This window comes from Myxocyprinus asiaticus, chromosome 13 (assembly GCF_019703515.2).
Source record: "Myxocyprinus asiaticus isolate MX2 ecotype Aquarium Trade chromosome 13, UBuf_Myxa_2, whole genome shotgun sequence".
Taxonomy (NCBI): Eukaryota; Metazoa; Chordata; class Actinopteri; order Cypriniformes; family Catostomidae; genus Myxocyprinus; species Myxocyprinus asiaticus.
This window is the reverse complement of record NC_059356.1, coordinates 6,660,209-6,732,297: the sequence shown is the minus strand read 5'-3', so window position 1 is coordinate 6,732,297 and position 72,089 is coordinate 6,660,209. Positions and strand designations below refer to the sequence as shown.

The window sequence follows — 72,089 nt, the reverse complement described above, 5'->3', positions numbered from 1 at the left end:
AGATGTGTATGACTTCCTTTCTTCATCAGAACACATTTGAAGAAAAATAGACACATATCTTAGCTCAGTAGGCCCTTAAAATGCAAGTGGATGGTGATCAGTCTTTTGAAGCTCTAAAAACACAGACAGTCAGAATAAACGTCATCAATACGACTCCAGCTGTTAAATGAATGTCTTCCAAATCGACATGATCACTTTTGGTGTGAAAAAGATAGATTTTTAAGTACTCTAAATCATCCTTCCGGTCGGCAGCGGTTCGCACGTGTGACATAATCACACTGGCATTTGAAACATGTGAGAACTGACACACGTGCATCATAGCCAGAAGAACAGCGCTGTTTACAAGTGAGGAGGAACGCTGTACAGAAGTTTGGTTGGTTTTGATTTAGATCTGTATTTGTTTCTGTTTCTTTACTCACAATGGTGCATTTGTGTGCTTATCCTGGATGTCTCAACTGAGAGGAAAGGTTAGATTACGGCCGTAACATGACAACGTGAATATGTCAAACAAGATATCTCCACCCTCTCGTGAAGCTTACCGGAAGCATTGAATTATAGTTAAAAGTACTTAAATATTGATCTTTTTCACACCATAAGCAATCGTATAATGTAAGAAGACATTAATTTAACTGCTGGTGTCAAAAGGATGACGTTTATGCTGACTGTCTGTGATTTTTGGAGCTTCAAAAGAGAAATCTCCATTCACTTGCATTTTAAGGACCTACTGATATAAGATATTTTTCTAATTTTCTTCAAATGTGTTCTGCTGAAGAAAGAAAGTCATACACACCTGGGATATCATGAGGGTGAGTAAATAATGAGAGAATTTTCATTTTTGGGTGAACTATCCCTTTAAGCACTGTGCATTTCTGGAAAGTCTCTAAAACATTTTTCACACTCTCAATAATTTTTAACATTTGTCTAGCTCAACAATGCCCCAAGTGTATGTAAATGCATCACAGGACATTTATGTCATTTTTGTCAATTCTGTATTGTTTTTAATAGAATTGTTTGCTGAAATGACAGTGATGGAAATGACAACTTTTCAACATTTTTTAAATAAAATGGCCGACTCCTTTGTCTTGCTAAGGCTAATTTCATAGCTAACATTTTTTTGCATCCTAGATACACACAAAAAATGATATTTTCACACTTTTTTGGCATAATTTGGCAAAATTACAGCTTGACTGGAAATGATAAAAAAATATTCTGCTCACAAGTGATATTTGCCTTGATTCTTCTCTGTTTTATTCAAACATCACTTGTCTTATAATGTATCTCAAGCATGCTCTTCACTGACACTTGTGTCCACTTGGTTAACAAGTACACTAACTTTTGAAAATACTTTATTAGGGGCAAAAATAAAAATTGGTGTGGAGAAAATGACAACTTTGGGACACAATTTTGGAAAAAATGTATAATTTTCACAATAAATATCAAAATGGTGTATGTTTATTTCACTTTTCATTCTAGATTATTAGTTTTAAACAGTAATAATTTGTATTTTTATAATACACAAAAGTTTTGAAACATTCTTTATTATAATTTTTTTTCTACACATTTTAGAATAATAGTAAATGTTTCTCATGATCTTAAAAATCTTTTGATCTGAAGGCGTATGCTTAAATATTTTAAATTAGTTTTGTAGACAAAAATATAATTGTGCCACCATATTAATTTATTTCATTATAAAACTAAAATTTAATAATAAAAAAAGGTTTTGAAATTGATGACTTGGACCAAATAATAAAGAAAAGCAGCCAATAAGTGCCCAACATAGATGGGAACTCCTTCAATACTGTTTAAAAAGCATCCCAGGGTGATACCTCAAGAAGCTGGTTGAGAAAATGTCAAGAGTACATGTCTGCAAATTCTAGACAAAGGGTGGCTACTTTGAAGATGCTAATATATAACACAGTTTTGATTTAGTTTGGATTTTGTTTAGTCACAACATAATTCCCATAGTTCCATTTATGTTATTCCATAGTTTTGATGACTTTACTATTATTCTAAAATGTGTAGAAAAAAACTATAATAAAGAATGTGTTTCAAAACTTTTGATCGGTAGTGTATATTTTCATAGTTTCATATTAATAAAGGTTTGGGACAAGGTTAAAACTGTAAAATCCATACATAAAAAGCACTTGAAAAGTACAAAAATAAATGATGAAGGCCTGGTAAAAAGTTTCCAAATCAGCTATAATGAGATGAAATATACTACTTCATAGTATAACAAAAAGAAAAAAGTTAATTGTGGTCTGACACATTTCAGAACAAAACGGCACACGAAATTGAGGTTGCGTTTCGTAATAGTGTAACTTGTCAATATGGGTGCCAAATTGTAGATACTAACCAAGCCTAATAAGTAACAAATCAACATATATTTAACAGCAATAAATTGTTACAAATACTCAACCTTAATCATATTCTTAGGCTAGAAACATACTTAAGTACACAAACAAGTGCTTGGCCAACTCATATCCAACACACGGTCCGGTTGAACTTGCTTAACGTGCGTTCATGCGTTACTGTTGCTTAACCAACCTCAGTACTCAAGGGAATGATAGAGTTACCTAAAAAAGTTTGTGCCATTAAACCGTATGCGTTATTTTTCAGTTAAGTTGTTCTAAATATATTGACTTTAATTTGCTCAGGAATATTCTCTTGAGATTGTCCCTCCACCGTTATAGTTGTTCATTGAGAAAAGAAATCACCAGAGAAGCAGACAGTTCACACTAATCTCACACTAGTGCCCTTTGAGGCATCGCTGAGAATGCAATTCGTACTTGTGTTGTGTTACAAATTGCGGACTGACACATTTTAGAATGCAATGACGCATGAAATCGAGCTTGCATTGCTAGAAACGTCTGTGTTGACGTATTTGCATAGAGTATGTTTGGGCATTACTTTATAATGAAAAAGACAGTTATACACATTGTTGGGTGTGATTTGAATACAAAGTAATTAGTTACTGCAATCTAAATACTTTTTAGTCAAAAGTAGTGTACGGCATTACATTTAAATTCTTGTAATCAGATTAATGTAACTGACTAGTTACTTCTTTGTACATTACCAGGGTTGGGAGGGTTACTTTTGAAATGTATTCCACTACAGATTACAGAATACATGCTGTAAAATGTCATTTGTAAAGTATTTCGTTAGATTACTCAAGGTCAGTAACGTATTCTTAATACTTTGGATTACTTCTTCAGCATTGGTAGATTTTTTCACTTGTTTTGACTATAAAAACTCTGCCAGTACAGTAAGACAAAATACACATGTTAAAAATACATTCTCTGAAAAACCTAAATATCTTATTCAGTGTTGTTTCTAAAACAAGATAAATCTAATATATCTTGTTTTAAGGATTTTTAGATATTTTTACAGGAAAACAATACAAAAATTATTATCAATAATATGATTTTTGCCCGAATATCAAAGGTCTTTGGAATTATGATCCAACGTGAATTTTCTTGATAAAAAATATGATCGTGTCTGGTAACGTGCATGTAAAATGGCTAAAAATAGCATTTTAGCTTAACGTAAAGCTAACAATTTACACAAGGTTTATTTCTATTTCTTCTGCTCCAAACTGACTTCAAACTTACTTCTCTGTCTGCTCGTATGAATGTAACACATCATAAGAAAGTGTTTCACCGCTGTTCAAATGCACTTTAGATCGCATCATTTATATGTCTAAATGTTTTCCATCTGAAAGCACTAAATATTAAATGAAACAAATGACAATAAAATGCAAAGTAATCTCTTCAGTAATCAAAATACTTTTTGAATGTAACTGTATTCTAATTATCAATGATTTAAATTGTAACTGTAGTGGAATACAGTTACTTATATTTTGTATTTTAAATACGTAATCCCGTTACATGTATTCTGTTACTCCCCAAACCTGTACATTACTTCAGTTACACATTTCTGAAATAGTATTTATGCAGAATACATTTAAAACCTGAATTATGTTTATACTGTATGTACGGCTGTTTGCGTTTCTCTGGCAGCTGAAGGTTGTGTAAAGTAATCTGATAAAATTTTAGATAAGTAATTAGTCATTTGTAGTGGATTACTTTAGGACTGCAACAACTAATCGATAAAATCGCTTATTATCGATAATGGAAATCATCCACAACGAATTTGTCGAGCTCGGAGAAGCTCCGTCTGTGACGTCACTTTAGAGCCCAGTGAAAATGTGCTGCATGATGAAACTCGTTTGAAGCGGAAAATACACGACCCAAGTTGTCCAGCAGAGAACACTTTATAAACACTTCAAAGATCATCATAAGCATACAGTTTTATATGGATCGGTTGCTGCGTCAGGTGCGTTGAAAGAGGGCGTGTGCTGTTTGACGTGCTTAAGAATGTTGTTTCTCTCCAGCACATGACTTACATTTTACTGCTAATATATGTTTTATACTATGTACATGTTATGAATTCAAAACCAAGTGCGTATTTCGCCATACTGTTTGTCTTTACCAAATGCGATCCTCCATTAAACTTCACTGAGCAAGCGAGCACGCGCATCCACGTCAATCAAACCAATCGCAATGGAGAAAACGAGCGCAATCATTTGGATTAAACTCATGCAACATCATACCTCGATTTCAGTTTAAATGTAATCAATTGTGCAGCTTTCACTGATGTCACGCTGATGTCTCAGAGGTCAAAGTGTGAGGTTTAAAGTGTTTTAGATTGTTTCTTTTCATGTAAACGCATGTAATACAGTGAGCACCGTGATGAGACTTTTCAGCGCGAGAGTGAATCTGCACATAATTGTACTATATTAAACTGTATATAATGCTAAATATAATGTACAATAATGCTAAGGGTCCTGATATTTGATCATCCTTATAATGCCAAATGTAATGTCTGATTCCACCAGTAAATTCATACCATGGCAAACATTATTTTACTGGGTAAGAATATACATATAGTTGAAGTCAGAAGTTTACATACACCTTTGCCAAATACATTTAAAGTTTTTCACAATTCCTGACATTTAATCGTAGAAAACATTCCCTGTTTTAGGTCAGTTAGGATCACTTCTTTATTTTAAGAATGTGAAATGTAAGAATAATAGTAGAGAGAATGGTTTATTTCAGATTTTATTTCTTTCATCACATTCCTAGTGGGTCAGAAGTTTACATACACTTTGTTAGTATTTGGTATCATTGCCTTTAAATTGTTTAACTTGGGTCAAACATTTTAGGTAGCCTTCTACAAGTTGCTGGAATTTTGGCCCATTTCTCCAGACAGAACTGGTGTAACCGAGTCAGGTTTGTAGCCTGCCCATCTGGCACCAACAATCATGCCACACTCCAAATCACAGAGATCACATTTTTTCCCCATTCTGATGGTTGATGTGAACATTAGCTGAAGCTCCTGACACATATCTGCATGATTCTATGCATTGCACTGCTGTCACATAATTGGCTGATTAGATAATCGCATGGATGATTGTTGGTGCCAGACGGGCTGGTTTGAGTATTTCTGTAACTGCTGATCTCCTGGGATTTTCACACACAACAGTCTCTACAATTTACTCCGAATGGTGCCAAAAAACATCCAGTGAGTGGCAGTTCTGCGGATGGAAACACCTTGTTGATGAGAGAGGTCAACAGATAATGGCCAGACTGGTTCGAAATGACAAAGTCTACGGTAACTCAGATAACTGCTCTGTACAATTGTGGTGAGAAGAATATCATCACAGAATGCTATTTTGAGATTCGGGTTGGTGCAGTTTTGGTGGCACGAGGGGAACCTACACAATATTAGGCAGGTGGTTTTAATGTTGTGGCTGGTCGGTGTATGTATCTAACATAATTATGAATTTTTCAGCTGGGCAGAATTATTAATAGGCCTATTTCTATTCTAGTGTCACCATTGCCCTCTGCTGGACTGATGTTTTGTCCCACTCCATCCCCGATGGATCATTTTACTCTTTAATGCACAGTACTTTTTGGTCTATAAAATTTTACAAGTAATAAATAGAACTGTTTGCATATGTACTGAAAGTAATAATAATAATAATAATAAATTCAAATGTAACTTTTCATGACTCAGGCTTTGTTCAAAGTTTTGTTAGAGTAAAGAATCATGAATTCAGTAATGTAAATCGAACCATATCCTTACACCCTTTATCATTTCTGTTTTTAAAAAATCATATTTTAATAAAATACAGGAAACAAATTTTGTATCCGATTAATCGAAGAAATAATCGATTATCAAAATAATCGTTAGTTGCAGCCCTAGATTATTTTTTTTTTTTTTTTTTGAGTAACACTGGTTATACAACAGCCCTACCTATTTTCCACCTGTCTGCATTTATCAGATTCAAACCAGCTTCCAGTGGAACAATCAAAAGAGAAGTTTTACAAATTTTATCAAGTGTGTCTATTCTAAACTCCGCCCTATGTTATAATGTCCAAGCACAGTTTTCACACAGCACCTGCTAAAACACAGTTGTCTCTTCACACAAACACACACACACAGAGTATTTCCCCTTTCATACCTAGAGCAGAAACAAGGTGTATTGTTTCCTGAGGCCGAAAGCAGGAAGTGACCTCCATGTGCTGCATATCTAGTTCCTCTTCTAGTCCACTTTAAACACACAGCTGTCTGTCTATCAGCCCTGACCGAGAGCTATCCACACACTGATAAGTGCTGCTCTCTTACCAGATCTTTTCATTTGTTTGAGAGATAATGGACAACGCTTCACAATTGAGAACAACCGGAGGTATGTTTTTTAGTTTTTTTTTCCCATGTACAACTATCAGTCTTTTGAGGTGTAAAGAAGTTTGACGAAGTTGTTCCAGAAGCTAAATATTTTTAAATAATTCTATATTAGGGTGTGCATTCTCTATGGGTGAGAATGCATGAAACTGGTCATTTTTCACCCTAGAACACAAATAAATAAGAAATTAGATTTTGTACACAGCAAAAAATATATTAAATTTAAAATTATCTTTGGTCTTGTTTTCCAGTAAAAATATCTCAACAGTTTTAAAATAAGATACAATTATTTGAGGAGCAAAATTACAAGACATTTTGTCTTGTTTTCAGAGAAATTTAACACAATTTAGTAATGTTTATGCTTATAACAAGAAAAAACTATTTGCCGATGAAAAAAAAAATGGGGGAAACAAGTTTCTTTTTCTTAACCTACTGGCAAATCATTTTTTCTTTATTTAAGCATAAACTCCACTAAATTTAGTTTGATTTCTCTAAAAACAAGACTTAATATCTTCTATACTTTCTGTCAAAGTAGATTTTTCTTGTTGTTAGTATGTTTAGATATTTTTCCTGGAAAATAAGTCAAAAATACTCATTGGGAAAATTAGTTTTTGCAGTGATAAAGTAAATGAGCCCTGTTTTTAGGACCATTGAATTTTTTTTGAATTGTGAAATTTTTCATGATAATTAAGCACATTTTCCTCCTGTGACAAAAAGCATCTAATTATTATTATGTTATTGCAAAAAATAAAATAAAAATAATGATTGTTGCAATGTATACATTGCAAACTAAATATATTATGGTACTATTTGTTGTAGTGGGTTTAATTTTTTGCCGTTTTATAAAACCATTGTATTGCAGTATTTTTACTGTAACAAAGTACAAATGGACTTTAACAAGGATCACCACTGATTGTCCAGATTACATTAATGAGAATAAGATTTTATTTATTTTTTGCAGAATATTATTATTATTTGTTATACTTTTTGGGGGGAGGGTGGGGGGAAATATGCTCAATCGTCATGAAAATAATGTCAAAATGTAAAACAAAATAGTCTCAAATTGTAAATGTAACCTTTTTTTTTTTTTTTTTTTTTTTTTACAAGCAGGCTTCATTTTCTTTATGCAAAATATTATTTTCTTAGTTCTTCTTCTTAAGATTTGAAATATGGCTGAAATATGACCCATGCATGGTTTCATAGTCTTGTTCGGGCCCCTTGACTTGGTCTAAGCTCCTCAGTGTCTTCTGAATAAACCTGAGGAGTTTAGAGCAAGTAAAGGGTCCTTTACTAACTCAACCCCTTTATACTGAACACCACTGATGACATCATAAAATTCTGAGACGAGTTTGCTGGACATTTGCAACTAAATCATAATATAGTATGCCCTCTCATAGCTTGCAAAGTCAATTGCATGGTTTTTTTTTTTTTGTGTTTTTTTTTTGCCTTTCAGTTCAATAAAGTGACAGCTGCAATCCATGAAGCAAATACATTGTGTTTATTTACAAAAATAAGATTGCAAATCAACAGCAGTGAAATAATACAGAACAATATAACAAAAATGTATGTCCTCCGTAAGGCTGGATCGAAGACCAAATTTGCACTACTGCAAAAATATCTGTGGCTCTAGGAGCTGAGAACCAAGCAGTGACTCTCAAAGAGACCTGGAGCACTGGGAAATTTTTACCTGCTCGACAGATCGCTACTGAAGTAGCTATCTGTGGGTTTACATTCCTGTTAGTTGGATTACAGTCCATGTTTTTCAAAGAATAAATTATGAAGCAAAAGCAAGTATTATCTGATTGGGTGGATGAAACTGACAACTAGCCAACTGCTCTTATTATATTTAAATTAGTTGATGCTGAACACTTCTGCACAGATAATTAAGCCTAGTATTGCTTGTCTGGTTTCAATTCCCTTTAGGTTTGAAACCAAAGTCTTATCTTCTACACCAGACTACACTGCAAATATAGAGATCGGCATTATTCCAAACACTGAAACAAGTTTTACATGCATTTTTTGCCCCCTTTAGTATTGTTATGTAGGAGTGCAGATGCTTTATTGGAGAAATATTCACAGTACTTGGTTCATTTAAAGCTCATTTGATTTGTAGTATACATTCATGCATAAATCAACCAACCAAAATGGCCAAAAACCAATAATCTTCTGGTTCCTTACTGTGCACCATAGATATCAAGTATGAATATTTAAGGGATAGTTCATCCAAAAATGGTGAAGAAGAACTTGGAGCTGTCAAGTCCCAAAATGAAAAAAGAAAAAAAAAATTTATTCATTAAAATGTAGTCCATTCGACTCATGCTCTTTATTCCGAGTCTTCTGAAGTTACACGATAGCTTTGTGTGCAGAAAGAAATACAAATTTGTCATCATTCACTTTAAGTAATCTTTTTTTGTCATTTTGGTGCTTGACTTGACCTTTTAACTTTCATTTTTGCAGCCAGGATCTTCTACAAAAATTCTCCTTTTGTGTTGAGACAAATGAAAGTTATATGGATTTGGAATGCCATTAGGGTGAATAAAACTTTATTTTTTATTTTTGGGTGAACTATTCCTTTATTTTATATCTCCTTCATTTGGCAGAATTAAAACAAAATGAATCAAAAAGTACTGGTAAGCACTGAAATCCAACTTCACTCTAAAAGAATCTACATACTTAAGAGTAGACCTACATTTTTTAATGTGGAATATAATTTAAAGGTGCAAAACAGAAGTTCAAGTAAGTGAACTCTTGCATATTAAGTTCTGTGCATTAGATTATGAAGGCATATCTGTGTGCCAAAGAATGAGAGATTCATTGCATGTATACTGTTAACACTAGGCTCTGAGTGAATTAATGTTAGATATCCATATCAATTCAGTAAGTTGTCAATAGGACTTTATTTGATTGTTTTGGAGGATAAAAGGAGTTTAATTTAGAATTTACGGTAACTTTTTGCATGGCACACCTTACAAAAGGGCAAATGTTTCCCCAAACTCTGGACCTCACCTCTGCCTCTAACACAAATTAATTTGTAGGCTAATCGTCTACTGTGATATTGCGGAACAGGTAGGCCATGGACTCCCCGTTGTGAATGCGACGGATCGCCTCGGCCAGGATCATACTGACATCTACTGTCTTGATCTTTGGACACTGCAGCTTTTGCACCTCATGAGGGACTGTGTTGGTCACCACCACCTGGAAGAGCATAAAATATATCACAAAAATTGGTCAGGAGGCAGTTTTGTAAATTAACCTTTAATTATATCGCTAGCAATCATTTGATACTGAACGTTCAGCTATAAACAGAACAAATCCATGTGAATAAAGGTAAGTAATTGCTGTGGGAACATCTGGCCCATTCTCCAGTTTCCATTGTTTTGCTTTTTTTTTTTTTGCAGACTTTTAACTTTCAAGAATATTGGGGGGATCACCATAGAGGATGCCTCCACCCCCAAAATTCAGATCAGTGGTCAACCAATAGGTTTTTTCTTATACTGTAATCCACCATTCCTAAAAATATGGTTTAGTTACAGCCTTGCAAAGTACCAACAGTTACCAATCATTACCAGCCCTAACTCTACAGCGCTACACAATTTTAACAACATCATTGTTATACGGAAATATTATATCTATAATTTGAATACAGTTTGAATAGGCCACTAAATAACTTCTGGTAGTATCAATTGCAGTGTGTCTTGTAATAAATCACACCTTTTAACTGGGAAAAAAAAGAACAATCCATGACATTCTCTTTCAAAAAAGAGTATTGTGCAATCGTGTTACATTCTAAATGTTTTGGGTTGAAAGTCAGTGCAAAAAAGGCTAATAATGGCTTTAACTAATAAATATTAAATACACACCACATACTGTGAATATATGTGTGTTTTGCACCAAGATTTATTATTATTTATTTTTTTTTGCCATAAAAGATGTTCAAAGATTGAGCTTGACTAGGCAAATGAACATCATGAAATACTGACAAAGTCTGTACGAGAAACCTACATCTGTTTGAACCATGTAGTCAAAAAGACTTGATGTCAGAAATATTAGTTATTTTTAAAAGGTGAAATGTCACAGCACAACAAGTGTCAAGTCAATTCATTTTTATTTGTATAGCGCCTTTCATAACATCATTTCAAAGCAGCTTTACAGAAAATCATACATTTACAGAAAATGAAACTGTAATATCTATAATGTCTTAAAGACATCATTGTGTAGTTTGATTAAATACATTTATGAAGTGTGTATAAAAATAAGTATTTAAATTTGTATTTAGAAACCCAGTGAGCAAGCCGAAGTAAAAATAGCACATAAAGTCAGCATAAAAGTAATCCATAAGACTCCAGTGTTTATATCAAAGTCTCCAGAAGCAATTTGATTGGTGAAACAGATCAATATTTAAGTCCGTTTTTACTATAAATTCTCCTCCCTGCTCAGTCAGTCTCCACTTTAACATTCTTCTTCTTGTGTTTTTGGTGATTCATTTTCTTCATGCATATCGTCCCCTACTTGGCAGGATGATGAATTTCTAGCAAAAATGGACTTAAATATTGATCCGTTTCTCACCCACACCTATCATATTCACTGGAGTCATACAGATTACAGTTATGATGCCTTTGTGATTTTTTTGGAGTGTCCAAATTTTGGCATTTGCATTGTATGGACCTACAGAGCTGAAATATTCTTCTAAAAATCTTTGTTTGTGTTCTGCAGAAGAAAGAAAGTCATACACATCTGGGATGGCATGAGGCATTCATTCATTTTTGGGTGAACTATTCTTTTAAGCTCAATCGACAGCATTTCTGGCATAAAATTGATTACAACAAAAATGTATTTTGACTCATCTCTTTAAAAAAAAAAGCAAAAATCTTGGTCACAGTAAGGCACTTACAATGGAAGTGAATGGGGGCCAATTTTTGAACATCAAAATACTCACTTTTTCAAAAGTATAGCCACGAGATATAAAGGATGAGTGTAAAAATGATTTTAGTGTGATAATCACTTACTAACCTTTTCTGTGTAATGTTATAGCAAGTTTTACAACTTCGTTACCATGACGATGCCCTAAAACCCTAAAATGCCTGTAAAAATATAAATTTAAACAACATAACAGCTAAAATAATACATGAGTTTTAACAAAGGAATTAATGTAAATGCTTTTATAAAATTATAAGCTTTACATTTCTGTCTTTAAACCCTACTTAAGTACAGTTTTTTTAATATTTGTACTTTGAGTATAAATATTTCTTTGGACTTTTACTTTCACTTTACTACATTTTAAAGAGAAAATTGATACTTTTACTCCAGACCCTTTCATTACTTTTGTGACTGAACACCTAAAAAAATAAAAAATAACAGCAGTATGTGCAAAAATGTATGCAGATCGGCGATAGTGATGTGTGATTCGCTGAAAGAATCATCTGAGTCAAATTTGATTTTAAATGAATTTAAATGTGATTCCTTTGAACTGAACAAAAAGATTCAAAAAGCAGTCTGAATGATTTGTTCTGAGAATCACGAATCTGAATCAAAATCACAAGCAAAGCGCGCGCCAGATTACGTGTTCCGTCGTCTGTCTCCACTAGGGAAGACAAGAAACTGCTCATGTGAGTAGGGTGACTATACGTCCTCTTTTTCCCGGACATGTCCTCTTTTTAGGACCTTAAAAAAGCGTCCGGACGGGATTTCTAAATTTGCGAAAATGTCCGGGTTTCGGCTTTAGTTGCATTATGATGTGCATCTGGTCTAATACTACATTGTGTGTGCGCGCATATTTGCATTGCTTTGACCACTCTTTGTAAGTCCCGCCTTCTCGCACACCAGTTGGTCGATTATAAGAGGCTTGCAGCAACTATTGGCCAAATTCCTGCCTGTCAATCTCTCCACGAACATGCAAAGCGCTGTTGTGTTTGGCATCAAACAGCTGCTTGACAGTAGCAGCAAATGACAGCTGAGTGGAAACAATGCCCAAACGAAAGTGCAAATTTACAGAAGATTTGCACAAAAAATTCCCATGCTTTCGTCCAGGTCGAGATCCGTGGGAAACAGAATGTATGACATGTAAAGCTGGCACTTATGTGTCAGTTGCTAATAAAGGTGCAAGTGATTTAGAAGCACACATTAGCTCTGCGAAGCATAAAGTGTCAGCAAAAGGTGAAAGTTCATCAGGTAAATTAACGGACTACTTTTTGCTACCAGGTAAAATTGTTTTCACATTGCTTAATTTTCCATGGCCATTCAAAATAATAGTAATAGTAAATGAAGGTACACTCATGGCATCAAATATTTTATTTTAGTACATGGACATTCAAAAGAATGTTGGAAATTTTTATTTTTTTATATATTTATGTTATGTCTTTTTCACTATATTAAAGTGTGCATTCATAAAAACACTGTTTTGAACCTATTTTTGTAGCTTGAAATGTCTGGCCACCATTCACCTGTATTGAATTGACATAGAGCTGAAATATTCTTCTAAATTCTTTGTTTGCATTCTGCAGGTGAAAGAAAGTCATACACATCTGGGATGGCATGAGGGCGAGTAAATTATGAGCACCAACAATCAAATAAGTTGCCATGGGTTTAATGAACTGTTCCATTATTTATGCAATTTACCTGTACTTTTGATACTTAAGTAAATATAATATCAATTACTTTAATACTTTTACTTAAGTCGTTTTCTCATGAGCTACTTTAACTTTTACTTGAGTCAATTTCCATGAAGGTAACTTTACATTTACTCAATTATGACAAATGGATACTTTATACAACACTGATTGTAAGTGCCTCACCGTAAGCTCGATTTTTGCTGCTTTATTTTTTTAAGAAACGGAGGGATGAGTCGACATCAATTTTTGTGGTAAACAACATTAAGCCACAAATGCTTTTGATTGAGCTTAACTTGTATTGAACCTGGAACATTCCTTTAAGACATCGTTCAGGGTTTTATATCTTGTGAGTGGAACTACTTTCTTCTGCCACGGATTCAGAGTCTTAGTTTTGATACAGTCCAAGCCTCTGTTGCTAGTTCGAAAACGTCACTTTATAACTAGCAACGGAGGATATGCTGCTTTAATGGAGAACTTACTGGAGTAACATGTTACTGTGTGAGTGAGAGAGAGAGAGAGAATAAGAGAGAAACTGAGAAAGATCTCGTGCGGAATTACCCATGTTTGCTGTGGCTCTCGTCAGCAATTACATCGCTTCAAACTGCCAAGATGTAAGTTTAAGTATATTTCTAAGCAGCAACAAGTGTTGCCATTCTTGTATATAGCTTTTCAGTTTCTAAACAACTGTTTACAATCCCACTGAGTTGCAGGGGTGTGCTGACATGAAGGCTCTTTGTTGCTTGTGTGTGAGTGAGTGTGCATGTGTGTCCATGTGTGAGAGAGCTAAAGAGAAGGAAAGGGGGAGCGCAAGGGTTTTTTCCACAGATATAAAAATATATTTTGGATAATATAGAAACTGTTGTATTGACCAAGTTGTGGGGTGCATTGACATCATGTGTGCGTATGCATGTGTGTCGGTGTGTGTAAGTGTGTGTGTGTGTGTGGATGAGAGCGAAAGAGAGAGGGAGCGCTAGGGTGCTTATCAAAAGAAAATGATTTTTTTTTTTTTATATTATACACATTGTTTGTCGTTCTTATCCGATGTACTAAGCAGGGCTCCAGACTAAAAAAAAATGACTAAGGAGCCATTGGCTCCTAAACTGAAACATTAAGGAGACAAATGGCTGTTTTTAGTCACCAAATCACAGAACTGCTCCATTTAGATTGCTGTTCAGAAACAAGATAGAAAGCAGAAGAAAATGAAGTCAGCTGATAACCCATTAATCTGAGGTTTAATAAACAGTATACAGTATTATATAGTTGAGAAGATAAGTTTGCATTCCATTTTGTCTCATAAATGGTCACACCCCTTTCATAATTTATACAAATAAGAGATAAAAGATGTTTTTATTTAATACTGCTCTTCACAATCTACATTACAGATAATTACATAAAGTATTGTCTGCATATAGTAGTTTGTTGTCTTCTTGAGCATCAATGAATGTTTGCACAGTTGTGAACAAGCCCCTCAATTGTCTTAAGTGTCAAAAGATTGAACTCCATATTCATATATATATACAGTATATGAATTGTTTTACAATATTGCATTAGTCTTTTACTGTTACCAGATGGCCAGACACAGAGACTACAACAGTGCAAATTGAATGAAATCCCAGAAGCAGTTTATTGTGCTACTCCAATCCCAAACAATAATTACCAGAAGAAAAAAAGTGGTACATAATACAGGACTTTTAATTGTAAAGAAGCCCGAAATACACATGGGACTCTTATTTTGAAATGGCTGCACTCCCAGTTGTGAGCTCACTGACAGCTGATTCGCTGAGAAAGTGACTCTGATTCAATCTGCTAACCTAAGCTCCTGAGTTCAAACCCTCAGTTCTTTTCGGGTGATTCATGAAAAAGATCTGGTTTAAAAGAAAAATTTGGTCACGACTCTCTCACCCTGGGTTTGTTGTTGTTGCGTGCGGTGCAACAAGCTTGTCACCACAACAGAATGGGTGAAAAGCAGCGCGAGACACACTGATGGTGCGCGCTCTATAGATGTATTCAATTACCCACAAGATAATATCTGATGAAACCGCATATGAACGCACACAACCAGACTGTCGCCAATGGCGACTAGATTTTAAATTATAGTCGCAATAAATGATTTTAGTCGCAGTCTGGAGCCCTGTGTTGTGGGGGTGCTTTGCTGCAGGAGGGACTGGTGCACTTCACATAACAGATGGCATCATGAGGAAGGAAAATTATGTGGATATATCAAAGCAACATCTCAATACATCAGCCAGGAAGTTAAGGCTCGGTCGCAAATGGGTCTTCCAAATGGACAATGACCCCAAGCATACCTCCAAAGTTGTGGCAAAATGGCTTAAGGACAACAAAGTTAAGGTATTGGAGTGGCAATCACAAAGCCCTGACCTCAGTTAGGCAGAACTGAAAAGCATGTGCGAGCAAGCATGCCTACAAACCTGACTCAGTTACACCAGTTCTGTCTGGAGGAATGAGCCAAAATTCCAGCAACTTATTGTGAGAAGCTTGTGGAAGGCTACCCAAAACATTTGACACAAGTTAAACAAATTAAAGGCAATGATACCAAATACTAACAAAGTATGTAAACTTCTGACCCACTAGGAATGTGATGAAAGAAATAAAAGCTGAAATAAATCATTCTCTCTACTATTATTCTGACATTTCACATTCTTAAAATAAAGAAGTGATCCTAACTGACCTGAGACAGGGAATGTTTTCTACGATTAAATGTCAGGAATTGTGAAAAACTGAGTTTAAATGTATTTGACTAAGGTGTATTTAAACTTCTGACTTCAACTGTATACCGTATATATGCACACACACACACAAACACACAAATGGCACCATTTCCTGAGAATGAGACATTTACTGCACTGTGAAAGGGCTGAAGCACTCACCACGTCTATGGCAGACTCCTCGATGAGACGTGGGGCGTCTGCAGACAACAGGCCATGGGTGGCCATGATGTAGATCTTATATGCTCCTCTCTCTTTCAGAATCTCAGCGGCTGCCACAAAGTCCTCCACATCATCGATGATGTCATCCTACACGGGGTAGGAGACAGGATGGAAGCATCATGCACTGCTTGCCTTGGCTATTGCAAAGAAAACAACATACATCTAACTAGTCCAAAAATAGTCATTTCTTACGACGATGATGGCGATGCGTCCTCCAACATCTCCAACAACGGTGATGGGTGGTTTCTCCTTGGCCATCATTACTATAAATAAAAATATCAACTAGTCTGTCAAGCAATCATTTCAGGAAACTGTAATTAGACCAAAGACGCCCATCAATCACATTCCATCATCACAGTAGATTGGGTAAGATGGGTTCAAGTGTATGTATTGGCCTAAATCTCAACCATCTCGGATCCTCAAATGGAAAAATGACCATCTGAAGAGTCCTACAGGGACCAAATTACACACTGGATAACACTGGCCTATGCTGCAAACAAATAATTTTCTGTCAAAACATTTTTTTGTCTTGTTTTGCCATAAAAATAAACATCCTAAATATTCATAAAGATCAGGTGTATAATATCTGTGCCACTATCATCACCAAACAGTATTGCAAAAAACATAATGATTGTTTCCAAACAGGTTTCCAGAACACTGCTCATTTACCATTGGTTGCCCAATCAGACAGTTCTGTCAATGTTGCTATGTCGAGTTGGCCGGAATGCAACATTTCGATAGCATGACAAAGCCTCAGTGTTTACACTATTGGGGGAAATCAACAAATTAATGGCTTACTTATAGGTGTGTCGGCTTATTTAGCTGGGATAGACAAGAGAAAGTAATTTAACATCGAAAAAAATTAAACACATCAGCTTTAAAACCAAATACATTTACTTGATCAGCAAAATTGTACATAATATAGACTTGTTTCCAGAGCATATACCTTGAATTTAAATTAAGTTAATTTTTCTTACCCTAATGGCAAACTTTTTTCCTATTTTAAGGATAAATCTAATACAATTTAGTAAGGTTTATACTTAAAGAGCAATACTTCAATATACTGTTTATTTCCTGAAAACAAGTCTTATCTTTTGCTTTTCAGTTTTTTTCCTTCCAGTTTTAAGGATGTTTAGATATTTTACTGGAAAACAAGACAAAAATACTGAGTAAGAAAACAATTTCTCTAGTGTACTTGTTTGGAGAACGCTTCCCATTTTACCCCACCTACAATTCAATCAAAATTAGAAATGAAAAAAGAACTGGGGGTGGGGGAATACGGCACAAGCCATGCGATATGATCATCTCTTGTTACCAATATACTTAATTTGAATATCTAGAAGTATACTCTTAAGAGTCAGTGTTGGAAACTACAAGATAAATCAATCTCGTCCTTGAGTCAACATGACAGACTCCAAGACATTGCTGTATGTTGCTGTTTAGGAATGATTGTGGGGCTGATCTCACTGAGCCAAAACACACGCTCCAACCCAACTGAACATAAGAGAGGAAGACTGGAGAATACACAGGGGTTAAAGGAGTTATACATGCCTTCAACACATGCCTTTCATTAAGAGCACGACCTACAAAGCTTTTCATTCTTCATACCATTACTTTTACAGATCAATGATCAATAAACCACGTCTGATAATGTAGCGAGCCGCTGTCCAACACAATTCTAAAGTGGAACCTTTGTAAGGGGCTGTTCACACAGGACACATTATAAACAACTTGGAATATGGAGTTGGCATGAATATGGACAACATTTGTGATTCTTTTCTTGTTGGAGCTTGGAAGTATCAATCACCATCTACTTTCATTGAACGAAAAAGGCAGCTCAGGCATTCTTCCTCGCATCTTCTTTTGTGTTTCATGGAAAACAGAAAATAATAAGGGGTTGGAGCAACATGGCGGTACATGCTCAATACACTTGAGACCTTCATCCCATCCCAGATCTGACTGGTACATTATTTTAAAACTGACATTGCATGTCAAAAGATGAAACATTTTGCATTTGATTCAGCATTTTAAAAACAAGGCGCTCATGACGTAAGATGCTAAAAATATGCAGCACCATGCGGCACAGCGGTCAACACTTCCATCTGGTGAATGTTGACACAGACCAACAATTAAAAAGTAGTGCAAATGGAACACAAGAATGTGTCTTCTATGAACAGCCCTTAACATATGGTGATGGACAATAGCAAATTTGAGGTGTGAGTTTGTTTATGGCCGTAAGCTGTCCATAATCTCTACGAGTAACAAAAAGAGTTTTACCTTCCATAATAAACCAAATATGCATTAATATTATATTGACTAAAAAGAAACAAAATTAGGGATGCAATGATGAATCTGCCACCAAGACTTTTCTACCAGTTATTGACTAAATTAAAACCATCAGCAAATCGGTCATAGGCGTAAAAATAAAACACAGATATGAAAAAACTATGGTTAATTTAAAATTAACTATAAATTTATTGCACTGTATAAAGCTAATAATAATTGTTTGTGTTATAAAGAAACAACACGCAAAATAAAATAAATCTGAAAAAGTAAAGCATGTTGATGCATAATATGAATTTGTAATGTTCTATAATAATATGGAAAATGTGAGTTCTCTGGTTTAGAACTGCAAAAAAAAAAAAAATTGGTTTAGAAGTGCAAAATAACATTTAATTCTCCCATATGAATCGTCATTTTTTTTAAAAAAAATTTTTATCTTGTATTTATGTTTTATTATGGCTCTCTTCAAAGGAAATGTTTATAAAATAGCTTTTGCACATCTTTGTACATTTTTAAAGATAATTCCTAAGCAAAACAGTGATCTGATGACAAAAGGTGGAAAGTGGCAAAATATCTGTATTTGGCCTGTTGTTTTTTTTAAGTCAGGTATCGACCAAAAAGTTCATACTGGTGCATCCCTAACAATTTTGTGACTTTAACATATTAAATGTGATTATGTGGCTATTGTATTTATCACTGCTGGCTGTGTACTTCTACAATAATGTGGACAATAAGCATTGCCTGACTTTTTTATTTTTTTTATTTTATTGGCCCTGTATCTACTACATCTGTACTACAACTTTCCGTGAACAACTTCCTCTTTTAATCAAGGTCATGTGTTTCCAAGACAGTGTGAGGGCCTTGGTTACAAGCAGCTAAAAATCTGTAAAACTCTAGTCTATGGGATCCCACAAGCAGGCATGATGTGTTGATTGGCAAGATGAGCCTCGATCACAACAAAGGCTTTTCTCTCAGCCAGACATTCAATGGCTCCATTTCTCAACAAAGTTAATTACACAGAATTTGAAAGTAAGCACTCCATTTGAGGCTTCTTAGTTCTGTTTGGAAGCACTCGGAAGCTTACACATCCATTTTTTACTTTGCAATCAGGGCTGGGCGGGATGACAGTATACTGTATATATCATGCAATGGTAGACAATATTCATTCAAACAGGGGTAGATACATCCATGTGGCTATTAGAGAGCAGGAATGTTACGTTTTTCGTAAAGCCGTTTGTCTGTCAAAACTTAACAAGATAATGCTTCGTGATGCGGCACAATTGCAGCCAATCAGAATATATTTTATGTTTAATATACAGTTATGCGGAGCAGGATTTTGGACCAGTGGGAGTTCACAGTGGGCGGGGTTACACAGTGAAACGGTGTAAAAATAGAAACCAAGAGATTGCTAAAATGTAAAATTTGTATCATCTAAAATGCTTTAGGAATTATCAAAATTATACTATTTATTATATTTGTAATTGTTTTAATTAATTTTAATTACATTTATTTGGTATGCTATTACAATTAATTTGATTATTTAAATCGCATATCATGTAATTAATTTGATTTAAACATTTTATTGATTGACAGCCCTAATTATATTTCACATATTATATTAGTTGCAATGTTTTGAGTTTTTATCTCAACTGTTCTATTATGTGAAACTTATTATTTAGTCATTATGAATATCTTTATCTTTTGGTTTACGTCCATCAAGTTCCAAATTAAAAAACTAAAAATAATCAAATGAGATGAAGTACCATACATTTTAATAGTATATAATTCACTGGATTATCCACATATGAGCATCACCACATGGTTATTTAATACATTAAAAAAAAACATTTCCACTGCATTTCCAGCAAAAATAACTAAATTGTGATATATACAGTTACCGTGAAATAAAAATACTCTATGATTTAAGCTGAAGTGTGTAACTTTTTGGTGTTAAAATCCTTTCTTCCATATTCCAGCTTTATATGCAGAGGCGATTATAAGTCATTTGTAGGATAATTTTTTCGAAAACTCGAAAAACACTGTGTCTCTGTGGCACTATACAAAATCCTCTGTTTGTTTTGAGTGGCCTGTCCAGCCGAAACAATAACTTTGACTCAACCAATGACATGATTTTTGGCCAGGACTATCTTGTTTGTTCGATCAACAGCCGATGGGGGTGTATTCAGAAAGCTGTTCTGAAAACAATGTTTATTTTTGCAAATCCGCTGAGTGGCACTAGTGACGCAGAAATTACACACTTCAGCTTTAACTTAAACTGTGTCATAAAATTTGGGTCATACCATCCACCCTAACTGTTTATAATATTTAATAACTGCTTTATATTCAGTAAATACATTATTTGAATCATATATTATTTTAAGACTATTTGTCAAAATATGGAATGAATAATTAAAGAATAAAGAACCTCAATGGGCTCTAAATCAATGGCTTTTCTCTAAATATATGGTGAAAATAGTAATGTCTTCAGAGTGCTTGAATTACAGACACTGAGAGACCTCAGCCACTGCACGCATGCAAGAAGGAACCATTTCAGCGTGGTTACTGCTGTGATCGTAGCAAATAAAAGTTAATCGTCATACTTGGGAGCTCAATGCCTGGGAACGGAGCTTGTTGTTTGCCTATTTCCAATAAATAAACATCAAGTTACACAAAAATCCACACACAAATGATAGAACATACAGACAAGAAACTAGAACTTCAACAATCCACAACAACAAACCACCTTTTTTAGGAGATAATTCAATTTAAGAGGGCTATGTACTTCAATAACCTTTCATATAAATTAGTGGCTTAAAAGGAGAGCAAAGACAAGGAGTGTTCTGAGGATTGTCGAAGTCCATTCAAAAACTATAAATGTAAACACAGCAACTTGGAGTGAACTCCTATAAGGCAATGTATGTTAGAGAATACAGAATAAGTAATATAGAAGCAGTATATGCAATAATGAAAATAGTGGCCGTGTCTCAAAACCTACAGAGTTGAATGGTCTATTGCCTTTAAAGGTAGCTGTCTAAATAAAGAATCCCAAATTCAATGCTGTTGCAAATGTTGGCCAGAATGGGGTATGCTAGGGTATGAATGACCAATAATTTGTAAGGTAAAAGGCTTTACTTTTGTTAAGCATAAAATATTTTTTACATTTATTTTGATTTTGGGGTGAAATATGACCTGACATGTTTTTGACAGTCGCAAGATTCGCTCATTCACTGATTCCCATTTCAAATCATTTAAAATAAGAGAACTCTGAGAAGCCCAATCAGTGTTGTTGGTCTTGTTTGGGCTTATACTGTAATAGTAACAATCAACAGATGCACAATGTGGTGGTTCTTACATGGTAACTCCAGGCCGGGGTGTCCAGTGTTGCGGACGCAGGGAGGAGATTGCCGCCCATCTGCCATGTCTGATTCTGAACACTGAGCTTCACCGTGCATGACGGCCAGACCGAGACGCAAACGCTCCGCATATGACTGAGCCCTGCAAAGAGAACCACGAGAGAGATAATTGGGTTACATGGTTGCCTTAGATACATGTCCTTGGATGCGTGGCTGGTTGTGATTGAGAGATTCAAGGAGTTTATGCTTTTTGAAAGATTTATCGCCAAGAGAAATGGGAATTAAGAACCGGTCGAGAAAACAGACAGTAAAAACTCATCACATCTATTGCATTTTTATTGCTGAAAGTGATAAGTGTGGGCTGATACGTGAACAAATGACTCAAATACCAATTCCTTTTAATGAATCAGTCAAAAAGATTCATGAATCATTCTCAAATTATGAGTTTCTTAAAAAGTAATAAAAGAATCATTAATGGAATCATGTAAGGAATGTTCTGGGTTAAATACAAGTTAAGAGCAATCAACAGCATTTGTCACATAATGTTGATTACCACAGAAAATAATTAATCTTAATTGCTTAACAGTCTCTCATTTCCTTAAAAAATACAAAATAAATACTCGCAGTTACAGTGATGCACTTACAATGGTAGTGAATGGGGTTGTAATGGTGGCGGGCCCCAAAGAGAATTTAAATCAGCAAATTAAAGAGATACTAAATAAATAAACAAATTAAACAAACTGATTTACTTAGTTCGGTGCCAGACAAGCTCAGTCTTGTCAAATAATACTGTTTTCACCCAGAATAGCTCTTTAAGCCACCGGTTACAAAACACATGAATCAGATTCCCACACAAAGAAAGTTCAGTTTCACAGTTACATTTTCACCAGTCAACAAGGAATCAAACAACAAAACTGGCACTTTGGCTCAAGTTCAAATACAGTCTTTACACCGTTTTTTTTTAAAGATTTTTTTGTCCAACAATAATAAAGAAAACAAACAACCTTAAAGTTAGTGAAAGTTGGTGCCTCTGAAGTAGAAGTATCTCTGATGCTTGAAAACCTCGGCAAATTCAACACTCCATTGCTCACCAATACGGCGTGAGTGAGAGAAGTAACGAGAAGGAAAGAAAAAAAACAAAAAAACAAAGAAAACATTAAATAGTGAATTCTTACATCACATTTTAAACATTAAACACTTGCTTATATTTGCACTGAATCAAACCAAACAGCGCGATCACAAAGTGCTTCATGAAAGTAGGTGCGTGAATGTTTGTGGAGGTTTGCGTGTGGCAAAAGGGTGTGTGCGTGTGTATGCGAGATGAGCGCTGGCCGATAATGGCAGGGAGGAAAGTTTTGAACGTATGAGGTTTAAGGGCTTTAAAACAGGAATTCACCAGGAGAGCTCGCTCGCACTCATCAGCACAAAAGACTTGCTTCGCTCTGCAGCTGGCGTCCAGAGGTGCAGCACGCAACACTCAATCGATCGCCCCGGCAACTCACGCTCACTCTAGCGATCTACTTCTGGCCCAAACACAGCGATGTCTCACTGACTAGGCGGCATCTGTCTCATCTCAGGTCACCTGCTCCTTTTTCTCCTACAACTCCACCCTATATACACATTTCCTCACTCCGGATAATTGGATAATTGGATAATTGATTTCTCTCCTCCATTCAGCCATGCAGCATCAAAGACCTCGTATGTTTTTCCGTACTGCCACAGGGTCAGTTCATAAACATTAAAATACACATTAACATGCACACTGTTTCAAAAGTACATTACACACGTAAACATGAATTTAGTGTGACAAAACCGCTTTAAAAAAGGCTTTACCTGGGGCCTGGGTAGCTCAGCGAGTAAAGACGCTGACTACCACCCCTGGAGTCATGAGTTTGAATCCAAGGCACGCTGAGTGACTCCAGCCAGGTCTCCTAAGCAACCAAATTGGCCCGGTTGCTAGGGAGGGTAGAGTCACATGGGGTAACCTCCTCGTGGTCGCTATAATGTGCTTCTCGCTCTCGGTGGGGCGCGTGGTGAGTTGTGCATGTATGCCTCGGAGAATAGCGTGAAGCATCCACAAGCGCTATGTCTCCGCGGTAACGCGCTCAACAAGCCAAGTGATAAGATGCTCGGATTGACAGTCTCAGACACGGAGGCAATATTACAATTTATACAACTTTACAGCTCAAATAATACACAAGTTTTAACAGAACAATTAATGTAATGTAATGCTTTTAAAACAAATTATAAACTTCACATTTCTGCCTTTAAACCCTCAAAAGATGGGCCACATTCACTTCCACTGTAAGTGCCTCACTGTAACCTCAATTTGTTCTTTTATTAGAGAAAAGAAGGGATGAGTTGAAATACATTTTTGTGGTAATCAACATTATGCCACAAATGCTGTTGATTGAGCTTAACTTGTATTGAACCCGGAACATTACTTTAAGTGGAACTGGAAGCAGAATCGTTAAATTTCTTTTTAAAAAAACTTTCTAAATAAAAAAGTAAATAAAAACATTCATTACCAAGTAAATGCCCCACTGAACATGCACAAATGAGTATAAATTACACATACATTTACAGATATCTTTGACTTACACTACAAGTCAAAAGTTTGGACACACTTTAATGCTGAAAACTTAATTGTGTACTGCTTAAAAATGTATTGTGTAAAACTAAAATTCTAATTAAATGTATACATTTGATTTATTTTTATTTGTATCTATTTATTTCTTTTTTTAAACTGATTAGTTGGATGGGTAGTAGAAAAAGAGAGTCCAGCATACATGTGAACTTTAATACTAAAAAGTAGTGCCCGACCGATTTTATAGGCCGATATTAGCCTCTCACTATATATCGGTATCGGCGTATATTTTACCATATGCGCAGATATGAAAACTTTTTTTAGAACATATAATGCAGAAAACAATGCTTTAGAATTGGTGTCATTGAGTACATACTGGAAAATTTTAAACAATGACCCCATCATTTTCCCTTTTCAATTTAACTAATATAAAGTTAACCTTGTCCCTGACAACCGTCACTCATGTCTGTTTGCTGTTAGCCAGCTATAGTTTGTCAGTGCAGTCAGTAATGTAGCAGATTGAAAGGTAAACATCAGAACATCTTTTTGCAGCTCAGCAGACAACGGTGCGGTGGTGGATTGTGTCTGTTGAGTGTTGATTTCACGCTACGTTGTTACCTAGTTAGTGAGACGCAGTGCTGGTCCATCTTTTACTCTCCGTGACAACGAGCTTATAGCTAACTAGCTAACCACGTAGCTTCTTTCATACATTGTCAGCTGAGTGGAAGCTAATGTGTAAACATGTATTCACCAAACTGTTTTGTTCAAGATTCACAGTTTGGTACCCCCTTCAACCGAACAATTCCAGTCATTGCATTTATAGAATTTAATATTTAAAAGTCTGGTTTTCCACCGTTGAAAGTTTCCCCTGAACTTGTATAGCAGAATACGGTGTAACACCGCTGCCGCTGTTTTTCTCTTGTCTTGGCAGGTGTAAATGCTTCTTGTTTTACAACCTGCCAATAATTGACTGGCAGTATTAAAATAGTCAGCATTTGACTGATCCTAAACAGTACTGATATTTATTAAGCTATTTATTGTATTTTTATTTATTCTTTATTTAAATGGTCAGCATTTGACTGATACTAAACAGTACTGATGTTATTGTTTGATAAAAATATTTGTTTAAGAAAGCAGCCTTCTGAGTATCTTTGCATAGTCATATCGGTGCAAAATCGGTGACCAATCTACATAGAAAAGGTCTGTTTTCATTCCAGCTCAAAAATTAACTATATCGGCCACCATATCGGTAATCTGTGAATTTTCCCTCTAAAATCGGTATCGGTCTAAAAAATCCCATATCGGTCGGGCTCTACTAAAAAGCATTTTAGGATGCACCTCATGAAGTTGATAGAGTGTGTGCAGAGATCTAGACAAAGATTGACTACTCTCAAGAATTTGAAATATAAGATGATTTTGTTTAATATTGTTTTGGCTTTCACTTTCATTTATGTTTGAACACAGTTCTGATTAATTTAGTCATATACTAACATAAAAAATAGTAATAATAAAGAACAGGTGTGTCCAAACTTTGGCCTGGTAGCGTATTATACAAAGAGAACACAATCCAAACCATGTGCTGGTTACCTTTTGGCAGCGGATGGGGACTTGGCTACAATGATTGCGTTTCTATAATCAGGAACCTGAGCAAGAAAGAAAAAGGACGAACATATAATGATCCTTTTGTTTCAGTAGATTTGTTTCTCCTTGCTATTTAAAGGGGAAGTTAATATCTGTTAAATCTGCCCACCTCCTCCTGAATGTACTGCAGCAGGAACGGAGACGCCCGCAGGTTATCCACAGGGAAACTGAAGAAGCCCTGGATCTCTTTCTGGTGTAGATCCATGGTGATTATGTGAGTCAGGCCTGGTTAACATTGCAGATTATTAAAGGCAGAGCTCACACAAAAATGAAAATACTGTCAAAATCTACTCGCCCACATCTGGATCCAACCATGGTTGTAATTATCATTTTTTTGGTGCATGTTTCTATTAAAGCTTGCTTAAAATCACTATTTTATAACATAAAAACAGACGTAGGGCCATCATAGATCATTACCTGCTTTGGCTAACATGGATGCGAGCAGCTTGCACACTATCGATCCCCTCTTCCTCATCTTACACTGTTTACTATAGGGGAAGTATGGGATCACACCAATGATGTTCTTGGCACAAGATGTCTTCAGTGCGTATGCAATAATCAGCAGCTCCATAATAGCAGTGTTCACGTCTCTGACAGATAAAGAATCGTGTATTTTAGCCAGTGTCCTTGTGAAGAGTTTGGATGGAACAGAACAAACAAGATCGATGAAGCTAAGAATAAAGTGTTATGCTAAAACACAGGCTCAGAGGAGTACAAATCACTCAAACTTACCAAGCAGGCTAAATCATCATTATTGTGCTTGCTGAATATGTTTAAATCCATTTTAGCTAATTCAGTGATAATCAGTTAATTAGGTCTAATATTCTCCCTCTCATTGGCACTCTTACCTGGGAATGGTTTGGATGATGAAGATTGTTTGGCCTCTAACAGACTCTTTGATCTCAACTCTGGTTTCTGTCACAAATGAGCAAAGCCATCAAAATAAGAACACAAATGTATTTAGTACAAACACTAAGAACACTAACATCATCCTTTAGGTGACATGAAGATGACATTTCACACTGAACACATCCAGGGCATATTGTAACCCAGATAAAAAAAAAAGATGATGATGATGATGATGATGAAAAAGTCTTTTTTCAACCCCTAAATTGTCATTACCCTAATGCGCCCCACTGAACAAAGTTTAAACACTTAATGTGTGACAAGTATTTTACTAGATAAAAATTAACAATTTTGTTGTTTTAAACATTCAATTGTGTTATCCATTGCACGCCTCTCTGGTATCCTTAATTCTAATTGGTCAGTATTCAGTTGTGAAATATTATCAGTCTCTACTATTGAGCAAATAAAATGATTTCAACTCAATATTTGACACATCATGTCAGAGACCTGATCACCCCATCAGAGTTTATTTTGCAATAATGACAGAATTATCATAGATTATTTTCCCCTATTGCTTTTGTTTTAAAATTTAATAAAATGAATTAAAAAATATTGTTTTCTCAATAAATCATACAGTGAGGGAGCTGAATCGAAACAATCCTGGTCTAAAACACTTATTTTCACTTTTTAACATTTTATATATAAAACACTTTTTGCAGAAATTGACACACAAAACTTTAAATGAGAGATAAATCTTTCATTTTAACCATGTTTTGCAATGCAAATTAGAGAAAGTTATTACGACTAATTCTGGTGGATTTAAAGTATGGCACCTTGATCCCGCTACAGAATAAGGAAATACAAAATAGCAAATCTGACTTTTTATCTCACAGCTACTATTTCTCGCACTTTCGTCCTTATATCTCGCAATTTCAATGTTATTTCTATTCAACTGCATGATATAACTCACAATTGTAACTTTATTGCTTGCAATTTCAACCTAAAATCTTTCAATTTCAACTTCATTTCTTGCAATTGCATGATATAAACTCACAATTGCAACTTTACTGTAAAAAAAACTTTACTCACAATTAAAAAAAAAAAAGATTCTCGCAATTGCTAATTTATATCTCACAATTGCAACTATTTCTCGCATTTTCAACTTCAATTCTCGCAATTTTAACTATTCCTCACAAATGTGACTGTTTCTTGCAATTTCGATCTCTGTATTTCACACTTTTTACTTTATTTCTCGCAGTTGCGTGATAAAACTCACACTTGCATTATATAAACTCAAAACTGCGACTTTAGAACTCACAATTGCTACTTTATTTTTCACAATTTCAAACTTATGTCTCGCAATTTCAACTTTATGGGAATTGTGTGATATAAACTCATAATTGCACTGTTTAACTCACAATTTTTACTTTATTGCTTGCCATTTCAACTTCATTTCTCACAATTGTGTCTCTATTTCACCCAATTTCCATTTTATTTCTTGCAGCTGCTAGATATAAACTCGCAATTGTGACATTAAAACTCAGAATTTTTACTTTATTTCTCACCATTGCGAATTGAAATCTCAGAATTGTTATTTCTTGCAATTTTGACCTTATATCTCACAATTGTGACTTAATTTTAATTGTCTTTATTTCTCGCAATTAAGTGATATAAACTCGCAATTGCCACAAACTCGAAATTTTCACAACTGCGATCAATATTTTTCACAATTTCAAACTTGTCTCGCAATAACAACTTTGCTTTCATGCAATTTCAAACTTATATCTTGTAATTTGGACTTTCTCGCAATTGCAAAAAAAGTTGCATGACATAAACTCAAAATTACGACTTTAAAACTCATAATTTTAACTGTATTCCTGGCAGTTGAGACATTATATCTCACAATTTTGACTGTATTTCTCGCAACTGCGGGATGTGCATGAGTAGTCGACTAATCAAGTACTCGTTCTGCACCAGCTAATCGACTATTAAAAACACTACTAAAACATCGCAAATTAATTTTCTTTGCCTGTTGTAGGCAACGCTGAATTATAATGTACTCTCCCTCTGAATATCTTACAGCTGAGTCCACTGGGGGTAAGGGGTTGTGGATGTGTCGTCGAGGTTTTGGATGGATTATTTCCAAAAATAAAACCATAGTTTGTTGAAGTTATCTTATTTTGAAACTCATGTTTGGGAATAAAACAAAATATAAATTCTCGTACGTGTCATCCTTTTTTTACTTATGTTTTCATTTACAAGTAATCGATTACTTGTTTATTGGTTAAGAGTACTTGACCGCAAAATTACTCAAAAATGCCCATCCTGAATATAAACTTGCAACTGCGTGACATAAATTCACAATTGCAACTTTATAGCACACAATTTTGACTGTATTTCATGTTTTTTATGTTTTCATTTTAATTCTGGTGTTGGGATCAAGAAGTCACCATATTATAGGATACACTTACCCTAAATTCAGCATAAATCAAACACTTTATGCTATTTTAAATTAATACCTAAAAGTGTATGCCATTATTTTTAGAACTATGGTAAAGTGTATGAGATGTTCTCATTACCATAGTGAGAACTGCCACATGTAATTAGGTCAATGTTAAAAATGACAGGGTGATGGGGGATCTAAAGTTCAAAAAGTAAAGCATTCACCTCTGTTTGATTCCTGGTAAACAACAGATTTCCCCAGCTCAACTCCCAGACGCCTGAGGTGCAGACACAACAAGAAAATCAGGATTAGCATTCCAAACTGCACGTTCCCATCATAATTAAAAGCTACTTAAAGGTACAGCTGAATGACAGTCTGATTAAATAGATGTTATTCTCTCGGTCACGTGGTTTTCTTCATGAATGCAGTCTATTTTCAAGAGCACTGATGCATGATGCTCTGTTCGTGTGCAGAGGATATTATATGAGGAAAGCATTGCATTATATTTCCATGCAAAGGGACTTATTACAGGTTTACAGACTTTTAGTTCTCATCCAGTAAACTGAGGTTCAGTATCTTGATCTGATAGTAAATGGATCAATCCTGCTGGTGGTGGGGGACTCTTTGCACTTTGGCATCACAGTATGTTAAGAAAACATCAGATGTCATGTGTTCTGCTAATCCAAAGGCCAAAATCCTACAGTAGCATCAATGCACATTCATACAACAGCAAGATCAGCCTCTAAAATGACGATCCAGGTTAAGTGTTGTGCTGTTAGTAATGGGATACGTACTCAGTAATCTTCTTAGCGAGTTCAGTGCATGCCGGCGTGGAGTTTGCAGAGAAAACACGATAACCGCTTTTTGCCACGTTCATGATGAATTATCTAAAGATCAACAACAGATCGGATCCTTTTCCCACGTCTATCGGTACGCCAGCAATGAATACAAAGTTGCTGGGTTTTATCTCTGTCTTTAAATAAGAAATCCAACTGTGAATCATGTAAGTAATGAACTGATCTGAGGCACTCAACAAGTTTACTGCAGTTTCCACACCAGTCGGTTCTCTCACAGCGGGTTCTGGTGGTGTCTGTAAGAATGAATACTCACTACAGCCACCTGCTGGTGTGGATGCAATACAACGCCTGCGTGAACAAGCAACCACTCGGTTTCAAAACACAAATCAATTTGACTCGTACTAAGCTCAGACATAAAATAAAACTGAATGGTGTAACTACTGAATACAGACCAAACATATTTGTTTGAATAATATGAGAAGCACTAGGGGTCAGACGCCCCCTTTCTTATTCACAGTAGTGGCGTCTTTAATTTTTGGCAGGAATAAAAACAACCTGCAGGAAAATCTAGTTTAACACTGAAGTATGTAGATTTTTCTGTGTTAAAATTCCTTCTTCTATCCCAGCTGAATATTCAAGACAACTATAAGAAACCCATTCATACGTTGATTTTCTCGGAAACTGCAAGCACTGTTTTTCTGTTTGTTTTGAGAGACCCGCTTAGACCCGCCCCAGTAACATTACTCAACCAATGGTGTGAGCTGGGGGGGCGGGACTTTCTTTGTTTGACCAATGGCAGATGGGGGGAAACTATTCAGAAAACTGTTTTAAAAACACTGTTTATTATTGCAATTCCGTTTGGTGGTGTTAGTGGTGCAGAAATAACATACTTCAGCTTTAAAGGACACCTCTTTACTTTTATTTGTTACACGGTAACGTTTAAAAACTCCTTAAATATTTTCACACACAACGAGGGAAACATTTTCACCCACACATATTTCGATGGAGGGGTAGAAATATTGACACAAAGAGATCTAATCATCTGATTACTACTCTTGTCTATAACCACATCAGTATTATACCAAAAATATATTTAAATTAATATATTAATTCAGACTTAAACCCACAAGTTAAATGACTCTTGCTGTTTAGTAAAAAAAAAAAAAAAAAAAATATATATATATATATATAGCCTTCTAGCTGGCCTTGAGTGACGCAATCACGTTTTAAGTGATATACGTAATTTGAAAGCGAAGAGTGCGAGATCTTGCTGACGAATCGGCTGTCACTGCTGTTATTGCCGTTGTGAAAGAGATCCTTATGGATTTAAAAACTGAGATGTTCTGCTTGATCGTGCGATTGATTAATTAAACAGGAAAGGAGGACTGATTTTCACTTCCAAGTAAATTGGTTAGGAGTTTTCTAAGTGTAAATTAGGCTGCTTGAGCCTTCAGTGTCGGATAGGGATGGGCGATACCACTTATTTTCTTTTCGATCCGATACCAGTCATTTCAAATCCAATATCGTCGATATCGATATCGATACCAATACCGATACTTCTATTAATTTATTTTATTGTATTTTTTTTTTTTTTTTTTTACAATTTCTTTTGATAAAATGGGTAATTTAAAATATTATTTTTAGTCATAATTCAAGTAATTTTTTTTTACATTTGTGAGCCTAAACATAAAATTATTAGACTTCTATTTTGTTTACCCGTACAAAAACTACAGTAACTATAGTTTAACCATGGGGTTTAGTTAAACCATAGTTACCACACAATTAACCATGGTTACTACAACAATATTACGGTAGTAAAATCATGGTTGACCTTTAGACATGGTATTATTTTAGCGTGAATTTACTCCAGAAGCAGTGGTGTAGTAGTGTCTGAAGAGGTGGGCGTACTGTGAATTTCTGAAAGACCCCCCATAAAAAAAACACATGCACCCGTTCTCTAAAATTTACATTTATATACAGTACATGTGTAAAAAGTGTAAGAAATGTATTTTTTCCATAAAAAATAAATAAATATTAACTGTTGTAATTATAGTCCCACATAAACTTACAAAATGTATATCAGGGTAAGTTTCTTGCTGTCATGGTGTACAGTACACTGCTAAGAACCATGGTATGGTAACTTGATGATCAATATGTATTTAAATTAATAGGTGTCATTAATGTTCCTTTTATTAGGCTACTATGAAAATTGTTAATACTTTATTATTATTCTAACTAATAAACTAATTTATTTGAAGTTTATGATTATTGTTCATGTTCATGGTAACCAAATAATAATATCCCTAGTTTAATTTTTTATTTATTTTTTTAGAATCTATATTTTTGTGTGAGGATCGATATTTTTGATACAACATCAGTATCAGAAGTATCGATACTTTAGGATTGATCCGCCCATCCTTAGTGTCGGATCAAGTTTTGAAAAGTAACCGTGTACCCTGACGAAATCAAATTTATTGCAAGCAAAATTTTAATTGCAAATATTATTAGAGAGCTTTTTCTTGGTATTAGACCTCCTTGGTTCTGGCTTTCGTGCGTAGACGTGTTTTTAAAATGTCAATTGGCATTATTAGTTGACTGCCACATAATGTATGATAGACATACGGTGTCTTATTCATTGTGAAACTGTGTTTTCTTAATGGCATGAATCGCACTGAAGGCCTAGACTTAAAATGCACGGGCCATGGCTGATGCAAGCTATGGAAAACGTTAACTTGTGGTTAACATTTGGTTTTTACTTGGAAAAACACATGTAGGAAAAACACCTCAGCCTGTTCAACAATGCCATTGGTTGGCCTCATTGTTGTAGCATCTTCTTTCAATTCCTATTGGTGGAGGAGTGAAACTGTCACTGCAGCAGCAACTTAAATACTGGACAGTGGACATTTTTCCAACTCTTTTCTCTCTTCGCAACTACTGTATCCTGACACACCCTTAGGTAGCTTCAGGTAAGTGAAGTTTTGGCATTTAAAATCCTATTACTGATATATTCAGAAATAAAAAATAAATAAATAAAAAAAAATGATCTACTGTTTTTTTTTAGCTTACTACCTAGGATCAAATGTGTTAGGCGCCGATGATATGTGTGTGTTTTTAGGTTATAACAAAGATTTGAAATATACACATATTAATCTCTGAAATAATGTCTGATATGTGACTAATTGTATTAATTCTTTTTTTTTTCTTCCTAACTGGTTGTGAGTGAAAAAGATATTGCCCATGGGTGAGATTTTTCTAATATGGCTACAAACATTAGTACACTTTTCATATGTTATGTTTAACATTATCTTAAATGAAAAATTAAAATGATTATAAGTACGCTCACATCATGCATTAGGCAATTCTAACCACTTCCAATGTTACTATCAATATCAACACACTTCTTTAATGTTTAATATGTTATTTGTACTTCAAATAAAAAAGACTGTGATTTAATTTTGTGGATATTGTTTGATTTATTGTGCAGTAAATTAAAGTATTGAGTAGGCTTGGTGTTCTTCTGGTTAAATTCTGGGAGAATACTGGCATTTAGTCTATCAGCCACATATGGGCAATCAGGCCTTAACAGAACTCAGCCAAACAACAGTTATATATAAGGCCCATGTATGGGCCACACAAGCTTTTCTAATTTGGCTTTCTACTGGTGGAGTTATGGCACTGTTTTGGTTCAGTTCTGGCATAAAATATCTGTACCACATTTGGGCCGTCATTCACTTTCTGAGCTGGGACACATTTCAGCTGTTTATTTTGGCCAAAACTGTGCCAAAGGAAATTTGCTGACTGGGGGGGTTCTTTAAACTTCAAAAGGACATTCAGGCGGACGTTCGCAGGACTTCCAGCGAACATTCAGGGACCATAAGGAATTGTTGCTACCAGTCATTTGAACGTCCTCTCGATGTCCTTTGAACATCATGGTAAATCAACGTTGTTCACATAATTGAAAACAAACATTAAATAAATCTAAATGGTTTGCTTACCTTACATTGAAACTACTGTACGTTGATTTCAGTTGGGTTAAACAATCCTATACATTCAACACGTTATCTAATTTCCGTTTTAAAATCCCAAATACTTCAATGAATAAATCAGCCTATAGGCTAGGATTTTGTCTTTCCCTGAAATAGTTTGCATTCCCTCACAATAAGTTTTGTGCACCCTCACCAAAAAATGACCATAGTTTTATTACAGTAAGCATAGTTTAAATATGGTATTTGTAGTAAAACCATAACCACAAAATTTGCATGGTTCTACTGCAGTGATATTTTAACCATATTAGCAGTGAAATCAAAGTAATAATACAGGACAATGAAAACTGTCGATGGTATAAAGAAATTATCAGAATTTTGTGGTTCCTCTGGTTTTACTGCAAATGCAATAGTTGAACAAAACCATGGTTAATGTTATGAAAACTGAAGCTGAAATATGTCATTTCTGCGTCACTACCGCTACTAAATGGAATTGCAAAAATAAACAATGGTTTCAAAACAGCTTTCCGAATACGTCCCTCAAAATGGCCTGGGATCTTTCTGTGCCAAACGTTACAAAATTAACCAAATGCGGACCTAAGCGGGGGACGTTCCCTGTTTGCCAAGACTTAGTCATTTTATAACACAGTATGTGTGTCTTCTTAACTGTTATATGTCCAATTGTCATGTGTGGGAGAAACGCATTTATTGATTATGTTTCTGACTACATTGCATTTAAAATATTAATGTTTAGATGTTAAGTTGAATATTAATCCCTAAGGTATTAGAATTACATTTTAGAATGCGAGTTGTTGACTATGATTCTGCTGATGTGTGTGTGTGTGTGTGTGTGTCTAGGTCTTGACAGAGGACCTCAGAGCTGTCTCTGAGGCGCCAAGTGGTTAAACATAACATAAAGACTTGTGGTATATTTGCACATGTTATCAGAATCATAAGGGTCAATATGCCCTGTTACCATCTAGGCGTGTTGTTTGTTTAAATAAATGTAATGAATCAGAGTTAATCCTTAGAAATGCTAGATGTGCAAGAATCCTTGACTCAAAGATATAAATTGTGATTGGTTGATTTTGCTTGTATGAGAACTTCAACCGGTACCGAATAAACTTTCTTCTCTTGGGAAAAGATCAAAGACTTCTCTTGAGTCTTTCTTTATTGGATAATTTCCCAGACACATGACAATGGATGTAACTTTACACTTTACATTTGCACTTTACATTTGTGCACAATTGCATAGAAAGCACACCTGTGGTGAATTAGGCTTAGTTAAAACACCAGTGTCTCAGACCACTTTTGTTTATTTTATGTTAGCATTTAATTTAGCCAATCTATGTCAGTACTTTGATGGTTTGCAATGACTGGTGGGTAAATTTCCCTCTCCACTTCCTGGGAATTGATGTATCGATGTACACCTACTCTCTATATTGTTTCCAACTGAATATATACACTCCCTTCAGATTGGAATCTCATTTAAGATGGCTCACACTGTGTGATGTCCACACTGCAGGACCCTAACAGTCGTTTGGAACACACCAACTGTGTTGTTGTTGCTCTTGTTACATTTACATTTATTAATTAACATTTATTTGTTTAGTAGACGCTTTTATCCACAGCGACTTACAAATAAGGAGAATAATATAAGCGATTCATCGTAAGGTAGACAGTAGGCTGCAACGTGCTGTAATACATTTTTTTTTTAAATTGCTTAGAGGAGTACACATATAGAGGAAGTTGAGTGACAGAGGAAGAATGTATATATATATATATACATTCTTCCTCTGTCACTCAACTTCCTCTATATGTGTACTCCTCTAAGCAATTTAAAAAAGTATTCGCTCACCCATCCAAATAATTGAATTCAGGTGTTCCAATCACTTCCATGGCCACAGGTTTATAAAATGAAGCACCTAGGCATGCAGACTGCTTCTACAAACATTTGTGAAAGAATGGGCCGCTCTCAGGAGCTCAGTGAATTCCAGCGTGGTACTGTGATAGGATGCCACCTGTGCAACAAGTCCAGTCGTGAAATTTCCTCGCTACTAAATATTCCACAGTCAACTGTCAGTGATATTATAACAAAGTGGAAGCGATTGGGAATGACAGCAACTCAGTCACGAAGTGGTAGGCCATGTAAAATGACAGAGCGGGGTCAGCGGATGCAGAGGCGCATAGTGTGCAGAATTCGCCAACTTTCTGCAGAGTCAATCGCTACAGACCTCCAAAGTTCATGTGGCCCTCAGATTAGCTCAAGAACAGTGCGTAGAGAGCTTCATGGAATGGGTTTCCATGGCCGAGCAGCTGCATCCAAGCCACACATCACCAAGTGCAATGCAAAGCGTCGGATGCAGTGGTGTACTCTAGAGCAGTGGAGACGCATTCTCTGGAGTGATGAATCACGCTTCTCCATCTGGCAATCTGATGGACGAGTCTGGGTTTGGCGGTTGCCAGAAGAATGGTACTTGTCTGACTGCATTGTGCCAACTGTGAAGTTTGGTGGAGGGGGGATTATGGTGTGGGCTTGTTTTTCAGGAGCTGGGCTTGGCCCCTTAGTTCCAGTGAAAGGAACTCTGAATGCTTCAGCATACCAAGAGATTTTGGACAATTCCATGCTCCCAACTTTGTGGGAACAGTTTGGGGATGGCCCCTTCCTGTTCCAACATGACTGCGCACCAGTGCACAAAGCAAGGTCCATAAAGACATGGATGAGCGAGTTTGGTGTGGAAGAACTTGACTGGCCTGCACAGAGTCCTGACCTCAACCCGATAGAACACCTTTGGGATGAATTAGAGCGAAGACTGCGAGCCAGGCCTTCTCGTCCAACATCAGTGTCTGACCTCACAAATGTGCTTCTGGAAGAATGGTCAAAAATTCTCATAAACACACTCCTAAACCTTGTGGAAAGCCTTCCCAGAAGAGTTGAAGCTGTTATAGCTGCAAAGGGTGGGCCGATGTCATATTAAACCCTATGGATTAAGAATGTGATGTCACTTAAGTTCATATGCGTCTAAAGGCAGATGAGCGAATACTTTTGGCAATATAGTGTATATATATATTAAGCAGAGAGAACATTATTAGGGTAGGGTCAAGTGCTCATGAAAGAGCTGTGTCTTTAGGTCTTTTTTGAAAGAGTCTAGAGAAACAGCTACTTGGGTGGACTACAGCAGGTCGTTCCACCTACGGGCAGAGTTGGGAGGGTTACTTTTGAAATGTATTCCACTACAGATTACAGAATACATGCTGTAAAATGTAATTTGTAATGTATTCCATTAGATTACTCAAGGTCAGTAACGTATTCTAAATACTTTGGATTACTTCTTCAGCACTGGTAGATTTTTTCACTTGTTTTGACTATAAAAACTCTGCCAGTACAGTAAGACAAAATACACATGTTAAAAATACATTCTCTGAAAAACCTTAATATCTTATGCAGTGTTGTTTCTAAAACAAGATAAATCATGTTTTAAGGATTTTTAGATATTTTTACAGGAAAACAATAAAAAAATTATTATCAAGAATACGATTTTTGCCCTAATATCAAAGGTCTTACTAGAAAAAAGAAAATGTGATCCAATGTGAATTTTCTATAATCATCCCTGGTAACGTGCATGTAAAATGGCTAGAAATAGCATTTTAGCTTAGCGTAAAGCTGACAATTTACACAAGGTTTATTTCTATTTCTTCTGCTCCAAACTTACATCAAACTTACTTATCTGTCTGCTCGTATGAATGTAACACATCATAAGAAAGTGTTTCACCGCTGTTCAAATGCACTTTGGATTGCATCATTTATATGTAGAAATGTTTTCCATCTGAAAGGACTAAATATTAAATGAAACAAATGAGAATAAAATGCAAAGTAATCTCTTCAATGATCAAAATATTTTTTGAATGTAACTGTATTCTAAATACCAATGATTTAAATTGTAACAGTAGTGGAATACAGTTACTTATATTTTGTATTTTAAATACATAATCCCGTTACATGAATTTCGTTACTCCCCAACCCTGCCTACGGGGCACAGTTGAAGTGAAAGTCAGAGAAGGTGATTTTGTATTTCTATGAGATGGCACCAGGAGGCACCATTCAACTGTGGAATGTACGCTTCTGGAGGGAAAATAGACCTGAAGAAGTGAGTGAAGATATTGGGGGTGCAGAGCCAGTGGTTGTTCTGTAAGCAAGCATCAATGCCTTGGACTTAACTCGAGCAACCATTGGTAGCCAGTGCAGTTCGATGAAGAGAGGCATGACGTGAGCTCTCTTGGGCTTGTTGAAGACAATTTGTTCTGCAGTGTTCTGGATAAGTCACAGAGGTTTGATTGTACATGCAGGAAGACCTGCCAGAAGACCATTGCCGCAGTCCAGTCTGGATAAAACAAGAGCCTGGACAAGGAGTTGTTTAGCATTCTCAAAGAGGAAGGGTCTGATCTGCCTAATGTTGTACAAAGCAAATCTACATGATCAGGCAGTCCTTGCAATGTGGTCCAAGAAGTTCAACTGATCATTGAACACAACACCAAAATTTCTGGCTGTCCAGGATGGTCTAATTATTGACGGGTCTAGTTGAATGGTGAAGTTGTGATGAACTGTGGGGCTCGCCGGAACCACAAGAAGCTCAGTTTTTGCAGGTTTGAGTTGGAGGTGGTGTTATTTCATCCAATGACAGGTCCCAGTGGTGACATGAAAATAGAAAAAAGGAAGGGGTCCATGCACTGAACACTGGGGTAACCCAGTAGCTAGTTGGTGAAACTTGGACACAGCTCCCCTCCAAGACACCCTGAAAAACCTACCTATGAGGTAAGACTCGAACCAGCGGAGCACGGTTCCTGTGATGCCCTTTGCCGTGAGGGTTGACAGTAGAATGTGGTGGTTTACTGTGTCAAAAGTAGCAGACAGATCCAGCAGAATGAGAGCTGACGATTTGGATGCAACCCTTGCCAGTCTCAGAGCTTTAGTAACAGACAGAGCAGAGCAGCTTCTGTAGAGTGTCCACTTTTGAAGCCAGACTGGTTGCTGTCTAGCAGGTTGTTCTGGGAGAGAAAAGAGGACACCTGGTTGAACACGACTCATTCAAGTGTTTTTGCTATGAATGAGAGGAGAGAGACCGGCCTGTAGCTTTCTAGGATTGCAGGGTTTCTTAAGCAGAGGGGTTACCCGAGCCTGCTTAAATGTTTTGGGAAAGGTACCAGTGAGAAGAGATGTGTTAATGATGTGTGTGAGTGCAGGTAGGATTGAAGGAGAGATGTCTTGGAGGAGATGGGAGGGAATAGGATCAATGGGGCTTTCAACGTGAACTCGAGGCGAAATCAGCGCAAGGAAATTCTTCGCCACAGGAAATTCACGTTCGCACGGATTCTCATTGAGATGACTGTTTTTCGCCCGCAGAATTTCGCCGTGCAAAGGTATGTGTGTCCTCACGTTTAGAGAGGATGTGGGAGGGGGGAGGTGGTCAGAGGAGAGTTGTGTTGCGTATGACTTTGCGTTCCACTTCACGCAGCACGTCTGTTTTTTGGAGTATGTGCACAACACCGAAGACTTTGTGGATCATTGACATTTATAGATGCTTAACGGAACCAATCTACAATCACATTCTCTAGGTCTGTTAATTCGATTTAGCAAAAAATTAACTGGTATGATTTCAGTCAGATTAATGCGTTTACATGACATTTTAAAAAGATGAATTATATCACCTAAAGAGAACGTTAGAAATTGGTTCCCAAAAAAATAAACAAATGTGAACCATAATGCTAGCGTTAGAGGAACATTCTGTGTTTGCTGGGCACATGCCGTCAGCTTTGGAGTGGTTTATTTTAAACAAAAATGTGTAAATACATTATTTAAAGGGCATGTGATACAACTGAAAGTAAATGTGGTCCATTTAAAGCTGCACTCTAAGGTTTTTGGTTACAATTAACAAAAGTTCATTATTGAGTGAGTATATAAAAAATCCATGTTCAAAACCCTGTCCTTGTCTTACCCCGATTCACTACAGTATGTCTACAATAAAGATTTTTATATAAAGCTGTCGGGTCAGAATCAGACTGATCCGGGCTTGCGCCATGGTTGGCGGAAGATTTCCGTTCTTTAATGATTCAGCTCTGCTTCGGCACTTTTAATATTCCCTTCCAACTCCATGAGTTCTCGTGCTTTGGATTTTTTGGTGAATGAGGCATACTGTATGATCCGGCCCCTAAGAACCACCTTAAGTGCCTCCCAAGCCATGCCCACAGAGGATACTGAGGACCAGTTGGCCTCCATATAAACATATATTTCAGCCTTTAACATTTGTTGGAATTCAGGATTTTGCAAAAGGGATACATTAAAGCACCACCTATATGATTTCCTTTTCTCCATATGTGGCAGCACCTCTAAACTCACCAGGGCGTGATCTGAAACTAAAATGTTTCCAATTGAGCAATCAACAACAGATGAAATGAGGGACTTAGATATTTAAAAAATATATATATTCTAGAATAAATCTTATGGACTGATGAAAAAAAAATTATAGTTCCTACCAGATGGGTTCAGAAGTCTCCAAATATCTGTAAGACCAAGATTTTTACACATCCTGTGAAGTGTCAATGTTGCTCTAGGGGGCTTGCACACTTTTGCTTCACTGTGATCAAGGACTGAGTCCATCAAAAGATTAAAGTCTCCTCCCAATATTATATCATGAGGGGTGCCAGCGGCTTGCAACATCCCATCCAGATCTATAAAAAAGCCCTGATCATCATCGTTAGGTGCGTAAATATTAGCCAAAATAAGACTTTGCCCCTGAATTTCTGCTAAAACAATAATGACTCTTCCTAATTTATCTTTAATCAGTTTGAGACATTTGAATTATAGATGCTTAATTATCAGTGTAATGACTCCCCTGCTGTTATTGGAGCCAGCACTAAAGAAAACATGTCCAAATCTTCCCAAATTTTTCAGCTTCCTGCTGGGAAAGATGCGTTTCCTGAAGAAACATTATTTCATATTTCATGTTTCTTACGCTTAAGAAGAGAAATAACCTTCCTTCTTTTTATGGGGTGCCCCAACCCATTCACATTCCGTGTGGAGAGAGACAATCCACTCATATTAACATTTTACATTCTGACATATGAGAAAAAACAGATTGTGTGTCAAAAACAAAATTATAAAGACCACATTCCAACATTAGTGCAACAATCAAACCCTGAACTTCCCCCAGAACCAAACAAACAGAAAAAAGAATAACATGTGCATTAACCCCGCGCACGACAGCGTCAACTGGCTTCCATCCCTTTAAACTCAAACAGTCCATGCATGTCTACAAGAGCCCCCGCGACAACTTTGCCATCAGATTTCTCAAGTCCTGTGTTTCTATACAAATTTTGTGAGACAGAGTTACACAACAACAGATAATCTATAAAACAAACTCTGGCCAGTAGGCGGAATAAACACAAAGAACGTGTAGATTCATCCACATAACTGTCCCGAAGGTGTGATATTCCACAAAAGAAACTCCAGCTGCTAGGCGGAACCAGCACAAAAAAAAAAAAAAAAAAAAAAAAAAAAGGGGGCACTCAGTTTCCTCGAACAGTCAAATTAATGTTAAGTGAGCCGGCCCATTTGGCTGCTACATGAGTGCAACAAATGACCTAATCACTCCAATGTCTTGCAAGAAATACTCCACATTAGGCGGAACTCCAATGTCTTGCAAGAAATACTCCACACTAGGCAGAACCAGCACAAAAAGAAACAAAAAAGATGCTCAGTTCCTCGAATAGTCAAGTGAATGTTCAGTGAGCTGGTCCATTCGGCTACAATGTGAGTACCACAAAATAACTTACTCATTCCATTGACTTTATGAAGGACATCACTTGCTAGAGACATGTTTTGCAGCCATCCTTAGCATCTATTCTCCATTTGGCCAGGAACATCAGTGCAAAAGCGACCTTCTGTTGATGTGAGTTTCTTGCATTCCTTGAATCGATCACATTTCTCTATGTCTGGGAACAAGAAAATGCTGTGCTTCTTCCAAAAAAAAGCCTTCATTTACTCCTCGCCTCGCGCAACACGAGATCTTTATCAGATGATCTCAGAAATGTGGCCAGAATTGATTGGGGCCTGTCTTCCTCAGTGGATCACCGAGCCGGAAACCTTGTGAGCTCGCTCGATTTCCAGCTTATGGCCTGTTATGTCAAGCAGATTTTGAAAAAGCCCGTCCAGGAATTTCACCATATCCTGACCCTCTTCGTCTTCAGGAATTCAGACCATTTGGATATTATTCCGCCAGTAATGGTTCTCCATGTCCTCCAATTTCTCCCAGACTCCAAATCCACTTTGGTCGCTAGCGATTTAGCAGTTCCCTTCAGCTCTGGAATCAACCAAGGCAGAAACCATACTGCAGCCGGGCCGGGAGAAGTGTCCGAAGTCCAGGGGTTTTTTCCAATGGTGTTGCACTCATCAATAACCCCTTTCCTACTGTCGAGTGGTGTCTTTTACCGGACAGGAAGCAGAGAGATGATCAGAATGAGCACAATGAAAACATAGTCCATTAACGAGATGTCGCTGTTTCTCCCTACGTGAGATTTGGGTTCTTCTGACTTTCTCAGTGTCGGGCCATGATATTGAATTATATTCTCTCTTAACAACACACTGGCAACTGACTATCAACCGACAGCCTGAATGTCATTACAGTACAATACAACCTACTGTATATTTTATATATACTATATATACTATTTTTATTGTATAATGTGTATTCTATATTGTGTGTATTGTATACTGTACATTGTATATTATTATTTGTATATTGTGTTGTGTGTAATTATGTGTATATTAGATATGTAAATTGTGTTGTGTAAATCTGATGTTTATTGTAAATTGGTATATGTCTCATCACTGTCATGACTGCTATGTTGCTCTGAACTGCACCCAAGACTTTCACCCACTATTGCACTTGTGTATATGGTTGTGTGACAATAAAAGTGATTTGATTTGATATTGGTGAGTTGGCAGAAGAAGCAAACCGAGTAGGATGATCAGCCGCCCTGAAAGCGGCATTGGCGGTGGCGACGGCATAGGGTCAGGCATTGATCGACTCGGATTGCCAGATCCACCAAGTCATCGAAGCGCGGAGGCAAATCCAAAGAGTAAATCTTGTCCAGGATGTTGTCTGAAAGCCCATGCTGAAATCGATCCCACATGGTGTGATCATTCCACTCACAAGAAGCAACCAGGGTGCGAAAGACCCTTGCCGCCTCCCTACCTTGAGACAAGCGATCTAACACTTGGTGGAGCTCTGTGGAAAAGATTTTTTATACTCCTGAATAAATCAAATAATGTAATGGTCAGCTATAACTCTGAGGACCCCTTTCCCACTTTCTTGCTCATGGTGGATGCAACAGTAGGACATGTGGCCTGGTAAGTTTTATATTTTTTTCATATTTTAAACAAACAATGTTTAAGTCTCTGCAGTCATAGCTTCAATATGTCAACTCTGTCATTCCCATTATGATCATTTCTGTTAGAATTGTGGGATAAATTTTGGCATTTTAGTTTAGGTTACAGAAGCAGCTTTAACTGAGGAAAAAACTAAATGGATCCAATGTATAACACATAGTTAAGATGGAAAAATAACAGAAAATGTTTAATGTATTTTATCACATAACTCCTTTACTGAACACCATTATTAGATAATTAAAGAACTTACACTCATGTTGGATGGATCAAATTAATATAGCATGCTTTTTAGTGTGTCTGATGGAGATGACACAAATTGCAGTAAGATGTAAGTTATGAAGTGAATATATGTACATTTTCAGAAAAAAAGTGTTTTTATAAAAACTTGTTCCCTTACATGGTTCGTTTGCTGAGACCTTTGTCTACAAATATTTCCACATCAAATTAATTTAGTATTTAAAAAATAAAATCTAAAACTTAGATTTTAAACATGTTTTGTCCCTTATCTCAAGAATCAGTGATTTAATATTGTAATTGTTAGTTTGCATGTTATTTTCATGTTCAATCAAATCTTTTTTTTTTTTTTCATTATTAAATCCTCATTTCACGTATTTATATTACAGTCTTATTGATTACATGGCATCAACCTGCTATTGTGGTATTACGGCTCACTTGCATTTTCCACTGAGGCTGCAGATTGTAATATAAAAATATAGTGTCTTCAATATAAGACATATCATGAGTTTCACCTCTTAAATTGATATGTAGTAAAATACAAACATTAATGTGTATTGTGCAGTGGATAAAACCCTTGAATAATCATATTCAAATGCAATTTAGAGTGTTGTTTATCTTCTGCAAAGTAAGTAATATCGGTTTTATATGTTTAAGCGAGTAACATAATACAGTATCAGCATTAAAATAGCTTGCATGACTCCACTCTGCTGGTAATCTCCGAGTCCTCAAACCATGAGATTCTTCCGTGCAGAAGAGCAGTGCCGAATCACAACTGATGTAAAGTGTTCCTCCGCATGTACAGTAACTTGCAGTTTTATGCTTACATAGAGTAGCTTTAATATAAGGGCTTGGAAATTTTACGTATTAACTTATTATTATATGCGTATAATATTTTTTGTTTAATGTGTAAAAAAAAAAAAAAAAAAATGCAATTAATTCAGTATCTGTTTTTTTGTTTGTTTTTTTACTTCCTGAAACTTCATGCAATGGGAGTAAGGTATCCCGAGTTGTTCTGGCAGGCTACTCAGCCTGAAAGGCTCTGAACAAGCTCCGTGCCAGGAACAAACCCAGGCACATCTGTACAATGGGCAAAACTTCACCAATGTTTTCCCCACTTTTTGTGGCTAAAATTGGCATATATAAATTTCCAGGAGGTACATGCTCGACTCAACTGCAGATCTTAGTACAGATACTGATTGTGTGGAGTAGCAGTGCACACTTATTCACTGCGTGCAACACATGTCTATCTTTTTGTATTTTCTATCTATCTATCTATCTATCTATCTATCTATCTGTCTGTCTGTCTGTCTGTCAACACTATTTCTATCTATCTATCTATCTATCTATCTATCTATCTATCTATCTATCTATCTATCTCTATCTGTCTGTCTGTCTGTCTGTCTGTCAACACTATTTCTATATGTCTGTCTGTCTGTCTGTCTGTCTGTCAACACTATTTCTATCTATCTATCTATCTATCTATCTATCTATCTATCTATCTATCTATCTATCTCTATCTGTCTGTCTGTCTGTCTGTCTGTCTGTCAACACTATTTCTATATATCTATCTGTCTGTCTGTCTATCTATCTATCTATCTATCTGTCTGTCTGTCTGTCTATCTTTTTGTATTTTCTATCTATCTATCTATCTGTCTGTCTGTCATCTTAAACTTTCAGAACAGGCTTTTTCAAGCCAACCTAAAGTTTGTCCACAAACTATCTGGACATTTGAGACAAAGTATCAAGTAAATATACCTTTGATTATTTTTTTATGTTTGTTGTAATGTATCATGTACCATAATTTAATTGTGATTTATCACAAAAGAACCTGTGCAATTACTTAGTTAAAAATGTTTTATTGATTCACAGCCACATGTAATATATTGTGTGCCGAGCCGTTCCCCAGACAAAACACGTACATCTCCAAGATGTCTGTTTAAGAGCGCTTCATCTGGAAAGCATCGCAATCTAAACAACATCTACTAAACATCTTAAAAAGATCAGATTTATCTAAATCATAAACGTCTCAAAGACATCTGCTGAATGTCTTATTGACATCTGAAAGGAAAAATCTTATAGATGTATTGCAGATGAGCAAACAACCTAAAAATACGTCTTCCAGATGTAAACACACACATCGAATAGACGTCTGTGCTGATGTAGCCTACATGTGCTATCGTTATTATGCAAAAAAAAAAAAAAGCATAATAAAAATGCAAATAGTCAATTACTTGTTGTGGCGGAGATGGAAGATGTCGCTCCAAACATGCCGTAGAGAATGGAACACCTCAGGGGAGTACTGTAATTCCCACTTTATTTTCTGTGATGATAAATGATATATTTGTAAATATACCACTGGACATGGGAAGATTACTGTTTGCGGATAACGGGGCTCTGTGGAAAAAAGGGAGGAATGTGCAACACATAGTTAAGAAAATACAAGATGGGATACAACAGGTTGAAATGTGGGGAATGAAATGGGGATTTAAATTTTCAGTGGAGAAGACCAAAGTGATGCTTTTTACAAGAAAGAAAATCAGGGACGGTAATAATCAAAAATTATATGGGAGTAACCTGGAACGAGTTGAAAGTTTTCATTTCTTGGGAGTGCATTTTGACTCTAGATTAACCTGGAGAGAGCATATTAAAAATGTGGAGAATAAGTGTAAAAAGTAATAAATATTATGAGATGTCTTGTAGGAGTGAAATGGGGAGCTGATATTGAATCACTGAAATATGTATATGTAGCTCTAATAAGATCAAGGCTAGAATATGGGAGTGCGGCATTTGGATCAGCAGCAAAATCTATGCTTGCGAGATTGGATGTAATACAGGCTTAGGCCTTGAGAGTATGTTTAGGGGTAGTGAGAACATCACCAGTGTGTGCGCTTCAAGTTGAGGCAGGAGAAATGCCATTGAGTCTCAGCCAAAAACAGCTGCTGGTAAATTACTGGATAAATCTGAGGGGGCATGAAGATAGTCATCCAACTAAAAGTGTGTTACAGGCCAGCTGGGAAAGGGAGAGAGTGAAAAAATTATGTTTTGGCTGGACAGGAGATGCAGCAGCAAGAGACTTGGGAGTGCATGGAAAGGACTTCTGTCCGATTGTAATATGGCCTATTACCCCTGCGTGGATGCTAGAAACTCTGGTGGTAGATTTGGAACTGCTTCAAATCAAGGCTAGAAATAAAAGTATAGATCTGGTGAGTGAGTTTTATAGATATAAGAAATCTAAGTATAAAGACTATGAGCAGATTTTTACAGATGGATCAAAGGATCCAATAACAGGAAGTACAGGTTTTGCGGTTGTAGTTCCTAACCAGAGAAGTGAGATATGCAGACAGACTTCAAATTACTTAAGTGTGTATACTGTCGAATTATATGCCATATTGATGGCATTAGAATGGGTGGAACAAAATGAAACAAACAGAGTCCCAGTTTGTAGTGATTCAGTCTCTGCTCTGTACAGTCTTATATCAAGTATGACCAGTAATTGTCAGGATTTAATCTACGAAATAATATCATTACACTCAAGACTAAGGAAACAAGGCACCGAGATCATATTCATTTGGATTCCCGCACATACAGGCATTATGGGTAATGAAAGAGTGGACAAACTAGCCAAACAAGCTGTTAAAAAAGAAAACATAGACACAAATATTAGTATCTCAAAATCAGAAGGAAAGAACATTGTATGGAGAGAAATCATTAAAGAGTGGCAGCAGCAGTGGGATCAGGAGATAAAAGAAAGACATTTATATTCCATTCAGTATAGAGTTGATATTGTGAAAAGTAGGGGAGAAAACAGAAAAGAGGAAACAATCAAGACTAGGTTAAGAATAGGACACAGTAATCTGAATAGTACACTTCACATTATAGGAAAACATCTGATCATTGTCAGGTATCAGAAACTGTAGAGCATGTGCTTGTCAATTGCAGAACATATGAAGCAGAAAGACATGGCTTGATGGAAGAAATGGAAAGATTTGGAATATCAGGAACAGGAGTAAAGAGTATACTGGAGTGTGGTGGGAATGGACAAGGTAGAAGATGCTTGAACAGCTTCCTAATTGGATTGATGGGGAGAATATGACATACTGGACAATTCAGGAGTTAGACAACTCCAGAAGATGGCAGTAGTGCAACCTTAAGGATGCAAGCTCCCGGTAAAACCCAAAGAAGAAGAAGAAGAAGACGTCGCCCCAGTCGAGGGCTGTGTCTCGTTTGAAAGGCTGCATCCTCAGGAGGTCGCATTTGTCGGCCGCATACGTCATCGAGGCTGTCTCATTTCATAAAAGCGAGTAGGACACTTTGAATGCAACCTTCTTTCACGGGAATTCGGAAGATGCATGAGGTGTATCCTCGTGGGCACTCATAACCCACAATTCTTTGCTTCAACGGAAATGTCTAAAAAAAAAAAATGACGCCAATTTGCCGGTAAATATGATGTTCAAACGCAAGTAATGTTAATTCCCAAGTTGAAGTACCTCAGTAGATGGGTGCAGAGTATATAATATGTATAATTATATTAATATATAATTAAAATAAAGTATTAGACTAAAAGTACACCTGTAAAATCTATTTTCTTTTCTATTTACATCTTTATAACTCTCCTAAAATGTACCTCATACATTCCCTTCCAGAGAGACTTTGTTCCCTTCTCACTCAAAGCGCTCGTGCTTGTTAAAGAGTGGCGTGCTGTCATAGCAACCATGTTACGTTCCGTTTCCGTTCGTCCTACGAAGGCCGTCTCGTTTAAACGAGACTTGTTTAAAGGAGGACACTCGGTATACTGCAGCCTTCAAAGGACGCATCCTGCCTAGCACGCAGCCTTCCAAACGAGACACAGCCGAGAATCTGTACTTGTCATCCTGTCCACTAGGGAGCGCACTAAAGGCCGACGTTCCTCGAGGAGACTTATGGGTAAACTCCGTTGTGCAGCTGCCATTTTGTTGTGTAGATCATAGAAGTGGATAAACGTTACTCTGTAGATGAATAAAAGCACTCTGTTATAACGGATCACACATCAAACTCGAGGCACGATGCTCTCAGCCGCCCAGTTACTCGATGAGTTGATGGGCCGGGACCGGAACCTGGCTCCGGATGAGAAGCGCTGTAACGTGCGTTGGGATCATGAGACTGTGAGTGCGCTAACTGCTAAACACTCGTTACACGCACACAGACTGAATGAAGACGCGTGTGGACGACTGGAGGGATGCCGATATATCTGTTTGAATATAGTTGCACTGATTGACGGGGGTCTTGCTTATTAGTTTGTTCAGGGTTGTTTTCAAGCAGTTAGCGCGCTAGTGTCATTGAATGTGAACACATGTGGCACACATGCCGGAGCGCAACGTCCCGCCCTCAAGCTCTTGATGCGGTGTTTGCTAAGGTGGCATCATTTTTATTATTGCCTACATTTGGGCTGCCGTGTGAACGCGCACAATGATTGACAGGCAGAAAATCCTCAAGCGATTTGACCGCGGACATCTTTTACCGCTGTTTTTCGAGCCGAGCGCTGCGAATAAAAGTCACCATGGTTACTAGTTTCTGCCAAAAGACCTTAAAGGTAATAGTTCACACAGAAATGAAAATTATCATCATTTACTCACCCTCATGCCATCCCAGATGTGTATGACATACTGTCTTTTGCTGAACACAAGAAATTAGAAGGACTTTGAAATCTTTGAATTTCCAAAAAGCACATAAAGTCAGCATAAAAGTAATCCATATCACTCCAGTGGTTAAATTAATATCTTCAGAAGTGATGATATAGGTGTGGGTGAGAAACAGATCAATATTTAAGTCCTTTTGTCTATAAATCTCCACTTTTGACCAGCCTCGACCAGTAGGTGGCGATATGCACGAATAATAAAATTTTCCACAAAAAAAGAAAGTGAAAGTGGAGATTTATAGTAAAAAAAAAAGTACCTAAACATTGATCTGTCTCTAACCCAGATCTGTCATATCACTTTGATTTTTATCACTGAAGATATGGATTACTTTTGTGCTGCCTTTATGTACATTCTGGTCACCATTCACTAGCATTGTGACCTACAGAGCTAGGTCACAATGCAAATCTTAATTTGTGTTCTGCAGAAGAAAGTCATACATATCTGGGATGGCATAAGTGTATGTAAATAATTAGAGAATTTTCATTTTTGGGTGAACTGTCCCTTTGAATTATCATTCCTGGCACTTACACTAGAGGTCTTAGCCTCATCTTTGAGTTAATACTTCATTGTGTGAGATGAGCTTTAACAGGAGTACTAACCTGTAATTCTCTGTGTGCTTCAGGTCTGTAAATACTACCTGTGTGGCTTCTGCCCTGCTGAACTGTTCACAAACACACGATCAGACTTGGGTAAGAATCTTAATGTTCTTAAATCTGTTAATTTGATTTTATTCTTGCGATCAGCTGTGCAATGAGTCCTTTTTTTTTTTTTTTTTTCAGGTCCTTGTGAGAAAATCCATGATGAAAACTTGAGGAAAGTGTAAGTTAACACACTACATGAGTGAATCTCACAAAAACATGTCCAGGTCATATTTCACCCCAGAATGATAAAAAAAAAAAAAAATAAAACGTATTTTGAATAAAGAAAATTTTTTTTTTTTTAAGGATCTTTAAAGGGTTCATGACATGCCTTTTTTAATATGTTCCTTGGCGTTTACTTATTATATTATTAAGGATTATTTGCACTAAAAACAGTCATTTATTTGTAAAACATGATAATTTTCCACTCTCATTCTGACCCTCTGTCATAAACACTCGGTTTTGGTGCTGCTTCTCCTTTAAGACTTGACAGTAAACACCCATTGTTATGATTGGCTCTCTTCTCTCGACTGACCAGGGCTGCGTTTCCCAATAATGATCAATCTTAGTGGTTAAGAGCATTTTCTATGAGCAATTTTTATGAATGTCCATAATTTTTAACGTGCGTTTCCCAAAACTGCACTTAATATGAACGTGCAAGGATGCGCTTTAAGTGCTACTTAAAAGAGTCGCTGTCCATGTGATAGTGCTGAAATGTGACCATATAGTGCTGCTCATCATTGTAACTTCATTATATTTGTGCATAACTTTTTTTTTTCTTCATTGTTTTCTTTTTTTTTCCCTTTATGATAATGAGATTTTAAGAGTCTCTTAATGGTCCAAAAACAGGCTTTTCTTCAGAGGCGGTACTAGGGAGGGGCTAGCGTGTGCTTTAGCCTCCCCAAAAAAGTCCATAGCACCCCCAGCAAATGTTTGTAACACCCTGCAGATTATTCTCTGTATAAAGACTGAATGAAGAAACATTTTCACTGACAATATTTTAGCAATCATGTCGTGTGTCCCGCATTTCTGTCGCCTGTTTAGAATCAGAACTAGTGATGCCCGATTTACGAATGAATTACTCATTTGAGTCGATTCCTTCAAAGAATAAGTCAAACGGTTTAGCAAAACGGTTAGCAAAAAAAGCATAATGCAGCAGTCCCATAGACATTGTTATGTCTAATCACTGCGGTTCACTGGCGAGGAGACGAGACAAGAAGAATAAACTGCTTTTGTGAGGAAACTTAATGAACTGGCCATCTGTCCACTAATCTTCAACATGTTTTACACTCAATCCTATTGGAGTGAACAATGTGTGGAGTTTACTATGATAAAAATGGCCTGTTTTTTAAGAGAAGTCACAGACGATTTTGCTACATGTAGGGGTCAGTTTACGGCTCTCCCTGTTCATATAGTTTGAATCAAAACCTGCAAGTGCATCCTTCGTTTGACAGTGATGAATAATGGCTGTATTAAAGAGCATCTATTATGGTTTTTAAATGTGCCTAATTTTGTTTTAAAGGTCTCATACAATAGATTTACATGCATCCAAGGTCAAAAAACACTTTAATTTGCTCATAATTTAAATTGCAGCATTACCTTTTTTACCCCCAGTGTCAAAAACGATTCGTTCAATGATCCGTTCTGAAGGATTCATTCTAAACTCCTCCTTTCAGAGAACCTACTCTGCTCTGATTGGTCAGATGAACCGTTCTGTTGTGATTGGTCTACCGCTTAGTGTAGTGTTTGAGGGCGGGTCAAAGCTGTTCACGAGCAGCCAATGAAGACCAGCGGCGGGTTTTTTGTTACCAAATTACGTAGGTTAGTACAGGAAGTAAGTCTGGAATTACTAATGACAGGTGTTCAGAATCGGTTCTTTCTTTTGGGAGTCAATAACTCCATTTGTCATGTACTTTGATTTTTGAAACTTTGCAGACTTTTTTTACATTCACAAACAGCTATATAACGCACTACATGAAAGGTAATATTTGAAAAACCATAATAGGTGCTCTAAGTTCAACACCTGCATGTGCAGCTTTTGAACAACTCAAGGTAAAGCCATTTTCCCAAGCAAACCGGTATCAAAAAGTATCATTGCATGTTTGTTTTTTACATTTACATTGGAGTACTAGTGCTGGATGTGCTGTGTGAATAAGTCTTTTACCAATACTTTGTAGCCCGTAGTTACATTAATTGCTACACAAGATATATACTTGTGAAAAGGTAAAAATGCTGCTCCTAAAGTCACCAGAATTAAATACTTTAGTGCCGTTTTTGCAAAAGGTTTCTCACGGGGGAGCATGTCCCCAGACCCCCCCCCCCCCCCATAAGGGTACACTGTTTTGCTGTACATGTGCTTCAGACTGTACTGTAAAAAAGCTGAAAACACGTTGTGCGTTGCCTGTTTTATTGAGGCTGCAATGTAGAGATTTCTCTTCTGTTGTCACCATGTGCAAACTGATATTAATAAAATTGCTTGGCCATGCCGGGTTTTGCGCATATTTAGTGACCAAAGCTCAACTCCCCGTCAATGATTTAGCACCCCTTCAGCACCAGCAATCAAAATTCGCTGGTGCCGCCCCTGCTTTTCTTATTTTAAATGTATTTTTATTTGAGTGAAATAAGACACGGGCAAGTTCTTGACCGGTTTCAGAGATTCATCCACTTTCAATTTTCAAACTTTAAGGATCTTTAAGAATTTGAGCTATTTAATTATTGTAATATAATTTTTTTAAATGTAAATTAAAGTTTTTCGATATTTTTTGGCATGATGGTCATAAGAATTTTGGAGAAAATGTCTAGTATTAATGGTCCATTTTTTAATATATAATTTCTTCTTTTATTTGAGTGAAATATTACCCGTGCATGTTCTTGACCGGTTTCGTAAGATTCATTGTAGTTTTAAATCGTACAATGTCAAAGCTATTGAAATGAATGTTGTTTGTTGAGTCCTGACTCGTGATCTGGTAATGAACGCTTCAGATATGAGAAGAGCTCCCGCTTTATGAAGGAAGGATATGAGCGAGACTTCCTGCGGTACCTGCAGAGTCTGCTGGCCGAGGTGGAGCGCAGGATTCGGAGGGGTCATGCACGCTTGGCCCTGTCACAAGCACAGCAGAACTCTGGAGTATGTGCTTTTACATTCTGTCATCATTTACTCGCCCACATGTTGTTTCAACCTTTCAAATCTTCAGTTAAACAAAAAAGGACTAACCTAACCCAGACTATGAAAATGGGTGGTGATTTTTTTTACCACAAAGTTCCAAAAAAGGGCAAAAAGCACTGAAGTTGCCCCTACAGAACCAGAAGCCATATGATGGAACAGTCTGAAATTGAAGTTTTCTGTTCAGTTTTCACAAATCTAATTTTCTGTCATATATCCAGTGCCAATGGTGTGCCAGGTTTGACGTCAATGATGCCAAACGGCATTGGTTCTCATGTGGCGCAAAACTTAAATACGCTGAAGTGCGGATGAAATTTTAGAGCTACGGTTGAGGGAAAGATTTTCAGTTTCGGCCTGTTCTATGCACAAAGCTATCATATGGCTTCAGAAGAATTGTAATTCAAAAATACTGGTAAGTAATCGTGTTTGGAATGAAATGAGGTTGAGTAAATTATAACTTTCATGTTTTGTTAGGTGAACTGTTCCTTTAAACTGCTCAATTTACAAATTTTTATTCCTACTTCCAACATTGATTTCCAGGGACCGGGTCCATCGGGGAAGAACGAGGAGAAGGCTCAGGTCCTTACAGAGAAGATTGAAGAACTTGTAGTTCAGGTATGTTCTGAGTGTTGAAAGAAGTAAATATGAGAGTTTTGAAGGCTTTGAAATGTTAAGTGTGTGTTTGTGCATGATCAGATTGAGGAGTTGGGCTCAGAGGGGCGTGTTGAGGAGGCGCAGGGCATGATGAAGCTGGTGGAGCAACTGAAGGAAGAGAGAGAGCAGCTCAGTTCCACTCCTTCAGTGAGTTGTAGTTTTTGTTGTGGAATAAGATCTTCTGTGTAGTCTTCAGTGATATTTTACTTTATTGTAAAACAAACAGCAAACGGATGTGTGTATTAACATGTTTCTTTTACGTTCTTCATCAGACGATTGAGAGCTTTGCAGCTCAGGAGAAGCAGATGGAGGTGTGTGAAGTGTGTGGTGCTTTCCTCATAGTGGGTGACGCTCAGTCCAGAGTGGACGATCATCTAATGGGCAAACAGCATATGGGATATGCCAAAATCAAAGCCACTGTAGAAGAACTGAAGGTCAGTCAAGTTTTTGGATGTGATTTTTTTCTAATTCGAACTGATATGATAGTTGATAACTGAAATGATTGCATTTTCATAAGTTTTGTCTGATGCGGTGTCTGAAACATTAATGCATTTTCTTCAGAAGACTGATAACTGTCTTTTGAAACATGTAGAAAAGCTATTTTGAAAAATGCATATGAATTCTTATTTGGAGTTTAAAAAATAATGGCCTTGCATCATTGGCTTCACATATTGGCGCTGTCAGATGCAAATGAAAAAAAGAACAAGAATCTCGAATGTTGGTCAATACCAGGGTTACTATCAACGTTCCTTTTTTTTCTTTTGTTCCTACTGAGCAAATCCTATTTCTATTGGGCAGAACCTTTGTCGACCTGAGCAGAAAATAATTTCTGTATATACAGTGTGTGTGTGTATTAGGGATGCACCGATATGAAAATTTTTGTCAGATACTTATTTTAACAATTAACAATTGGTCAATACCAATGCCAATACCAGTATTTTGCCAGTTAACTTATTTTGTCATCAGATCACTGTTTTGCTCAGGAATTGTTTTAAAAACATACAAAAAGCTTCTGTTCTTAGAATAAATAATTTCTATTGAACACTGAATCTGTTGAACACGTGACAGGCCAACATTTTAAAGAGAGCCACGATGAAAGATAAATAGAAGATAAAACATAAATATTGAAAAATAACGAAATATCATTGCATGATACCTAATGTAAAAAAAAAAAAAAGTTATTATTTTAAACTTTTTTGCACTTCTGTTTTTGCAGTTCAAAACAATAGAACTCACATTTTACATGTTTTTACTGTATATAATAGGACATCACAAATTCATATTATGCAAAGTTATTGGGCAAAGAATGGAAATTCCATGGAAATGTCAATCACATCAATTAAAAATAAGTTACCAAAGGAACAAACCACCCTTTTAAATTCTATAGTGGTGTAATGGATAATGGAAAATGCAGTACAGACCGCTAGAGGGTGCCACTTGCTTACACAATGCTGACTGAAGCACTAACTGAAGAGCTGATTGCAGTCTATTTTTAAACGCATCCTTTCAAGTTTTTGTAATGAGGCTAGACCTTATTGCGATTTCAAACTAAATCAGTTGTGCAGCCTTAATGGATACCAAACCAATGTCTCAGAAGTCAAAGTTTGCTGTTTTTAAAGCTTTTGGATGTTATTACCTCCATGTATAGGTAAGTGCTGCTTTCACAAGTGTCACGTAACGACGTTTTTTTCCTCAATGTGAGAACGAGAAAGAATTCAAATTAAATATGACATGTTCTTTGGAGTGCCAACCCTTCTACATTCTGTGGCTATCTGTTTTTTTTTTATTTTATTTTTAAAGTGTGATAATTATAAATGAACCATCAGTTTTTCATATCGGTGTATTCATGCTTAAACCGATTTGCAGATGGTTTTAATTTGGTCATTAATTAGCCGATAAATATCGGCAGCCGATACATCGTTGCATCGCTATATATACTTCACTTTTATTGTCACACAACCATATACACAAGTGCAATAGTGGGTGAAAGTCTTGGGTGCAGTTCTGAGCAACATAGCAGTCGTGACAGTGATGAGACATAGATGAGACATATACCAATTACAATAAACAGATTTACACATCACAATTTACATATCTAATGTACACATAATTACACATAACACAATATACAAATAATAATATACAATACACAATATAGAATACACATTATTCAATAAAAAAAGTATATATAGTATATATAAAATATACAGTAGGTTGTATTGTACTGTATTGACATTCAGGCTGTCAGTTGATAGTCAGTGCCAGTGTGTTGTTAAGAGAATATAATTTATGACAGTCCAGTGTGAGATAATAAGATGAATAAAGTGCAGTGCTGATGTATATTGATCGTGAGAGATCAAGAGTTCAGAAGTCTGATTGCTTGGGGGAAGAAGCTGTCATGAAGTCAGCTGGTGCGGGTCCTGATGCTGCGATATCGCCTGCCTGATGGTAGCAGTGAGAGCAGCCCATGGCTCGGGTGGCTGGAGTCTCTGATGATCCTCCGAGCTTTTTTCACACACCGCCTGGTGTATATGTCCTGGAAGGAGGGAAGCTGACCACTGATGTGTCTGGCAGTTCGCACCACCCTTTGCAGGGCTTTGCGGTTGTGGGCGGTGCTATTGCCGTACCAGGCGGAGATGCAGCCAGTCAGGATGCTCTCTACAGTGCTGGTGTAGAACCGTGTGAGCATGTGGTGGTTCATTCCAAACTTCCTCAGCCGTCTCAGGAAGAAGAGGCGCTGATGAGCCTTCTTCACAACGGCCTCAGTGTGGACAGACCATTTGAGTTCCTCAGTGATGTGGACACCCAGGAACTTGAAGTCTGTAGGCCGTTTCATCATTGTCAGTGATCGGACCTACCACCGTTGTATCATCAGCAAACGTAATGATGGCATTGGAGCTATGTGTTGCCACACAGTCATGTGTGTACAGGGAATACAGGAGTGGACTAAGAACACAGCCCTGTGGGGCTCCAGTGTTGAGGGTCAGTGATGAGGAGATGTTGCTGCCTATTCTAACCACCTGGCGTCTGCTTAACAGGAAGTCCAGGATCCAGCTGCACAGCGAGCTGTTTAAGCCCAGAGCCTGGAGTTTCTCATCAAGCTTGGAGGGCACTATGGTGTTGAATGCTGAGCCGTAGTCTACAAACAGCATTCTCACATAAGTGTTCCTTTTTTCCAGGTTGGAGAGAGCAGGGTGTATTGTAGATGCAATGGCATCATCAGTGGAGCGGTTGTTGCAGTAAGCAAACTGCAATGGGTCTAGTGATGGAGGCAGCACAGAGCAGATGTTATCTCTGATTAGTCTCTCAAAGCACTTGCTGATGATGGGGGTCAGAGCAACAGGACGCCAGTCATTTAAGCAAGTGATTTTGGATTGCTTTGGTACAGGCACAATGGTGCACAATGGTGGACGTTTTAAAGCATATGGGGACCACAGACAAGGAGAGAGAAAGGTTGAAAATGTCCGTAAAAACACCAGCCAGTTGGTTCGTGCACACTCTGATGACGCGGCCCGGAATGCCATCTGGACACGCGGCTTTATGGATATTCACCTGTCGGAAGGATCGGGTTATATCCGCTACAGAGACGGAGAGTGAACTAACCTCTGTAGCTTCCTAACTAACCTCTGTAGCAATCATTTATATAAATTATATATATATATATATATATATATATATATATATATATATATATATATATATATATATATATACAGGTGCATCTCAATAAATTAGAATGTCATGGAAAAGTTCATTTATTTCAGTAATTCAACTCAAATTGTGAAACTCGTGTATTAAATAAATTCAATGCACACAGACTGAAGTAGTTTAAGTCTTTGGTTCTTTTAATTGTGAGGATTTTGGCTCGCATTTAACAAAAACCCACCAATTCACTATCTCAAAAAATTAGAATACATCATAAGACCAATAAAAAAAACATTTTTAGTGAATTGTTGGCCTTCTGGAAAGTATGTTAATTTACTGTATATGTACTCAATACTTGGTAGGGGCTCATTTTGCTTTAATTACTGCCTCAATTCGGCGTGGCATGGAGGTGATCAGTTTGTGGCACTGCTGAGGTGGTATGGAAGCCCAGGTTTCTTTGACAGTGGCCTTCAGCTCATCTGCATTTTTTGGTCTCTTGTTTCTCATTTTCCTATTGACAATACTCCATAGATTCTCTATGGGGTTCAGGTCTGGTGAGTTTGCTGACCAGTCAAGCACACCAACACCATGGTCATTTAACCAACTTTTGGTGCTTTTGGCAGTGTGGGCAGGTGCCAAATCCTGCTGGAAAATGAAATCAGCATCTTTAAAAAGCTGGTCAGCAGAAGGAAGCATGACGTGCTCCAAAAAGTTCTTGGTAAACGGGTGCAGTGACTTTGGTTTTCAAAAAACACAATGGACCAACACCAGCAGATGACATTGCACCCCAAATCATCACAGACTGTGGAAACTTAACACTGGACTTCAAGCAACTTGGGCTATGAGCTTCTCCACCCTTCCTCCAGACTCTAGGACCTTGGTTTCCAAATGAAATACAAAACTTGCTCTCATCTGAAAAGAGGACTCTGGACCACTGGGCAACAGTCCAGTTCTTCTTCTCCTTAGCCCAGGTAAGACGCCTCTGACGTTGTCTGTGGTTCAGGAGTGGCTTAACAAGAGGAATACGACAACTGTAGCCAAATTCCTTGACATGTCTTTGTGTGGTGGCTCTTGATGCCTTGACCCCAGCCTCAGTCCATTCCTTGTGAAGTTCACCCAAATTCTTGAATCGATTTTGCTTGACAATCCTCATAAGGCTGCGGTTCTCTCGGATGGTTGTGCATCTTTTTCTTCCACACTTTTTCCTTCCACTCAACTTTCTGTTAACATGCTTGGATACAGCACTCTGTGAACAGCCAGCTTCTTTGGCAATGAATGTTTGTGGCTTACCCTCCTTGTGAAGGGTGTCAGTGATTGTCTTCTGGACAGCTGTCAGATCAGCAGTCTTCCCCATGATTGTGTAGCCTAGTGAACCAAACTGAGAGACCATTTTGAAGGCTCAGGAAACCTTTGCAGGTGTTTTGAGTTGATTAGCTGATTGGCATGTCACCATATTCTAATTTTTTGAGATAGTGAATTGTTGGGTTTTTGTTAAATGTGAGCCAAAATCATCACAATTAAAAAACCAAAGACTTAAACTACTTCAGTCTGTGTGCATTGAATTTATTTAATACACAAGTTTCACAATTTGAGTTGAATTACTGAAATAAATGAACTTTTCCACGACATTCTAATTTATTGAGATGCACCTGTATGTATGTATATATATATATATATATATATATATATATATATATATATATATATATATATATATATATATATATATATATATACATACATTTATATGTGTTGTGTACCGTATTTTCCATAATATAAGTCATGTTTTTTTCATCATCTGAAAGGTGCGGGACCTATAGTCCGAAGTGACTTATATAAATTATGTATATGTATATTGGTCAAACGCGCACCAAAACGGATGAAAACCTCAGTTATAGAGATGGTAGAAGAGTTTTAAAGTTGCCCATTCAGAATATTTTGCCACTACAAAGTACTTTATGCAACCAATTTAAATAGTTTGTCCATCATAACATTATTGTTCTAACAAACTCTAAACCACTGTCAAACGCAACTCCTCACATGCCTATAAAATGACGTTTCATCAAATTCATAGTAAAAACATTCAGTCAGTGAACCGAATAATTAATGCATTGCAAAGTGGGTTGCAATTGCAAATATCAGAAATATCCACAGTTGCTAACATTAATGAATTAATAGAATAGAGCGAGCATATTGTTTTACTCAGACTAAAAGCTGTTTATTTGTGCAGAGCATATAGTTATAGATGTTGTAAACAGATGTGGCTTACTGGTCGCGTTTCTTTCATGAAACATAAATATGAGAAACTGTTAAAAACAAGCCCAAAAACACAGCGATACGATGTGTAAATTCTGAGGCACTGTAATCTTCACGGAGCGTGTTTGATATCTGAACCGGTGAAGGGAAGTCATACGGCTGCTTCCGGGTCCTAATGCCTGACTAATGCAGCCTCTATTAGTGTGACTTACAGTATACAGAGATGCGACTTAAGCCCCGTACATACATGCAGTGACTTTATCGCTTTATGTTGCTAGTCTCTGTACTGTGAAGTCACTAGTGGGCGTTCCTACTGCTGTTGCTGTAACGTTATTGGTGGATGGCATGTCTAGCCATATCTTTAGACAATATGATCACAGATGAGGCATTTTGCTAGTAAAACTATGATTTCATTCTAATTGAACAAGGAATCAGTTTTCTTGTACCTAAAATGCACATTCTGGATGGGAGAGTGTTTTTATTTGAACTACAGCAGTGCTCAATGCATCATAACATTAATAAAACAAACTATCAATGTACGAATCAAACTGCCGACGATTTATTTTCCATGCATCATTTTTTATTTTATCCATGTATGTGGTTACAGACGAATCATATAGAACTGTGAAATCGCTCACAGAAACGTTAACTTAGTCTCTGTCTTGCCCGCTCTCGACTCCATTATCTCAAAGGAGATGGATGATGTGAACTCCACTGACAGTCTTCACTCCTATTGTTTGTCGCTCCTGAAAGTCGCTCTTCATTTGCATCAAGTTCAGCTTTTCTCAACTTTGTCGTGTTGCTCACGATGCCTACATCTAGTCACCAGAGTTCGCTGTCGCTCGTGTTGCCGGAAGTCACCAGCTCTCATTGACAACGAATGAGATGAGGTCGCTGGAAGTCGCTGTATGTGTGTATGGGGCTTTATATGTGTTTTTTTCCTCTCAACAATGCAATTTTGACCCAGTGCGACTTTATTTCCAGGAAATACAGTATATACAGTATATACACCAAAATATTTCTGGCGGAAGCAACATCAGTAGTGCACGCAGCTTAGAGGGAACATTGGTTACCATGGTGATTAAACACCAGGAAATAATTTGAGGAAATTTTAAAATGCTTTGCATTATTGCTATTTATATGTCAGAAAATCAAGACAGTGGCAAAAACGGTCTAGCTGCATGAGAAACCAAACCGTTAATAAAATACTAAAATAAGTATTTTTTTTTTTTTTTTTTTTTTTTATGCAGTGGGAGTAGACATGCATGGAGTGCTGTAATTGACACAATAAGTAGTTAATTGTGGCAGCTGTAATTGTAGTCTTCATTTATTTCGATTCAATGTGCAGCACTACTAATAAAGACACAAAAAAAACCTGAGAAGTATAAACTGAATATCTGTTTTATCCTGCAGGAAAAACTGCATCGGCGCTCCGAGGACCCAGAGAAGGACGAGCGAGGAAAGAAAGAGAGGGAGGACCGCGAGCGTGAAAGAGAGGAGCGTGAGAAGAAACGCAAAGAGGAGGAAGAGAGGGAGAAAGAGCGGGAAAAAGAGAAGGAGAGGGAGCGAGAGCGTGAGAGAGAGAGGGAACGCGAGCGAGAGAGGGATCGGGACAGAGAGAGAGAACGGGAACGAGACAGACGTGGGAGGCGAAGTCACTCCAACAGTAGACACTCCAGCCGAGCGTCGGACCGCCGCAGGAGCCGCTCACGAGACCGGAAGAGGTCCAGGAGTAAGGACCGGGACAGGAAACGCAGCAGGTACGCAACTGTCACACAGCTACTATAGGCCACTATACAGAACCTAAGATTTCCTTAATGTGACACATTTTCAATTTTATGGAAAATGTTTTGGAGCATCTCACTGATTTATAGCATCATATATGCTGCGTTTTTAGGACACTGTGTAGGGCTGGGCGATATATGGAATAATCACAATATAATTGTGATGAATTTGCTGACAATATATAATTAAGCAATATAATGAATCTCGTGATGATTTTAATGCTTTTTATATTTGGCCATTAAGTTGCATAGAGTGCATCAGTTGATTAATTTCACAATCCTTTAGGGCTGCACAATGAATCAAAACATCAAAATGATATGGTCATATATGATTATTAAACTGCAAAAGGTTGTGATTAAACACAGATAAACATGGTCTCCGTGTGCTTTGAGTAAGTCACATGCATTACAGCAGGTTCAAGCACAATTCCAAACATTAGAAACCGCTATAAGTTATTATACGAATCTAAAAAGGTGGCACAGTATAACAGAAAAGATGACAGCATTTCACCAGATGCCGAACACATGTATACTACAAATTTTCTACAGAATTTCAGTGTCCAAATAAAAGCTCCATATGAAGGTGAAGTGTCAAAATAAAAGCTCAACTGATTTAAAAAAAGAAAAAAAAAGTACTTTACCATTTCAGTGCAAATACATATTTATCAACATATATATACTGAATATTGCAAATAGGCTGAAAAATATTGAGACATAATTTTTGTTGCTATATCCATATCGCCTAGCCCAAACGCTGTGTCAAGTTCAAAGTTGTTGAAACTTGAATAATTCAAGTAAACATTGCGGCATTGAGGTATGGATCAGGAGGCATGATTAATTGTGTACATTTCTTTAACACATTTTTTATATAATTAAAACAATGCACTAAATTAGCGCGATCATTCGACAGCCCTAATCTATATATAATAAAAAATGTTATATGAATGTTATTTTTCAATAAGAGGAAACTTAATTTAAACTAGGGATTTGCGAGACTTGTCGACTAAACTGTTCTGATGCTGCTAGTCAACTCTGGAATTACTAGTTAATATTTTCATTAAACTGATCATCATTTTTACACATTTACGTTTAACTTTATATTTTTGTTTTTTTACAGAGGCTGCGCTTAAATTACTGTCATATTAATGTTAAATATTTTAAATAGAATTAATAATACAAATATTATTTAAAAAAAGAGGATTTCTGGAGCAGATACTGAGTTTAATTTCACCTCAGGCTGCACGTGTGTCTTTCTCTCACTCGCGGTGCGCGCAGGAAATTGTCCTCTCACTAGACAAGCAAACTCAGCAAAGCAGCTATGAAATCATTTCGGTGGTGCGGGAATCAGCTTTCCAAAAGTTTGAAGTCCTTATGGATTTTTTCCACATTTGTGTCTTCTTTGCATCTGTGCATGCTTGGATGTTATTTTTCCGCTGAGCGGGCTTTTTCAAGTGCAGGATAGCCGCCTCAGGTGAGTCAAGTCCCATCTTTCACCAGACCATGTCGACGGGTTAATTTTACTCATCCAAAAATGTATGCTTTTGCATAAGTAGCCTAGAAAAATGACTTTTTCAACAAGGTGCCGACTGCATAATGGGTTAAACTATCTTTTATTCTGTGTGCACGTCATGTTTAGAATTCATTAGGTTTATTGCAGGCTACATCACAGACCTATTTTTTCTATCCTATGGCTACATTTTATTAATTTTTTACATCGTAACTGTTTTTGGCTAACGTTCTTTACCGAACAGATGTCATATTAGATCAATGGCTAATGCACGACTACATGTCATGAAATATGCGCAACTTTTCAGTGCTTTTTTCTCTCTCATAGATTTGGCTTAGTCTACCTGTTAATTATTTTCAACAGTGTCCTGACTGTTTTAATACGTTAAGTAAATTTTGCTTGAATTCAGTTTAGAACAGGCGGGATTACTCTATTGGTCCTGCACTATTCATTCAATTGTTTTCAATAAATATGTCTGTTAAATATTTGCTAATGTTGATTCAGTGAATGCGTGCCATGTTCTATATTTAATGTACATTGATCATAATTTAAGGTGAGCATGTCGCAGATAAATGTCCCTTTTCAGTGGAATTTAGCTTTGGATTTGGAATAGATTAAGTATTTTAAATGGGTCGCATAAACATTTTTTTTGTTTTTGACTGTTTTCTGAAGGTTGGTTTCTCTTTAGACTAGTCGACTTCAAAATTTCCATTTAAACGTCAGTGAAATTAGTCATTCAGCACATCCCTAATTTAAACCAGACAACCAATTGGATTCCTAATGTTTACAGTATGCATGTTAAATGAAATGAAGTAAAATCCAGTAAAAATCTAGTTGAAAATAGTCAAGGCATGTTTTCCACACTGTCCTACATTGATGGAACAAAGGGAAGAAAATGTTTTTTCATTTAAAGCACCAATATGACCATGCATATTAATGTACAGCAATATTTACCTACACAAATGTTTTACTGAAACATTTTAATACATGAAATATGTCACTCAGATGTCTGTGAACAAACTTGCCAACTAGTGCAACATTTTTGCTACTGCAGTTTAAATCAGAGACTCTTAAAACATCTCTTGATTGTCTTGATGCTCTTATTGTGGAAAGACAAGGAGCGATAGTGAAACTTGTCTAATGACAGTCTTTAGGAAATGCAATAGTCAAATAAAAAGCATATTAAAATCATAGCAATGTTCACAATGCTGCTTATTTGGATATCACCAGAAAAGTTTTCACGATTATGTTGTGAATATTCAATTTATCGCCCAGCCCAAAACAGCACTTGATTATTACTATCTGGACAAAAAAACTACAAAAATGAGCATTTTTACTTGTTAAACGTAAAAAATATATTTTTAAAAAAGCTGTCGATTTTGATTTCATGTTGTCTTTATTACATTCTGACGATGGGTCTTGTTTGACGTACTTGTTTTATGCCAGGCGCACACTGTACGATTGTTACTTGTCAGTCTGTTTGATACATATCGTTCCAAAGACTTTGATCCCAATTGTCTCAACTGGCAATGCTGACTGGGGTTTTATTGAGCAGTCAAACTGCACGATTGCGACGCAAAATTTAAGACACTGCCAAGAATTTGTCTGAGGCTTAAATTCCTTGTATCGACTGTTGGTGAACATGTCACACTAAGCAATCAAAGAATGCTAATTTTGCCCTACCATGAGAGAATTATTTTATGATCCCCGGAATTTTTCTCGGATGGCAAACCTGTATGTAGATTGATAGGCTGGTTAACATTTGTATTTTATTGTTCTTCTGTTATCCGCATACCTGTACGTCTCGCGCACAGTGAACGGGACGCAAGTTTCATCATCAGCACAGTCAGCGCGTGTCGTTGCTGTATGTGCCTGCAATTTACTGTACTAAAAAGCACTTCAAATCATCAGAAAAACTAAGTATACTTTCTGTGCCCATGAGATTTGGGGTTTCCTTGATGCAGTAGTACTTAATCACTCAACAGGAGCCGTGACCACGACCGAGAGAGGAGGCGCAGCCGGGAACGGTCAGACAGGAAGCGCCGCTCTCGGAGCAGGGAGAGGAGGAGGTCCCGCAGTTCTGAGCGCAAGAGCCACCGGCACCGCAGCCGCAGCAGAGACCGAGACAGAGACAAGGACAGAGGGGACAAAGACAAGGACAAATCCTCTAAGGACAAAGGTATGGCAGTTGATGCTGAAATCACAAACTATTTCCAGAATAGTGCAGCAGTGTCCGCCCATTTATATATTTTTTCTCAGTATAGGGAATTTAAAACATTCAAAATAATAAAAATTCTAAAAAAAATAAATAAAAAAAAAGACGAAGGTACAAGACTGTATACTTAATGTCTTTTATGAATGAGCTACTCTTCCCTTGAAGTATTACAAATTAATTTATGAAATCAACAAAGATGGTACTAGAGGTCGACCGAAAGTGCATTTTGTCAATTCCGATAACTAAGGTGGTGGAAAAGGCAGATTAATTGTTTGATTTTTTTTTATCCAGACAATTATATAATAATAAAAATATATTTTCTTAATATGAAGGGTGTAGACATTATGGCTGCAAAATGAATAAATAGCAAAAGCAGTTTGTGCAACCAAAATCCCAAAAATAACCAGAGAATCGAAGATTTGGTGCATTATGCAGGACTTTAAACATGCCTGAAATACTCCGGGGGCTCATATTTTGAAATTACAGAGATTTGGCTCTGTTGCAATGCTCTAAATGTGATTATTTACCAAATGAAGCTTTTTATAGCCTTTAGATTCACCAGATGAAGAGTTTTGTATGTATATATTTTACTAGATGAGGTTTATTGATAAGGAATAAAAAATAAATAAATAAAAATAGGGGAATAAATGAAAATAAAATATCGGCAACTATCGGCATATATAGTTTCTGATAGCTGATAGTTCCAAAAAGCTACTATCTGTACCAATTAAATGGTAAAACCGATATATCGGTCTACCTTTAGACAGTACAGTATCAAACAATTTACACAATCATTAGATATGGTAAAAAAAAAAAAAAAAAAAAAATTTTTTATTTAGGATTATTACTTGTGGGAACTCTTGTGGGTTTTTTTTTTTTTTTTTTAAACTTTGTAACATCTTTGTGGGTATTTACCGATATCGCTTTTACTGATTAATCCGGCGCTATATACTTATATTCCACAGTATAACAGCGGCCTCTTGAGGTGAAATAAAATCAATCATGTGGGGATTTGCTGTATCTAAATCTTTCATCATTGACAATATTCTTCCATATTTATGTCTTTCAATGCATATTTTGTTATTTTGATTAGATAATAAAGTTTTTTTTCTAAATGTAAGTTAAGGCATGCAAAGAAAAATGCGACTTTGAAAAACATGCCCTGTCAAAATGATCAGTTTCTCTGGATTTACTATTTATAGGTATGTGTTTGAGTAAAATGACATTTTTTGTTTAATTCTATAAAGTACTGACAACTTTTCTCCCAGATTTAATTTTAAATACATTTAAATTTCAAAGCAAAATCACTAAAGCAAGAATATTAGCCGATCTCTCAGCCGGGGGGTTGACGGTGTAATTGGATATTGTGATATATATATTTTTTATAGTAAAATTATTGTGACCAAATTTCTTGCATATCCCCCAGCCCTAGGAGGGAAAAAAACTAATTTATTCGCACACATTCAAAGTCATTACCCTTTCGAAGCAGCTAAACTGGGTCCTGGGAAGAAAGGTAATAAAACACCAACCTTAAACCCACAACAACCCACAATATGTTATGTATTTTCCCGGACAACGGAATACCCACCTGGTAGCCCATGATGGAGAGAATGCACGGATGAAGTAGGTTCGTTGCCAAAGAGATATTGCCCTTCACTGTTGAAAAGCCATCTTTCAAAAAGTTGAACAACACACATTTTAATTGCACTTAATTTTTTTTTCAGTTTCATTTGAATTTTTAGTTAAAGTTCAGTGTTTGAAATCAAGCTGCCTTGCGTTATTGTGGTTCCCAACCCTGTTCCTGGAGGCCCCCCAACACTGCACATTTTGTATATCTCCCTTATCTGACACACCCTATTCAGGTCGTGGAGTCTCTACTAACAACCTAATGAGTTGAATCAGGTGTGTTTGATTAGGGAGATATTCAATGTGCAGTGTTGGGGGGCCTCCAGGAACAGGGTTGGGAACCACTGTGCTATTTATGAAAATTATCCCATAGTACCACCTAGCATACAACCAGTGGTAATACCAGTGCGGTTTGAATGTGTGAAAACCGGTGGGAAAATTTTGATATCGTGGCAAGTCTAATATACAGTGTATATATATGTGTGCGTGTATGTGTATATACACACACACAATCCATTATCGGTCGACCTCTTGTATTTACACTTGGTCACTTAAGTTTATACTGATCAGACAGCTATCCAGTCATGAAAGAACAAATGTAAATGGCTTCTAAAGCTGGGAGCACACTTTGTGTTTTTTACAGCCCATTACGATCGTTGCTTGTCAGCCTGAAGTATATGATCCTAGCGAAATCTTAGCACATCATGCCATGTTGTCAGACTCTGCAATACACATCGTAGCCAAGACTTTGGTCTCAATCGTCCCGATTAACAGGTATCCCTTGTCTGGCCGTTGTAAGGGCAGTCTTGACTGTGACACAAATGTTCTTATACTGCCAGGACTCCATAGGAGGCTAAATGCCCGGGTGTAGTTGGTTTTCTGTGTTCCGAATTAGATCGTGCACGGTCGACCATGCTGCCTTTTTAAAGTATACTCTTTTGATCATGAATGAACACTTTGACCCATGCGCACTATGAGTGCTTTGTGAAACTCTGATGTATACCTTGACCTTAAGACACATTGCAAAGGCTGAATCTGACATCACCAATATTTGTTCTCTAAATATTATTGCCATCATTCCATCAGAGCACAAGGACTCTTCGAATGAGAAGAGGAGCAGCAGAAAGGGCTCTGTTGACAAGTCCAATGAGCTTTCCAAACCGAAGCTCATGGAGGCGGAGCCTCCCAAAAGGGAAGTGAACGGCACCGACGAAGAGCTTCATTCTGAAGGTGACACACAGTCCAATTAAAACTGATCTGATAGGACCTCAGATCAGAGCCAGGTAAGTGCAACCGTCCCCCCCGGCCCTGGGTCTCTCCCCCTCTCCCCTTCCCCCCTTTTTCTTTCAGTTCTGTCTGTGATTTTTCTTCCTGTTTTTAATAGTGCATCGTAAGTATGCACTGAAGATGGAGACTAGGCCGAAACGGAAGTAGAATGAATGAAACCCAGAGGGAAAAGCCAGTGTAGCCCTGAAAAACATGCTTGGAGGTACCTCGTTTTGTATCGGTCATCTGTCTTTTTAGACAAGTTCTCTTCCAAATTTACGTGTTTTTTCCTAACTCTGCTTTTACTACCTAAACCTGTTTAGTCAATGCTCGCAGTAAAAATAAACTAGTATATAACTTTTGTTTACACATCTATTACACTTCTGCAGAATGATTGTGTGCTTGTGTATGTGTGTTCATGCATAAGCACATGGCATTGTACCATCTACTGTCTATAAGGTGTTCATAAGAGGTCCAACAAGTGCATTGAACTGCAATAAATACTGATTCTGTTGGATTTACATGGATGTTGCACTTTAATACCGTCTGTTCTTGAAGTTGAGATCCGATAGCATTGGGATGATGGAAGTGTAGGGTTAATGAATTATTGCAGCTGACTTCCACACCTCACACAGCGTTGGTGTTGTGAACGACCCCCCCATGAAAAGCCCATTTAAAAATCAAGGATACTGTCAATCTGTGCAGGTACTCACCCAAGGTACTCCTTTCACTACCCACATCCATTTGAATGCTGTTGCCTGTGAACGTGTCTGAGCGCTTGATGTTTATTTACCCTGTCTCTTTTTTCCCAGTTTGAAATGTCCTCAGTTTTGCTTTCTGTTGGTTTCAAGTGCCAATGGCTTACTCTACACCTTAAACAGGTGGATTTAATGTGTCAGATTTACTGATGAAGCCCAGTTGATATCCCAGAGTAACCAGTCAAAGCAGATTAACCTCAAAACAGTTCTTTCTCATTTGTGTTGCTTATTTTTGTTTTGTCTGTTCAGTAAGCCGAGATAAGTGTGAATACGGGCTGGGCAATACAGCTAAAACGGTTCTCAATATTTTGTTATCCCTTGATGACATGCGATTACCTCTATGTATTTGACCTAAAATACCTTGAAATAATTCAGAGGAAGCATTTTGACTAAACAGCTAGTGTCGGATGTAATGTAATTACAGTTACTGTCATCGAATTACTTTTTAGTCAAAAGTAGTGTAACACATTACATTTTTAATTCTTGCAATCAGATTAGGCCTACAGTTACGGACCTTGAATTAATCGAATTACTTCTAAAGACAATATTATGGCTACACATACTTCTAAAATAATATATTTATGCAGAAAACATTTTAAATGTGAATTATGTTCACATGTATTGTGGTAAGGGAAAAATGTGGTGCTGAGAGTATGATTTGTGTGCAAGAGGAAACGTAGACAGTGTTTTGAATTTGTTGAGTGGAAAATAGTTTTAGAAGGTAATTTAGGTGCAGCGATTAGTAATGTGATTACTTTCCCCATGATGTAATCAGTTAAGTAATCCTATTACAATAACTTGTTATGGATTATTTTGAGTAATTTACACAACACTGTTGCCAAGTAGATTCATAATGTATTAATGCAAAAATTAAAATAAAGTAAAAATCAGTTAAACATATTTTTGGTAAATGAAGGTTGTAAATTATTAAATGTTGCATTTTTATGCACTAATATAATTCTAAAAGAGCAAAGTTATTTACATATATTTGTACACATTTTTACTAAACAATTTAATATATGATAATTTGAGTGACATTTTTTGAATGTCGACAGTTTCGAATTGATTCATTGAAACATGTTTTATAAGGTAATTTAAAAGTACAGTAATTAGTAATGTGATTACTTTTTCAATTATGTAATAAGTAGTCCGATTATGATTTTTATAGAAGTAATTTGAAGTGGATTACTTTGAGTAACTTACCCAACACTGTTGCCAAGTAGATTCAAAATGTATAATGCAAAAAAAAGCAGTAAAAATTTACTTAAAGTAAATTATTAAATATTTATTTTATATGCACTAATATAATACTAAAATAGCAATATTATTTACATATAGTTTTACATTAACATATATTTTACTAAAAAAAAAAATATGATAATTTGAGTGAATTTTTTTGCATGACGACACTAAGTTTCGAATTGATGAATTGAAACGGACAGTTTGAATAGATTCTATGTTATATATTACCAGTAAAAATCATTGCATATATCATGAATATCTGCTGTTGCCCAGCCCTAGTCGAAGGCCACATCCGCACTAATCTGTTTTAATTTAATTTTCTGTTTTCAATTTCCTGTCATCTTCTATTTCGAAAGTATGCAGTAATGGAGGGCGTTTTCGAAATGCTCTGATTTCGGTGAAGGAAAATGCCACTCTAGTGTGGATGAGAAATGTAAACGTAGTAAAATTAGTGCATTTTCAAACGAAAACATATTAGTGCGGACGTTGCTTGTTTAAATGCAGGTGTCTTTTTGAAGTAAATTACTATTATTTTATTCTTTCTCTCATTCTTTAAATTCCCTACCTGTGTTGTTCTTATGATAGTGGTGCATGCTTTCAGAACAAGATCAGCCACTTAGAATGTCATAGTCAGACTGTATAGATGAGGGGATATCAATTATTTAAAGAAACACTACAAGGTTTTATTTGTCTTTCCTTCAATGATTTTTACTTGTCACTGAGCAGTCAACTATTGCTGCTGCTATGCTAAATTAAAATAATTTCTTTTTTAATTTGTAGATCAAAATATTTAAAGGTTTATTGATTGTTGATTGGACAAAAGGCATTTTTTTCTAAACAAATGTGGTTTGATCATTTAAGTGTTTGATATAAAGAGCATTTTTATTTTACTGAAATAATAGTGAAATGTTAATTGGATCTGCTGCAAATGTCTAGTTTCACACACTAATCGAATGTTTTCTGACCATTTGTGTACGTCAGGGGGAGTTTGGACAGCTGCAAGAGGAAGACTTTGAAGACCTCCATTCTACAACACAACTCCGCTGCTTTAAAACAAGGTGAACCACAGACGTAGTGGCCTATTATGATAAAATGATAAAGAAATGTAAATGTAAAATGGTTCTGTAACCATTTCTCAGCATTTCCAAAGGACCTTTGGTGTTCTTTTTTAATATGTTTTTGTTTTCTTTGGTCTTATTGCTATGAAATGGACATGCAGCTCCACCATGATTTCTTTTAGTATGCATTCAGAATGAATAAACTACTTGTGGCATGTTTGCTCTGTACAGTCCACTCTCACATCTGAGCTATTGAAGATTGGTTTTGTTCAGTATTTTGACTGGAAGCCCTAAGGGTCTCAACTGCTTACATATTATTTCCCCTCTGTACGCTAAATCCCAAATCTTTATACAATTTTAGTTTAAACAGATGAATTTTCATTTTGTTCCAGTTTTAAATCCTGTATTTGTCTTGAATAAAAAAAATAAAAATAAAAAAAAAACACTGTTTGAATTGTCATTTTTATTTATTTTTTCTTCAATAAAGCAAGCACACCATCGAACACTGCCTGGTGTAAAGTGTACTTTGTCTTTCTTTTCAAATACAAATCGATGTGTGTGAATCCAGGATTAAATTGGTGGAACTTTGAGGCCTGATCATTGTTTCTGAGTAGTCTGGTACGATTCGATGGGTCCTTTTTTAAAAAAAATGTTTTAAGTTTTCACTGTACATTCAACTCATTGCCT

General features: G+C 36.6%; 2 protein-coding genes across 4 annotated transcripts; one reads left to right on the top strand and one right to left on the bottom strand.

Moving 5' to 3' along the window:
• Positions 1 to 8,223: 8,223 nt before the first annotated feature.
• LOC127450383 (phosphoribosyl pyrophosphate synthase-associated protein 1-like) lies at positions 8,224 to 30,532 on the bottom strand. Of its 2 annotated transcripts, XM_051714469.1 has the most exons (11): positions 30,248 to 30,532; positions 29,678 to 29,730; positions 27,013 to 27,079; positions 26,582 to 26,754; positions 26,274 to 26,389; positions 26,111 to 26,166; positions 21,936 to 22,078; positions 21,184 to 21,222; positions 16,493 to 16,563; positions 16,241 to 16,387; positions 8,224 to 9,939 (listed from the first exon to the last, which is right to left on the bottom strand). In XM_051714469.1, the coding sequence occupies exons 1-11, from the start codon at positions 30,328 to 30,330 to the stop codon at positions 9,781 to 9,783; spliced, it is 1,107 nt and encodes a 368-aa protein (XP_051570429.1). In that variant the 5' UTR covers positions 30,331 to 30,532; the 3' UTR covers positions 8,224 to 9,780. The 2 variants fall into 2 exon arrangements, with proteins under 2 accessions (XP_051570429.1, XP_051570430.1); XM_051714470.1 differs by lacking the exon at positions 21,184 to 21,222.
• Positions 30,533 to 48,115: 17,583 nt separating this feature from the next.
• LOC127450347 (luc7-like protein 3) lies at positions 48,116 to 71,856 on the top strand. 2 transcript variants are annotated; one of them, XM_051714399.1, is made up of 11 exons: positions 48,116 to 48,838; positions 50,213 to 50,279; positions 50,370 to 50,409; positions 53,211 to 53,355; positions 53,932 to 54,006; positions 54,088 to 54,192; positions 54,318 to 54,479; positions 61,360 to 61,706; positions 65,223 to 65,416; positions 68,165 to 68,361; positions 71,326 to 71,856. In XM_051714399.1, the coding sequence occupies exons 4-10, from the start codon at positions 53,233 to 53,235 to the stop codon at positions 68,326 to 68,328; spliced, it is 1,170 nt and encodes a 389-aa protein (XP_051570359.1). In that variant the 5' UTR covers positions 48,116 to 48,838; positions 50,213 to 50,279; positions 50,370 to 50,409; positions 53,211 to 53,232; the 3' UTR covers positions 68,329 to 68,361; positions 71,326 to 71,856. The 2 variants fall into 2 exon arrangements, with proteins under 2 accessions (XP_051570359.1, XP_051570357.1); XM_051714397.1 differs by lacking the exon at positions 48,116 to 48,838 and adding an exon at positions 48,845 to 49,056.
• The last annotated feature ends 233 nt before the right edge of the window (positions 71,857 to 72,089 follow it).

Excerpts from the sequence above, each read along its gene's own strand:
- LOC127450383 (XM_051714469.1), bottom strand. The coding sequence starts at position 30,330 with ATGAACGTGGCAAAAAGCGGTTATCGTGTTTTCTCTGCAAACTCCACG. Across the intron at positions 27,080-29,677 it reads TTACCAGGAATCAAACAGAG|AAACCAGAGTTGAGATCAAA; the intron begins GTGAATGCTTTA and ends CATTTGTGACAG. Across the intron at positions 22,079-26,110 it reads TCCCCATCCGCTGCCAAAAG|GGCTCAGTCATATGCGGAGC; the intron begins GTAACCAGCACA and ends TTCTCTTTGCAG.
- LOC127450347 (XM_051714397.1), top strand. The coding sequence starts at position 48,958 with ATGCTCTCAGCCGCCCAGTTACTCGATGAGTTGATGGGCCGGGACCGG. Across the intron at positions 54,193-54,317 it reads AGCTCAGTTCCACTCCTTCA|ACGATTGAGAGCTTTGCAGC; the intron begins GTGAGTTGTAGT and ends GTTCTTCATCAG. Across the intron at positions 65,417-68,164 it reads CAAATCCTCTAAGGACAAAG|AGCACAAGGACTCTTCGAAT; the intron begins GTATGGCAGTTG and ends TCATTCCATCAG.